This window comes from Asparagus officinalis, chromosome 5, assembly GCF_001876935.1.
Source record: "Asparagus officinalis chromosome 5, Aspof.V1, whole genome shotgun sequence".
Classification (NCBI taxonomy): domain Eukaryota; kingdom Viridiplantae; phylum Streptophyta; class Magnoliopsida; order Asparagales; family Asparagaceae; genus Asparagus; species Asparagus officinalis.
The window spans coordinates 42,543,866-42,612,266 of NC_033798.1; the positions used below are offsets into that span (position 1 = coordinate 42,543,866).

At 37.6% G+C, this 68,401-nt stretch overlaps 1 protein-coding gene and 3 long non-coding RNA genes across 4 annotated transcripts; 1 reads left to right on the top strand and 3 right to left on the bottom strand.

Moving 5' to 3' along the window:
- Nucleotides 2,695-3,462, bottom strand: LOC109843990. The gene is made up of 3 exons (XR_002247851.1): nt 3,373-3,462; nt 3,156-3,216; nt 2,695-2,715 (listed from the first exon to the last, which is right to left on the bottom strand). It is a non-coding gene; the product is annotated as an uncharacterized LOC109843990 (long non-coding RNA).
- LOC109842959 lies at nt 8,991-10,608 on the bottom strand. Its single transcript, XR_002247461.1, has 3 exons — nt 10,523-10,608; nt 9,981-10,041; nt 8,991-9,278 (listed from the first exon to the last, which is right to left on the bottom strand). It is a non-coding gene; the product is annotated as an uncharacterized LOC109842959 (long non-coding RNA).
- On the bottom strand, nt 12,805-14,996 carry LOC109843234. The gene is made up of 2 exons (XR_002247587.1): nt 14,908-14,996; nt 12,805-13,289 (listed from the first exon to the last, which is right to left on the bottom strand). It is a non-coding gene; the product is annotated as an uncharacterized LOC109843234 (long non-coding RNA).
- On the top strand, nt 19,577-49,167 carry LOC109842889. Its single transcript, XM_020411798.1, is given in 15 exon segments — nt 19,577-19,812; nt 21,222-21,366; nt 24,248-24,315; nt 24,425-24,478; nt 24,593-24,676; nt 29,127-29,212; nt 32,032-32,112; nt 35,443-35,573; nt 39,732-39,773; nt 41,794-41,870; nt 41,946-41,951; nt 41,953-42,007; nt 42,088-42,169; nt 47,685-47,757; nt 48,609-49,167. Coding segments are annotated over 15 exon segments (1,254 nt in total). The 5' UTR covers nt 19,577-19,711; the 3' UTR covers nt 48,778-49,167.

Below are 68,401 nucleotides of genomic sequence, written 5' to 3' on the forward strand. Positions count from 1 at the left end.
TTGGAGGGGGTATCTGTAGGCGTATAAAACTGCCTATAGGTCCCTTAACACAGCTCAACAACGCCGATTTGACGAACCGACCATCGGGCGACGTATGCAGACACGATTGTTAGCCCACAACGCCGAAGCCAAGCGATACGGGACAAAGCGGATTAACGAGGCTACGAAGCTAAATGAACCACACACAAACAACGGAATAAATCCACTCGCGTGCGGAATCAAGCTAACGGGTTGAAGAGTCAACGAGTCATCCAACCAAGGGCGGACTCGGATGAATCACGACCGAATCAAGATCGGTTTCGGACTCGAACTCAGAAGTGGATTTCCTGCCAAATCAGGAATCTCGGCCAAAACCGAGCCACCTATGGGTGGCTCGGCCAAATCCGAGCCACCCATAGGTGCGGGGGGGGCGGCCCCACCTATAGGTGGCCGGCCCAGAGCCGAGCCACCTATAGGTGGCCGGCCAGATCTGTGCCCGGGCATAGTTCAGAGTGCCTATAAATAGGGGGCTTGGTTCATTTGTTCAAGGGTTGGATTTTTTGGAGGCGAAGCCCTACCGGATTCGAAGCTCAGATCTAAAAAAGATTCAAGAAAGGTTGGAAAATTTGGAGAGGCGAAGCCCTGTTGGATTGAAGACTCAGATCTAAAAAAGATCCAAGCTTTGGGATTTCGAGGACTTGCTCATCCAGATTTGGTGCTCGGCGATCGTCAACGCCAAATAAGGCAAGAGTTCGAGAGGACCGGATCTCAGATCTACGCAGGCGTACTCCGGATCAAAGCTTGGTCTTTGATCCCGAGAATTAAAGGCTACTATTTCCTTGGCGAAATAGTACCCTCGGCTATTATTTCCTTGGCAAAATAATACCTGTCGTACTGCGTAGATCCGATCGGATCTAGATCTCGCGGTGGTCCACGGATAAACCCCGGCGCAGGCAAAGAACCCACAAAGCGAGCGACCGCAAAACAGGAGCTCGCGATTTGTTCGACAAACAAGGATAAAAAGTTATAATCTTTCTTTTCTTTTATTTGATTTTCATTGTAACCGGATCTTATAAAAAGACCGAATCTTTGTAACTTAAAAAGCTGTTATTTAAGATGACAATGGAATCAATTACAAAGAAAGACACGATTTTTCCCCGCGAACAATCTGGCGACCACAGTGGGAGTCGCCGATCTCGCTGCCGAGATCGGAGCGTCGCAGCCGCGGATCTCAATCCCGGTCGTGGAGGAGGTCGAATACGAGTTCGACCAACAGAAGTTCGAGGAATACTTCACCACACACTTCTCTCGGTGTACAAGTGTATTACAAGTGAATCCTCACAATTAGGCACAATATGATAAATGATTGTTCTCTCTAACAAGGTGAGAACTCAATTAAGCACAACTCTTAGTCACAAACCCACAATCCCAAATTATACTATGAATGTAAATACAATAAGCTCAATAGGTTGTGTGTGAACAAAGAGATAAAACAATATAAACTCAATATGAAATCTAGCTTATGAAATTAAGAACAAACTTATAAAATGCTAGAATTGAGTTTAAGGAAACTTCTCTATAGATGACAAGTTAAGAACAAACTTATAAAATACTAGAATTGAGTTTAAGAAAACTTCTCTATAGATGACAAGAGAGAGGGAGAAGAATGAATGCTCAAACACCAAGGATGATCTCCACTTGCTCTTGTGAAATTTGCTCCACAAATCAAACTCTTGTAAATGCTTAAAAGCTTTTTAAACAAACACTAAACCCTTAAACAAAACTTGTAAACCTCTTAAAAACTTTTCTCTTATCAGTTATAGAATTGAATGCAATGGGGGTATATATAGCCTCCCAAGAATTCAGCCAAAAACCTGAGCAAAAGACAAAAACAGCCCCAAGGCAACGGTCAACGGCCGGTCGACCTGAAATTTTCATCGGTCGACCGGACCGGTCGACCGACAGACTCTCTGTCGCCCAGAGAACATATGCACTCAGGTTCGGTCGACCGGTGCGGTCGACCGAAAACGGATATGACAGAAAACTGAAAACTGTTTCTCTGATTTTAAAACGCTGTTTAAAAATATCAAATAAATTCCAAAAATATAAAATATAATCATTTTGCAAGGAGGTCCAAAACACGAAAATATAAACACATGAGTTTTGTCATTTTAGCTAAACCATGTTTTGAAACAATACAAAATGATTTTATAGACTTAATAGAAGATGTAAACTATTGTTATGAAGTCTATAAATAATGAATATAGTATTTTATCAAAATACACATATAATACACTAAAACATGATTTCATGGAACTAAATAAAATTGATATTGATGAAATCATATAAATGCATATAAGTATGAAACAAAAATATGTTTCTAATTATATTAAATTGTTTCATATTAAAACTTGAAAACTATCAAACCAAAACATATATGTATATATATATAACTATATATATACATGAAAACCAATAAATGTGTGTGTGTGTGTATGATATTGAGCTTAAAGTACCAACACACATAATATAAACTCCTAAACTAAATTACCCAAACTTGATGAAGGTCTTCAATGAGCTCAACTTGGTACACTTGCGGATGAAGCTTGAACTTGTTGAATTGTATAGGCTTCAACCCGACATTCCTCCAACCTCCTTTGGATATCATCGTTGAAGCGCTATTCTATCCATCCTCGAACAACGTTGTTTGTCTACAATGAATAGATAATACAAGCACTAGACAAACAACATTAGTTATAAATTGTTTGTTAAACATCATCAAAACAAGAAGGCCAACAAGAGGCACATTGAGTCCTGTTTTAATAGCTTGCTTATATCCGACATATACCGCTATATTGACTTGAGATGCATATGCTGTAACAATAAACAAATTTTGTAAAGCTAATCACATTATACAAAAATGCCAAAGGCCAACCAATAGTGAAATAAATCAAACACATATGCATCTCAACCTACCACTATATGAAAATCATAAAAAATTGATAAAGAAAATAAGCATAGGCTTATACTAATTAATCACATGTATTTATCCAATCAACAAGTAGTATGCGAGCAACCATATAGAAGGGTACAATCCATCAGAACAAACTTACATATAGTTAATATAATTTTATATGAAAAATACGCAGTGAATAATGTACAAATTCACCACTTACCTCAAGTCCGAAAATAATCCAACTACCCCTCACAACACCTCCTCGGAGTCACTTGGAACCCCTATAGAATACATATAATTGTCTGCCATGGCCAGAATTAAAAAACAATGTCAACATCACCTAGAATAGGATCTAAATAACCTAAAATAAGATTGGTGCATAGCCTTCATCTACAACAAATAATATTTTATAACAATATTAGATATAGAAGCAATACCTATGTAGAGTTGATCAATCACCACGTCCTTCCTCTCAACTCTAAACTTTTTTTTTTGTTGTTGAGCGGCGGGACAAGGACCAGAGCGGATAAAAAGGGACGACGGGATACAATGAAGGAATTAGGGTAGGGTTTCTAGGTATTTATAAAGGTTCTTTTTGCTAATAAAACCCTCTAATAAAAATTTACATTAAAACCCCTACACTTTTTCTTATATATCTATCTAAGGAAAACTTAGAATTATTACATACTACCCCTCTTAACAGAAGTTTTGTCCTCAAAACTTGGACATACCTGAGTCTTCAAATAAATTAGGATATTTTTCCTTCATCTCATCTTCATGCTCCCAGGTAGCTTCCTCAGCTGAATGATTTTTCCATAACACCTTCACTAGCTTAACAATTCTTGATCTCAAAGCTTGCTCCTTGCGGTCCAAAACTCTAACTGGATACTCTGAATATGTCAAATCTTCCTTGATCCCAAGGGGCTCATAATTCAATACATGACTCGGATCAAGTACACACTTCCTCAACATTGATACATGGAAAACATTATGAATTTTAGCTAACTCTGGAGGCAATGCAATTTTGTATGCTACAGCTTCAACCCTCTCCAAAATCTCAAAAGGTCCAATATATCTTGGACTCAACTTGCCCTTTCTTCCAAATCTCATCACTCCCTTAGTGGGTGATACTTTAAGGAAAATATGATCGCCGACTTCAAACTCCAACTTTCTTCTTCTATTATCGGCATAACTCTTCTGCCTGCTTTGAGCTATACGAAGCCTCTCACGTATCTGTTGAATCTTCTCAGTGGTAATCTGTACTATCTCAGGACCGAGCAGCCTTCTTTCTCCTACCTGATCCCAACAAATATGTGATCTACATCTCCTACCATACAGTGCTTCATAAGGGGACATATCAATACTGGAGTGATAGCTATTGTTATATGCAAACTCCACCAAAGGCAAATGTTTTTCCCAGCTACCCTTCAAATCCAAAACACAAGCACGAAGCATATCCTCCAATGTCTGTATAGTCCTCTCCGATTGCCCGTCCGTCTGCGGATGATAAGATGTGCTAAAACTCAATTGTGTTCCCAGAGCATTATTCAGACCTTGCCAAAATCTAGAACGAAATCTCGAATCTCTATCTGATATAATAGTCACTGGTATCCCATGCAATCTCACAATCTCCTTAACATATAATTCAGCAAGCTTCTCAAGAGAATGAGTAGTTTTACAAGGCAAGAAATGAGCCGATTTAGTAAGTCGATCAACAATCACCCATATAGTGTCATTACCACTCTGACTCCTAGGAAAACCAGTCACAAAATCCATTGTTACCTCCTCCCACTTCCACACAGGAATTGGGAGAGGCTGAAGTAGTTTGCCAGGCTTCTGATGTTCAATCTTGACTTGTTGGCACACCAAGCACCTAGACACAAATTCTGCAATATCTCGCTTCATGTCATTCCACCAAAATGTTTCTCGCAAATCTCTATACATCTTCGTTGATCTAGGATGAATTGTATATGCCGAACAGTGCGCCTCTTCTAGAACTTCTTTCTTCAACTCCGAATTATTAGGTACACATAAACGGTTTTTAAATCTCAAAGATCCATCATGAACTACAAAATCATGTTGAAGTCCATGTTCCACATCTGCTTTAATTTTTACAAGAACTGGATCATCATTTTGTGCAGCCACAAGCCTGTCAATCAAAGCAGGCTGAATTTTAAGATGAGCAAACATCACTCCAGATCCTCGAAGTCGAATATCAATATCCAGTCTCCTCAAGTCCTCCAGCATATGCTTCTGACTTGTGACCAAAGTGGCAACACTAGCATTGGACTTCCTACTCAAAGCATCAGCTACCACATTTGTCTTGCCGGGATGATAATGAATATTAAGATCATAATCCTTCATTAACTCCAACCACCGCCTTTGTCTCATATTTAACTCCTTAAGTGTGAAAATGTATTTAAGGCTCTTATGATCTGTGTAGATGTCACAAGTCTCCCCGTACAAATAGTGCCGCCAAATCTTCAATGTAAAGATAACAGCAGCTAACTCCAAATCATGAGTTGGGTAGTTCTTTTCATAAGGTTTAAGTTGTCTGGAGGCATATGCTACTACTTTCCCATTCTGCATAAGAACACAACCGAGGCCAATATGAGAAGCATCACTGTATATCACAAATCCACCTGATCCAGAAGGAATCGTGAGTATAGGTGCGGACACTAATCGATCCTTCAACTCCTGGTAGCTTTGCTCACACTTCTCTGTCCACTGAAACTTAACCCCTTTCTGAGTCAATCAAGTCAAAGGTGCTGCAATACGAGAAAATCCTTCGATAAACCTTCTATAATAACCAGCCAATCCCAGAAAGCTTCGTATCTCGGTCATGGTGCTAGGTCTCTTCCAATCGACAATTGCTTCTATCTTTGAAGGATCCACTGACACCCCTTCTTTAGAAATAACATGCCCCAAGAATGAGACACTCTCCAACCAGAATTCACACTTTTTCAACCTTGCATACAATTTATGCTCCAAAAGTAATTGCAAAATAGTTCTTAAGTGTTCTTCGCGTTCCTCCCGGCTTCTTGAGTAGATCAAAATATCATCAATAAAAACAACTACAAACTGGTCGAGATAAGACCTAAATACACCCTATTCATCAAGTCCATAAAAGCAGCTGGGGCATTTGTCAATCCAAATGGCATCACCAAGAATTCATAGTGTCCATATCTTGTTCTAAATGCAGTCTTCGAAACATCTTCAGGCTTAATCTTGAGCTGATGATAACCAGACCGAAGGTCAATCTTTGAGAACACCTGGGCTCCCTTCAACTGATCAAATAAATCATCAATCCGAGGCAAAGGATATTTATTCTTCACAGTCACCCTGTTCAATTCTCGATAATCTATACAAAGTCTCATGCTCCCATCTTTCTTCTTCACAAAAAGTACTGTCTCATGCTCCCATCTTTCTTCTTCACAAAAAGTACTGGAGCACCCCAAGGAGATACACTCGGCCTGATAAAGCCCTTATCTAACAACTCCTGCAATTGAGTCTTCAACTCCCTCATCTCTACCGGTGCCATGCGATAAGGTGCTTTTGAGATCGGCCCTGTTCCTGGAATTAATTCAATAGCGAACTCAATCTCCCTGTCAGGTGGTAGCCCTGGCAAGTCTTCAGGAAAAACATCAGGGTATTCTCGAACAATTGGAATTTCATCCAAAATGACTTCATTCTTCTCGGTACAAACCACACTAGCAAGATAACCACGACAACCTTTTCTTAGAAGTCTACAGGCTCGCATAGCTGAAATAACACATGGAGGTACACTAACACTCGATCCCTCGAAACAAAACTCGGACTCCCCAGGAATTCTGAATGAAACTCGCTTCTAAAAATAATCTAGAGATGCATGATAAGTAGAAAGCCAATCCATGCCAAGAATAACATCAAAGTCATGAATATCAAGTAGCACAAGACTCGCAAGCAAGGTTCGATCTCCCACTATGACCTCACATCCATTAAAGATGTGATTAGTGATCATACAATCACCGGATGGGGTAAAAACTGATAGCTCAGATTCTAAGAATTCTGGAGTTCTATCCAACTTACTAGCAAAGCTATGAGATATAAATGAATGAGAAGAACCAGAATCAAACAACACATGTGCTAGCTGAGAGGAAATAACAAGTGCACCTGCAACAACAGAGTTAGATGCGAGAGCATCCTGCTTCGTCAAGGCAAATACTCTCCCTTGTGTCTTAGATTTCTGACCATCACCAGGTGTAGGCTTCGCTTTCTGATCATCAGTCTTGGGTCCCTTCTTTGCTGGACAATCTCTCATAATATGGCCCTGTTGGCCACACTCAAAACAACCTCGGAATAAAGAACAAACACGGCCTTTGTGATTTTTGCCGCATTTATAACACTGTCCATCATGCCTCTGAATAGGATAAAGAACAAACACGGCCTTTGTGATTTTTGCCGCATTTATAACACTGTCCATCATGCCTCTGAATAGGAGGACCTGATCTCTGCACAAACTGGCCCGATCTCTGTACTGGAGCTCCTGACCCTCGAAATGCTGGCTTCTTAAAAGGCTTAAAAGCTAACTTATCTTTCTGATTATTCTCATCCCTGTTCCGCTTTTTCTGGTCCCAGCTTTTGTTTGGTTCATCTGCAATCTTTTCTCCCTTACTTGCTTTTTTGGCCCTTTTTGCTCGCTCCACTGCCTCCTCAAAAGTCTTTGACATGATCACTGTAACCTTCTGATGAATTTCTGGCCTCAGTCCATTCTCAAACATCTCTATCTTATCAAATTCTTCTGTAACTAGCTCAGGTGCATATCGGGATAACTCATTAAACTTAGCTTCATATTCTTCCACTGTCATGCCATCCTGCTGCAATTCCATAAGCTCCCTCTTCTTGCGAGATCGAACATACAAGGGAAAATATTTCTCCCTAAATAATTTAACAAATGTGCTCCAAGGAACATCCTCCCCCTCAAGTGATAAACTAGCCTCCTTAGTTTCCCACCAGATCTCTGCCTCTCCTTCTAGCATAAATGTGGCATAAATAACTTTTTGTTCCTCTGAACATCCTAAGGCTCTGAAGTACTTCTCTATTTTTTTTAGCCATTCTTGTGCCACCGTTGGATCAGAACCTCCCTGAAAAGATGGTGGAGACATCTTCTTAAATTTTTCAAAGTCACTGCCAATAGGTTTAGTCTTCTTCTGTGTATTTAATGCTTCGCTCAGCTTCTCAATTGCCTCTGACTGCTTTTCAAGGATCTCCATTTGCCTCTCCATGAAACCACTCTGCATCTCAATAAAACTGGTGAGTCCTTCAACACCCCACTGAGCTCCAGCAATCCCTCTCGTGGTCCTAGCAGTACGGGTAGACATACCCCCACGAGTTCTGGGTCCTGATCTTCCCCTGACATTCTCATCAGGAGCCTCATTTGTAACATTAGGGGTCTCGATGTTTTGTCGACCTGCATCATCATTTCCACCAACCCTAGTCCGGGGACGCCTACTCGATTGGGGTATATTCGAAGGTAGCGCAACCCCCGCATTAGCATCAAGTCTAGGAGAAGAGCGCCTCGCTGCAACACTAGAACCTCTCTTACCACGAGCCATCTCAATCTAACAATATCAGAAACAAATATATTTAGTACAAAATATTCATCATATTAATTATTATTAAATCAATTCATAACATATTCGTCACAAGCATAAGTAATCAAATAATATTTTTTCATGAAATGCATACACTAGTCATACCTTAAACTACCCAGACTAAAGTCTTTTACCTTTAAGAAAACAAAACTAAATAGATTATGTGATCCATGGTTCTAATCTTATATATTCCTATACATGAAATTTGATCTAATAGTGTTCATGTCGTCCTCGATCACACTTCAAAAATAAATTATCATATTCCATCATTATATTCCATCTTCATTATTATTTCCACTAACTCTAACTAGGACCTACAGCCTAGGCTCTGATACCATTCTGTCACGACCCCAATTTCCGAACCTCAAAGGAATATTAGAGCCGGACTAAACCTGTGAAAAGTCCTCCAAAATATACATTCATTAAAAGAACACTAAAACAAATCTCTTCATTGAACTAAAACCAACAACAAATATTCTCTATAATCCCAAAAGTCAACTAAGCCAATTAACTTGATAAAAATAAATATTCCTCAACTCCAAATAAATCTCAACCTAAAGAAAGAATCTCATTATTACAAACTCTCAATTCATCATCTAAACATTAAAGACTTTATTTAACCTTCGCCTAGAAGACAATAACAATCTCGAATTATTCTTTGCTTCGTTCTAAGAATTTGACAATCCTCAATTCCACCTAATCCCGAGTCTCTGAAAAGAATAGAAATAATACAATGAGTTCACAACTCAATAAGTGGATAAATTCATACATTAAACACTGGTTTTGCAAAACTAAAATATTACAACGAGAAATAAACAAAATATAAGAATGATATAGAATCATTAATGAACTCTAGTATTTGATACAAATATTTAAGAAAATTAGAAATCATGGAATAGAAATAAGCATGCTACGTCTCAATGCGGTCAACACTTCATACTCCGGTTGACTCGGTAAACCCCACAATTATTAAGCCCATGGTTCCGGGACGGTGAGACCCAATTTGGGCTCTTAGCGCTAAAATAAAACCTCATAGAGGCACACTGAGTCCTGTTTTAATAGCTTGCTTATATCCGACATATACCGGTATATTGACTTGAGATGCATATCCTTTAACAATAAACAAATTTCGTAAAGCTAATCACATTATACAAAAATGCCAAAGGCCAACCAATAGTGAAATAAATCAAACACATATGCATCTCAACCTACCACTATATGAAAATCATAAAAAATTGATAAAGAAAATAAGCATAGGCTTATACTAATTAATCACATGCATTTATCCAATCAACAAGTAGTATGCGAGCAACCATATAGAAGGGTATAATCCATCAGAACAAACTTACATATAGTCAATATAATTTTATACGAAAAATACGCAGCGAATAATGTACAAATTCACCACTTACTCAAATCCGAAAGACTATCAGAATACCAATCACGACACCTCCTCGAAGTCACTTGGGATTCCTATATAATATATACAAATAACCATCAATATAGACATCCTACCAAATACTAATGACATATAATAATCTCTGTACATCTATGACATATAATAATCTCTGTACATTAATAGTTTACTTAACTCTACTAGCTTTTCTTTTAAAGACCATATCTTGCAACTTTGCTGCAGTAAAAGACGTGGTAGTTCATGGCAAAGAAGATCAACAAGAAGAGTCTGTAGGTATTTTCCTTTTTTTTATAAATTTATTTTCATAATCATGGTTTAAAATCATTATAACTATTTTTTTGCTCACAGGCTAATACAAAAGCTGAAAACTATTGCTCATGCTTTCTCCTACCGCCTGACATTATTGTTGATATACTATCAAGATTACCAGCAAAGTCTATAACCACTTGACCCAAATAAATTAATATAATGAATGGTTAGATCAATGTGCAAACTTCTGCATAAACATATTCCTAAAGATAGTATAACAAGATATACCTTGCTTGATGATCAAACACCTGTCGCCTTCCCCCTTAAGATGATTCTTTTCTCTTATAGAAAGACGAGACCTTAGGGTTTTTTTTTTTTTTTTGTGCGGCTAAACAGATGACGGAAAACAAGTAGGGTTTTTTGATTTCGCCTGTGATTTCTTTTAATTTTTTTTATGCAACGGCTTCGATAACACCAGCTATAGATGTGGCATCAGCCATTAAACCTTCTTTCTGTTGCATAAGACAGAAAAGCCTCAGCGGTGCTGTAGGAAATCCAAATTGAACACAGCCGTGTATCATTGTGCTCCATGTCACTAGATTCCTGAGTGTCATCTTCGAAAATATGCAGCAGGCAACATTCATTAGCCCACATTTGATGAATAATTCTAACAATGACGAGATAACAAAAACATCAGAATTGAATTTGCTCCTGATTACATGAGTCTGTGACTTTACTTTAGCACTCTATTTCACAGAATTGTTACTTTAACTTTGTTCACTTTTGCTAAAATTGAAATTATACACATTGTTCATGAAGGGAAATTTTTGAATACTTGTTTTAAGTTCTGATGCTTCTTTTAATTCTATGATTAATTACTTATTTGACGCCTCATGCTACTCTTTTTTAAGTTGTAGTAAGTATGTATTTTTCTATGACTACCTTGAAATGACCAAACTGAACCAAACTTCCTTATATGATGAATTAACAGAACGCAAATGAACATGTAAATAATATATTTAGTATCATAGTGTTTGAATAGTACATGTTAAAGACTATTACACAATATTATATAAGAGTATTGTGGTGTCAACTAAATGTTGTCACAGACATCATCAAGGTAACAAATTCTACATATAGAGTGGTTTATCATCGTACAGTCAATATAAAACACATAAAAGTTGTATGTTGAAAAATATAAACAGATCAACTCATTTACCAATAGAATTGTTAAAATTAGTATCATCGACACAGTGTTCTACATTTGTAAAGACAAACAATTAACATATAGAGTACATATATATATATATAGTCAGTAAATCATCATGTCACAGTTAGTCATAAATATGTTTTAATATACAAAACACACACAAACATAAGTGTATATATGTATCATCATACATGATATAAATGTAATATGTATTGCATGTATCTTATGTTCCAGCGTACATACTATACGTCCAAATAGTATAGTACACTGTATGTGATATTTGAATCATGTATCTAATTGATTTTAATTGAGTTCTTTTATTTTTCAGTTTTTGATTTCGCCTGTGAATTCTAAAATTGAAATTATGCACATTATGCATGAAGGGGAATTTTTGAATACTTGTTTTAAGTTCTGATGCTTCTTTTAATTCTATGATTAATTACTTATTTGACACCTCATGCTACTCTTTTTTAATTTGCAATATGTATTTTTCTGTGACTACCTTGAAATTACAAAACTAAACCAAACTTCCTTATATGATGAATTAACAGAAACAGGTAAAGTTTCTTTCTTTGAAATTGTTGGATTGTGGATGGGCCTATCTCTATTTTGTTGTTTTTATTTTTGAATAATCATTATTCTTCAACCTGAGGCAGTATAAGATGACAGTATGCGGTTTCTTATTAAGGGTCGTAATTACCTTACAGTGGATCATCATTCATGGTAAAAATGGAATGTGACCCTTGTTAGGAGAAATAGGATTAGTTCCGTGCATAATTGGTTTTCACATCAAAGGTGTTGTTGCTTGATAATATAGACACTTTTAGGTCTGATCGTATTCATTATTTTATAATTTTCTGCATTTGTCTCCTTGTGAAGCCTGGAGTTTTTGCCATGATCGATGCAAATATTCATTTTTGTTTTGTTCTGTTGTGCACTGCACTGCATATATTTTCTTTTTGATGCGGCTAACTTCTATTACTACCTTGGCTATCATATTGTGAAGCAGATCAGTGGTATGAAATAATTAATAGCGGGGGTGAGTCTAAAAAATCTGCGATAGGAAGAGAAATGAAAAGAGATGGAAGATTGTAGGTGTTGAAACAAGGTAATATGTGAATAACCCTTTACTTTTTAACCCTTCACTTTTCACACGCACTGCCAAATCACTGAAGGCCATGTCTTCGCTATCCTTTTTATTTCTTAATGTTCTAACTTCACATAATTTAAAAAGTCAAGGTATGATGAAGGTGAAAGTTCCACCAAGTACAAATGAAGGTATAGACCTGGAAAAAGTGAAGTATGAGCTTTGAACATTGCGATGGGAAGATAAATGAGAAAGAGATAGAAGATGACAAAGTAATAACATGAGTTGTAATTTTCATTGCATTCATGTTTTTTAAGCAGTGTAGGTAGCTCCAATTGTGAGTTTCAGACAATGGCAATGGAGGCTTTGGTGACATTCAACAAAGAATGCTATGCCTTGGATTCGTATGGAGGCTTTAGTGACATTCAACAAAGTCTGCCGCAGGTATAGTCCAGCATCCCTTTTACATGCTCTAACCGCATAACAATCGAAGAGGAAAATTATACAGAAACGAGGATATGTTTTTTCCGCAGTCTACTTATTGAAGTACTGATGCTTATTGATGCAGGATTCTTCAAGCACCATTTTCTGTATTATCTATATCTCAAAACAATGTGGATGTTTCCTTTGAAAAGGACCCGAACATCCAGTCTTTAGAACTACATTATAATGCCTGTAATACGTCCTTATTGCCATGTTATTCTGATGGAGTTGATGACACACATCAGAGCACTTCTACCTTAGTGCCAAAAAAATACCTGCAGGATGGAAGCCATCATCAGATAACAAAAAAACATGGAAAGTTAAAGGCTTTACTAGGTAGAAAATTGGGATAAAATATCTTTAAACAAGATTTTATTGACTGATTGTTAAAGTGTTGCATTTTTTTTCCTTTTAATCTTGCAGCTTGATAGTTGCTGCACCAGAAATGGATGTGGAGAGTATAATTAAAGATTTACTACCAATTTTATCATATTATGCACCTTTGGCAATTTATCATAAATACCTTCAGGTGTGTTATGTCAACCTCAAGTTGGGAACTACAATCTCCTTTTGCTATAGGTTCAGAATATTGCACGATCTGAATAAAATGAATGTCTGCGGTGACAATACACCATTGTTTTTCAAATGTGAATACTCATAACAAATTGCATTTTAACATTTTGATGGGTTCAAGTACCACTCAAATAGTATTGCCTTCTTCACCCTTTCTACAATTAGCAATTACTTTTTAGTTTTTCCACTTAACTTCAAAGAGCCATGATGTAGAAGACTCACATTTACTACCAAATAAACTAAAAAAGGCAAACAATTAGTAATCATTTTTTGAGCTTCCGCCCTTAACTTCGAAGAACCTTAATGTAGAATTCTCTCATTTACAACTAATAATGGGTGATAGAGTATGATTCTGGACATTTTAGCCAATTATGGACACATGATTAAGCAAATTATGGGGTTTATAAAATACATTCTACTACTATAGAAACAATGAAACTAAGGCAGTAAACTATTCAATGATTTAATTCTTCATCATTAAATGCATGTATTTTTGATGCTTTTTTATTTATGACCTAATAACATTTATATATAAATCTAATCGGTATTGTTTAAATTATAATGATGAAGGTGCAGCAAGGGCTCAATTGGCTTGGCCACATGCTTGGACTTTTGGACAATCTTCTGGAAAGCAGACTTTCGAAATACTATTGAATAAAGCCCATTCTTAAAGAAAGCGACGGCTAACCTCTAACGTTGTATTACTCGTCTCAAATGTAACATTAATCATTCAGTTTAGTAGCTTTAGTGAGTCATCGAGTGAAACATTTGTACTGAGAGCATGACTGATAATGCATGTATAATGTTTGGACGCTTACATCACAGTGAAAGGAACTGCATAAATACAGAGGAAAACAGTGCATTGTTGGTAGATGATGGCTGTTTGCCTTCTTAACTTGTAATTCTTTTACATTCTTATAAGTTTCTCTCGAACGGTCAAATGTGTTCAATTTAATTTAAATCTAATCGGTATTGTTTTCTGCAACGAGAATTCACTTATGATAAATTAATGTGAGCCCTTAACCAGCTTACAAATTTGCATTGGCCCCCCAATCAATCAATAAATGTAATTTAATTGTTAAAATGTTGAATGTTTAGATTATGTCTATATGTTTTATCCATTACTTACATTCCATAATTTTATAACAAAACATTATAAATAAAAGTATAAATTTAAAACAAAAAATGAAAACTTTACCACGAAACAACAATGTCAACATCACCTAGAATAGGATCTAAATAACCTAAAATAAGATTGGTGCATAGCCTTCATCTACAACAAATAATATTTTATAACAATATTAGATATAGAAGCAATACCTATGTAGAGTTGATCAATCACCACTTCCTTCCTCTCAACTCTAAACTTTTTTTTTTTGTTGAGCGGCGGGACAAGGACCAGAGCAGATAAAAAGGGACGACGGGATACAATGAAGGGATTAGGGTAGGGTTTCTAGGTATTTATAAAGGTTCTTTTTGCTAATAAAACCCTCTAATAAAAATTTACATTAAAACCCCTACACTTTTTCTTATATATATCTATCTAAGGAAAACTTAGAATTATTACACTCCTCGAACTTTTGTTGGTCGAATTCATATTCGACCTCCTCCTCGACCGGGATTGAGATTCGCGGCTGCGACGCAACGATCTCGGCAGCGAGATCGGTGGCTCCCACTGTGGTCGCCAGATTGTTCGCGAGAAAAATTACACTCATTGATTCCATTGATTCCTTTGTTAACAGTTTATCAGTTACAAAGATCCGGTCTTTTTATAAGATCCGGTTACAACGAGATCAAAGAAAAAATAAAAATTATAACTTTCCTTGAACAAATCACAAGATCCTGTTTTGCGGTCTCTTGCTTGTGTGGGTTCTTCGCCTGCGCCGGAGTTAATCCGTGGACCACCACGCGATCTTGATCCGGTCGGATCTACACGTTATGACGGGTGCTATTTCACGAAGGAAATAACAACCGGGGATACTATTTCGCCAAGGAAATAATAGCCTTTAGTAATCGAAATCGACCAAGCGAAATCGAGACTCTTCTCGGAATCAAAGGCCAAGCTTTGATCCGGAGGAAAACTGTGTAGATCTTAGATCTGATCTCTCTCGAACTCCTGCCTTATTTGGCGTGGATGATCGCCAAGAACCAGATCTGAGACTCCGAGTCTTCTAAGTTGAAAATCCGAGGGTGAGTTCTCAATCCAGCAGAGTTTCGGCTCCAAAATTCCAACCCTTGAAAAATGAACCATCCCACTCTAAAATTTATAGCCTTCTGAAAGCGGGATCTAGGCTCCAATCTGGGCGCCAGATCCCAGCTGGCTCGGGAGGTGGCTTCGGGCCACCGAGCCGACCGCCCTGGTGGCTCGGCCGCCGCGGCCCCCGCCACCGCCGCCGCGCGGCCGCCGCGCCCGCCGGCCCCCGGCGGCCCGGCCGGGGCGCCCCCCCGCGCGCGCCGCGCCCGGTGCGCGCGGTCCCCCGGCCCGGCCGCCCGGCGCGCCGGGCCCATGGCGCCGAGGGCACCACTAAGGGTGGCTTGCGAGGTGGCCGCGCCGAGCCAGCCTCAAGGTGCTCGGTGCCACCGAGGGTGGCTCGGCCGACCGAGCCACCCGAGAGGTGGCTCGGCCCACTGGCCGAGCCACCTGGGTGGTTCGGCTTTGGCCTGAGTCGCCCGGGTGTTTCGCCGTGTCTGTCCGTTGTCCGTTTCGCGGTTTCGCGGTTATATTTCGGTTTATCGAGCTTGCGTCGTTGATCTGAACTCTGATTTAGCAGTCCGGATCCCGATTGTTGGCAGTAAAATGGCCGACCTCGGTGTTTAAAACATCGTCGCCTCGTTAATCTGCTTCGTCGCATCTCACTTAGCTTCGATGTTGCGGTCTAACGATTACGCTTGGATACATCGCCCGATGGTTCGTTGGTTTGTTGAATCACCGTGCCGAGCTGTGTTAAGGGACCTATAAGCAGTTTTATACGCCTACAGTGAAATTATTAGTGTATAATTAATGAAGGGAATTTGATTAGTCAGTAAGAGAATATACATAAATCCTTTAATTATAGGTTCATTTTCTCATTAAAAATTCATATTAAATGCATTATTTGTGAGTTTAGAAGGGGTGAGTCATAAATTAGTTTATTAGCTAGGATTCATTTATTGTATTGCAATAGTTTTTTCATGAAAGAAAATATTAAGATACATCAAAACTAAACTGAAAACCCAGAAGCACAGCAAAAAAATGAGCATTTATGCTGCTCAATATCAGTCTGTAAAACATTATGTAAAAATGATGGTGAATCTTCAAGCAATACCACAACTCATTAATTTGCTTAGCTCTTCAGACCAACACATGAGCCGTTATATTCTTCATTTGATGAACTATCTAAAAATCTCATTCCTCAAGTCATGTGCAACATCGCTGAATATCATTCACAAAGTGTTTGAAAATCGAGTGTTGCTCCACCCTATTATGGATATCTCTAACCATCGCATCCGCATCTTCTTCAAAAATTATCTTTCCACATCCAATGTCAAGAGCAAATGTAATAGCTTTCCACACCGCCTGGAATTCCGCATGCTTAGAATTACCTCGTATCCAAATACTATGATAAGTATATTATAATAGTTAGTACCATATATTATGATAATTTATATGCTATTTCTAGATTATAGTAAGAGGTTAACATTTATATTAGTATTCCTCTCCAAGGATTTTTTTACAAATCAGATGCACATATCAATATATTATAGTATTGGATTAGATGTTAGATGTTTAATTAAATATATAATTATCGTAAATTATGATACAATTTATAAATATAAGTTATGATATTATTATCTTATATATTAAAATTATATTTTTTGTGTAATCTAATATCTAAAGTGAAATATTTATCTTATTTAACACAACACTAATATATGTAAAATTTATAATATATCGGTTCTTATGTTTAGTGCAAGAATAATTATAGTGTAATAAATTGAATAAATTGAATAAAATTTATGATTAAAATTTATAATATATATTTAGTTCTTAGTATTAGTTCTCATGTTTATTTTAAGAATAATTATAGTGTAATAAATATAATTGATTCAATAAATTTCAAGGCATTATTGTGAATTATCAAATTTTGAAAGGGTAAAAGAGGCAATCAAAAGTTTTAATACCTGAATCCTCTTTTATATGTAGTATAGATATAGATAGATGACTTATTTACATTTGTCTATTATTATTTTCTTCTAGTTTCTCATATACTTTCTACGTATCTCACAAATTAGTTCTATTAATATTTCCTCTTGGTTGTGGGAATTTGATTGTAGGAAACTTTCTTTGCTTCCCTCTATTCTTTTTCTTGGTCAATTTAGAAAAAAAAAATCATTGTTTTTACTTCTATGGCGTGAGAATTTGTTGAAGAAATTAAGCTTCTACTGTGAAGATTTAACATTGCATGATTATTTTATTGACTATTAAGGATGATAATGAAGAACGGGGATAAGAATTATTGTGTGAATTCTACAATTCATGTCAAAGAGGGTTATGACGATGTTGATTAGCATATTAGTATTGAGATTGACATTTTTTTACGGAAAGACACACAACTTGTTTAAAGTTAGATAAATGCCATAATTGCATAATTGTCACTAAACAATTTGATAACTATATCTATTAGATCAGAGGGTGCATTTCTAAATGTTGATGAATAAAGAAATAGTTTTTCTAATATTTAGATTTTTGGAGTAATTTTGCACACTCATGATTTACGGGTTATACATCTATATGTTATTTGAAATTATTTGAATAGGGGTGGAAATCACTCAAATGAATTCGACACACAATCATAAGAAATCATTTCTCACTTTGGTTTTTAGATGGGTTGAAAATGTAGAAAATGGTTTTCTTAAAGCTATGAAAAATTGGCTCAAATGGGAAATCCATTTTGTCATTTTTGGGACATCAAAGCACATAAAGCAAAAAAACTGACAACCAAATAATTTTTTTTAACCTCATGTGGGTTGGTGTTGTATCAAATATCAATTATAATTTAAGTTTTTCACGTGGATAAATTCTTATTTTATGTGATTGAATCCAACTAATGAAAATCAATGAGGATTAGTTTCCTACTCCATCTTGTCGAAGGAAATCCTAAAAAACACTTTCCAAGAAAAGTTTGGAGTTATTTAGAAATGATTTTCATTTCCTAAGATTGTTTTGTTTTATAAAGAAAAAGGGTTTTTTTTCCAATATCAGTCCATCAAATCTTTCGTATTTTGATATTTGTCCTCTACATTTTCATATTTTGAAATTAGCACCCCAAAATTTTAAGTATTTTCAACATAGTCTGCCAAATCTTCATAGTTTTTAATTAGCCCCTTAAATCCTATATATATTTTAATATTAGTCCTTCTCATTATCACCAGAGTGAAAGATTAGGGGACTAAATTTCAAAATGCTTCAAGGATTAGGGTACTAATTACAAATATGCAAATTTGAGGTACTAATTTCAAATAAAATTTGAATATCCGATGGGCTATAAATAATAGGACAAAATTTCAAACCTGTTTGCCAAAAAATTCCCCAAAAAAGATCCGTTTCAAACTTAATTTCAAAAACCGACCTAGTTGGACACAAACTGGGTCGGTTTTTGAAAAAAAAAATCCCCAAACTTCACGGGAGTTGAAGTCCCGTGAAGTTTCTTCACGGGACTCGTGAAGTCCCGTGAAGTTTCTTCACGGGACTTCAACTCCCGTGAAGTTTGAGAACTTTTTTTTAAACAGACCCAGTTTCAACCAACTGGATCTGTTTTTGAAATTAAGTTTGAAATGAGTCTGTTTTTAGGAATAAAATTCGAAATAGGTTGGTTATGAAAATTTGTCCATAAATAATATCAAAATAATCAAGATGCGGTGGACTAATACCAAAATACCCCTAGAAAACAAACAACCCGGTTCGTCTATATAGGGACGCGTGTCATTAAATTCCACAGGGGCACCAGAACTGGTCATTCTCGTCAAGAGAAAGAAGCCGGATCCCGCTCGAGAGCGAGAACAAAGAGAACGGAAGTGCGAAAAGAATAAAATTAAAGCAGAGAGAGAGGAGAGAGAAAGTGCAAGAATCAAGAGAGAGGGACAGATGGGGAACGTGATCGGAGATTTGATGAACAAGGAACCTCCATCGCCGATGGTTCTGGTTCCGCCCATCTTCGATTTCCCTCCTCTCGCTGCTCGAACCAGGTCACTCAACCCCCACCCCCACCCACCTTCCCCCCTCGATTTTTCTGTGATTTTAGTCCTTTTTTTTTGCAAAGAGAGAATTTCAACCCTAATCTTGTGATGAAAGAAAACCGCACCAAAATCTAACCTAATAAGAAATGTAACTCTCAAACAACAATTTATATCTGGGATTTGGTCTTTTTTGTATTTACATTTTCTGTATTTTTGTGCAATTTTCAACCCTTAAATGATGTTTTTAGTTAATTTTGTATGAATGTGCTTGTCATTTTATGTTAGAAGAAAGGACAAATTTTTATTTTCGACCATTGTTAAAATTTGTTTAGCATTTTTGACCTACTTGAATAATTGAAATTTATCTTTCTTGGGGTTAACCACTTGACCAACTATTGTAATTATGCTAGATTTGAACTTGAAATTATATATCGATTCCCTACTTGCCCTTTCAACAGCATATAACTTATATTGCAATGGGCTAACCATGTAGCCAACTACATGGGATTGTCAATCCCATGTAGTTTTTTCATTATAAACTTCATGGTCCTGTGAAATTTAGCCTAGTTCTAAACTACATGGGATTGAGAATCCCGTGTAGTTTAATTTTCTACTAAACTACATGGGATTCTCAATCCCGTGTAGTTTTTTACACTTATTTATCAATTTCGACCCAGTTTCTGCCAAGTTGCTGAAACTAGGTCGAAAATGATAAATAAGTGCAAAGTAGGTCGAATTTGATAATTAGGTTTTAAAAATGATTGAAAATGAAAATTTTCCCTAGAAGAAAAGTATAGCGAAATCTAACCTAGTGAAAATTGGCCCTTTTATTAAATCAGGAGGTTTTGTTAACTTACCAAAATCTAACCTAACAAATTCAACCTCTTACGAACTTGCCTCTATGATTTCCTTTTGCATTAACCCATTTCAGGATTTTTACCCTTTTGATAAAATTTAAACTTTCTTGTGTTTTAGTTAATTAGCTTTGCATATAAACGATCTTGCGTATTTATGTTTGAAGAAACAAATACAAATATCTGACCCAGTGATATTTGAGGTAGTCTGAACTTTCAACTTTCTTTTCTGTCAACTTTCCTGTTGCCCCCACTTTGGATTTCACCCTTTTTGATAAATTTCAATTTTCCTGTGGTGTTTTATTAAATTTTTCTTAAATGTACTTGTAACCTTAACCTTGAAATAAGACACACGGTAAGAATTTAACCTAATAAAATGTCACCCATTTCAGGATTTTATCTGCTTGTTTTCAAGCTTCAATTCTATTTTGGTGTTTCAGTTAATTATTATGTGACCTAACAATATTGGAGAAAAATTTCAATCATTGAAGGAAGTCTCCTTCCAATTAATATAATCTGTTGTAATGTCGAGCTTATATGAAAATGTTGCTCTTTGTCATGCAGGATGCTGATTCCAGCATATGACTTGCTTTTCGGAAAGCTTGCTCTACGATGCCTTTTCGAGGATTACTTCGAGGAAGTGAGGAATTTCAGCACAAGGATTATGCTAAAGCCCTTGGAAGATCCTCACGTGGACATGATTGCAACAGTATCCTAAGAAATGTTAGTTGCATTTTTCAGGATTTATTAACTATCCTAATTCCATTAATTGTGTATGTTGCTTTTGTGTAAGGGTGGTGATCGGTCTTTCCTGCTATGACCCATGTTTTGTCATGGACATGCTCAACACGTGCATGGCCATGGAGCCGAGCTCAAAGCAAGGCTTGAATCTGATCCATTAGACTTCTCGACTCAAAGGTTTGGCCGAGCTGAAGCAGGTTTGGCTCTTGGTAGGCCCTGTCCAGCATGTGTGACATGCACAAGTAACTCTAGATGTTTAGTGTAATAAGAACTCCAGATACTTAGTGTATTATAACTCTAGAATTTAGTTACGGAATTCTACAATGGCATATGGATAAAATGAGAAAATTTGAAGTAAAAATTTTGTAGAATATTTTTGAGATAAAAGAAAAAAGTTGAAAAAGTTAATTCAGTCTTCTAAGCTTCTGACTATTAAATAAGAAAATCTTCAAATCTTTTGGAGAGTCATTCACTCTTCGGATCCTATTGGTCTTTTGGAGAGTCTCATTTCTTCTAATTCTCATCAAAACTATATATGATATAAGATAAAAACGTTCATTTGAGTTCCTCTAATAATTCAGACTTTATTTAAGCTTATATCATATATTCTTCCTTTGTCAAGTTTTTAGCTTAGAATCTTGAAGCAGAAACAAAAGAGAACTATTTAGAAATATAAACTTTTTTATAAAATGCAGAAGAAACAATCTATTTGTAGCTAGTTTGTAATTTAAGTTGCTACCTTATGGACAGGCTGATAAAGAAAAAGGAATAAAGAAGCAGCACCTAGAGTTTGTTAAATTTAATTCTAAGTTCTTTACATCTGAACATTACGGAAACAGTTTGTACATCTCCTTCCAATTAATCTAAAGCTGGAATTAACTTCTCTGCACTAGGTAGTCCATGTGGCTCTGTTAATTTCTTAAGTAGGCCAGAGCAGATAATTTCATAAAACATAGGCAAGCTACAGTTTCTATTGAGGTTGATACCACATTAGTTATAATTCGAAATCAGGAGAAGATTGACGCAACACTGAGCTGAGACTTTCTACCATGGAGGAAGGTATGGTTGCTTTGGCTAAGCGTTACTCAGATAGCATGTGACCTGCTCCAGCAGTGCCGTCTCGAAAGACAATGTCTTAAAAACCGCCTAGGTGGTGGGAGCGTCTAGGAGAGCGTGGGTCGTTTACGTGGACTGCACCGTAGCACCGCTTAAGTATTAGTCGTGATTTCCTCCGCTAAAGTCTCTGGGTACTCCAACCACTTTGAACTCCTCTTCCTCCGCTAACTATAAACACATCCTCCTACTTTCAGAAAATCTTCTCCACCACCAATTAAACAAAGAAAGAAATTCACCTAGGCACTAGACGCCAATCTGGAGCCTTGCAGTGCCTAGATCTTTCTATAACATTAATATTTATTATCAATTACTATAACTAAAAATTAAAAAAGTGAAAAAGTCCGCCTAGAGCTTTCTGTAGCCTTGTCCAAAGAGTTGAAGGTATGTGTGTTTTTTTTTTATCAAGGAATCATTATATGATAAAGTGATGAATATTTTGCTAATTTCAAACTGATCACAATTGACTTATTGCTAATACATACCCACTGCTAACTGAATATTGGTAGTGTTATCAATGCGCGAGGCGCAATGCAGGGCGCAAAGTCCCTTTAAGCGCACATGCGCAAGGCACAATGTGATGTGTGTCCCTGAGTGAAGCGAGACGCACAGTGCACACATAATTTTTCAAGATGGATAATCAAGCGAGAAAGAACATTTTTTAATGAATTTTCACATATAATATGTCAATATCAATTATAGGTCTACTACCAAATTACAAAATAAAGTTTTAATTCATACTGCTAAAAAGGCCTAATGGGATTATTTTTCTTTTTTGATATAGCTGATCGGTAAAGGTCCAATTGAAATACTAAAGAACAAAAATATACGAGGCTACACATAGGACGTTTGCAAGGCTCAAAAAGGCACTGCCACATCATATGTGAAGCGCTATGCTGCCTCGCGTCGTAGGGCACATGAGGCGCATTGAGACGCGCGCCTTTCAAAACACTAAATACTAGTGTTTTTTGGTCATTGTATTTTCCATTTCCTCATCTTCTACTAACAAATCGATACTCTCTTTTAAGGTTTTTAAAAGGCCTCATATGTACTGTAACTTGTTATTAAAAATTCTTTATGTATTCTTCAATTTTTCCACGTTCTATCCCTTTTTTCCGCCACAATATTAACCTAATAGGATACTTATATTGCAGTTATTGTACGTTAAAGTGTAAAAGTCCAAGCTACGGTTAATGGAAATTGCACGTAGTTGTTGCTTACCAATCAAAGATTCTCGAAGATAAATCTCTCCTATCTGTTCTCTCAATTCTCTGGTTTTTATGGACCTACCCAAGTTCTCCGATATGTATGTCTCCGCCCTTCTTTGTTATGCAAATAGAGAAAGCTTATTCCTTTCATGCTAATCGAAAATTTCCTGTTGGTTCCATATGATCAGCATTTATGATGCTCCTTCTTCCTCTGGACTTCAACTTGAACAATTCTACAGTACATTATACCCCCTGCCATCTTTCAATCCTATCCAAGCTGAAGATAGTTTAAAGTATCTGAAAGTATTACGTGATGCATATAGCTTTTCTAGTTGTCTATTTTCTAGACTACTGCCTATTTATAGAGCTCCTTTTGTTATGGGTTAATAAGTTTTACATCTAAATGCGTATTGTTATTGAATAAATAACTCCAGAGATATCAGATTCTTGTGTGTTCCAGTTACTGTATGTAGAAAATATCTTTTTTCTTTGTAGGAAGTGCAAAATTGTGTTCCTTAACCTATCCAGGTATCTGGACCCCTTGAGCAGAAATCTGACAAACATGTGGAAGGAAATGCATTATTTCGCTGGCAGAGGTTTTACTTTATCCTTTTCATTTTCTAGATACTTCCTTCTAGTTAATAGACTTTTTCTGTAGTAAATAAAAATTTGTGTAGTTCTCATTATTGCTTTAATTTATGACAGGGACCTGGATGATCCACATACATTTTTGGACTTCTTTGTATCTACTTCTAAACCGTAAGAATCATGTTCTTGGGACTCATTTGCTTCACATTTTATTTGACTAAAGATTTTTTTGCCCTTTCACTTGATGCGTGCTAATTCTTTACTATCATCGTGTTTTGTTCTTAGCAATCTACGTTTAAGATCATGTGCATACTATCCTGAATATGGGTTTGGAGCTTTTGGTATATTTCCACTGCTGGTTCCTAATAGGTATGTTCTTTTCCCATTGCAGTTAAATCTTACAGAGACATTACCTTCTAAAAAAAATCAGTTCTATCAAGAACAAATCAACATACTTGATAAGTTTTATTCAATTTTATTCTAGATGAAAATATTACCAAAATGGGAAATAAGTATCTGCAGTAACATATTAATTCTGTCTGCATGTTAAAGAGAATCAGTTGTAGTTTTTGGTGTGGTTGTGAAGCAAAATGCAAATGTTGCTTGTTTATTGTTTTGTTTCACGTGTGTTTAGGGTATGAATATAATAGACAGATACTTCCGTGATCCTTTCGTGCAGATTATTAGACTGGCTGATATCAGTTATTTTTCCTTTGACCATAATGAATTATATCCTGTTTGGAATTATCATAAAGGAATCCATTTTATTCTACAGTTATATAGACCCATGGAGCAGTACATTTAAGTTAACATATGGCTCATATTTGTTTATCTGCTTTTCTGGTCACTTGAGGTAATACTGCACCTTTTTATATTGACCTATGAGCTTTTGTGTCCAGGAGACGAGAAAAAGTAATCCTCCTTTCTATTGTAGAGAACTCCATGGTCTTGAATATTGTTGTTGCTTTCAATATGTGAGAGCAAATGACTTGAAATCTCATCTACCCTGGCTTTTTAGTTGGATGGTAAAATCTTTTTGCATTACTAAGTGCAAAATTGTTTAAATTAGGAGCAACAATATTTGATGCGGAAAAATAGTGTTCACTTTTAAGATGATAGTATGAAGTTATGCAAATGCGAAGCATAGATTTGAGTTGCTGATAGGAAATAGCACTGCCCTTGGTCTTTTTAGTAAGTTTGAAAATAGAACTCAAAGCCATTCCTGGTATTGGCTTGTAAGATTGGTTTTTCCAATTTCCATACAAATGCTGATTATAGAGCTTTTTTCTGCCTAAAAAAGGTATGCTGTCCATGGTAAGATTTCTATACGCATTTAAAAAATTAAATAATTATTTCAAATAAATGAAGAAAGTAAAGGTTCAAGGTTCTGACTTGATTTGAAAGAATTCTTCTTCATGTCCAAACTGTTACTGCTAAGTTTAAGGGCTATATTCATTTATTAAACCTCATTTCGCATGTAGAAGCAAAGATTTGTCTGATTTAAATTCCTGTTACAATTTATGGCTTTATGCTTTCAGCATGCAAAGTTTAATCAGTCCATCCTAAAGGCAATCTATTTTTACTCTGCAATTTTCTACATCCTATTGTTAATTGCTAAGCTTGGGTAAGTTGCTTGGGGCCAAGATTGTAAATAAAGCTGAGAGATATTGAAAGAATTTCACATTTTAATTTAATTGGAAATCTCTCTCAAAGTTCATAAATATCAATATAAGCACCTCCTCAGTTAATATTTGATCTTTAAGTTCCTTGAACTGTCACAATAATCATGTTTCAGGTAATCCAGTCTTCCTCATGTACCACATAACCATAAGAGTAGTTCTTTTAAAGAATGGATATAAAAGCAGCAGCAAGTTTACTCATTTTCTTCCAAACATAGTAACATTTTGCGGGTCCTGTGTATCATTGAACGAGATTCTTTGTTACTGGCCAATTATGCCCTTAGAGGTTTAGAGCTGCCCTCTTATTCTTGTCTACTACGTTACAATGTTACTGTTCCCTTATTCACAACCTGCAGCCCTCTTTTAGATAAAGTGATTGGACCCTCCGGGCTCTAGTTCAATTATTTTATCTCAAGGCAGAAGATTCTGTGTACGTGGTCTCCTGATGTGGCTGCAGGATGCGAGATAGACCGAGGCAAAAATTCTGAGCAAAGGATATTTTTCCTCATGTATTCTGATATATTACACAGATCGTGATAGTTGATGGAGCCTTTTGGATTTTCTTGTGTAGATTACAGGCTACAGTAACACAAACTGAGGGAACAGTACCATCGACATTCAGGAATGCAGATTTTTTTATTTTTTATTTTTTATTTTTTTGCATCAGGAGAGTGGCATGAGTTCTCTACTAGTACAACAGTATTTCCAATTTGTGACTATAATAGATTTGGCATTAGAATTTCTCATGTTTAGGTGTTCGGTGCATGAGGCTAGCTTTGTAACTTGTCACAGTGCAACATGTACTTTTACATGCTAATACCTAAGAAAGGTGCGTAGTTTTAGTTAAGATGCTTGCCAACCAGTAAAGGAGATTATTTCATTCGAGGAATACTCATCCTGTTTTGGAAGGATTTTACGACTATATACATGCACTGGATGTTCCTTCTGTTGTCTGCTTTCGATTGTATCATGGAATTTTCTGATGTAGATTTCACTATCATCAATTTATGAGGGTGATAATACCCACGGTTTGAGTCTACTATTTATCATCTAAGTCAAAGGATAGAGCGAGATGGCAGGAATTAGTTGTGTGTTAACATATCTCTTGGCTGAGAGGTTGAAGTACTTTTTCATCCTGTCGTATTGGATTTATTCATATCCTGTTTGGCGTGCATCAGGATGATGAATCAATATATTGTCTCATTTTTCATATTTACGAAGCCAAGCTTTTCAGTCTTAAAGTTAAATTGTTTCTTGCTTCCTTATTAGTTGTTATTTGCTTCTCCTGTTAACAAGCGAACGAGGATATCATTTTCATGGTCCCCACTCCCCAGTGATTGGTTGTTTTATTTAAACAGTACATTTGCACCTCTTCTTCTATTATTTTTTCTTTTCATATACAAGGGCTGAGGGGCTCAGTTTATTGCTAGGTTTTAATCTTTATTTGTCAGTTTGGTTCACTATTTAGATCATATCTCTTGGTGCATCGATTATCGAATAAAGTCAATCTGATTTCAGAGTTTCCATTATTTGTTTTCCAATGTAATAGTGCCAAATCAACTTTTGGTACTTTAGACCTAATATCTCCTCCTTTGCTAAATATTATTAGCGAATATCGATATGCATGGTCATTATTAGCCGATGTGATGGTATTGGTCAGTTACAACTGGATCAAAACTAGCATGTTAAGCATTCTATACAACATGGTTGATATATATGGGTATTATTGACTGATACTTCATTTTCACATTTAATGCACTCCAAAGGTGCCTTGATTTCTTTAGATTTATATTCCACTGTTTACCTTAGTTCTATGTTACCCCGACACGGGATTTTTGGTCCCGTACCCGTGTCGGGTACGTTTTGGGTACGGATCCGCACCCAAACGGCAGGGACACGGCATCGGGTCAATTGCAACTTTAAAGGAATTCGACGAATCAAATTCACGAACCTTGGGAGCCCAAAGGCGATCGGAGGAGGCGATCTCATGCCACCCGCGAGAAATAACCAGCAATCGTGCCACGTTGCGTGCGTCCAAAAACTCAACTATCCTCGTCACAAGATCCGATCCAAGAACCTCCAGGGGATCCTGATTGGATTCGATCATCATCGGCTCTTCCCCGCTCTCCCTCCCCTCTTCCGCTTCTTCTTCCTCGGCTCCGACTCGTCTCCTACTTCTCCTCTCTCTCTCTCTCTCTCTCTCTCTTCTGGTTCTTCTGCTCGCTATTTTCGCCATTGGAGGGGAGCTCGAAGAGAGAGGAGGCGTAAATGAAGGGGGGTTGGGAATTAAAAGTGATAGAGTTGGGTTTGGAAAATGGGACTCGGGAAGGAACTAATTACCGGGCTGCCATCAAAAATATCTAGTTGGCGTGTCCTGCTTCATGGGCCTGCGATAAAAAATGGGCCTGTATCTATCTATTAGGCTTGATGTGTCAGGTATCTCTATATAAAAGTGAAGAGCTTTTTACATATGCATCCCTAAAACCTGTATATTTACATCGACCCTTGAATATTTGCATAAACTTAATATGAACTTTTAAGAACTCGATGAAACTTTTCTCCCTTAGCAAATTCCACTAATAGAGTTTACTGGGGAAAGGGTTTGTATTTTTACAAATTTGCCGTGTCCCCGTACCCTACTTTTTACAAATTTGCCGTGTCCCGTACCGGTACCCGTACCCGTACCGGTACCCGTACCCGTACCTAGGCAACATAGCCTTAGTTTCTTGCTAGTTATGTATCATGTTTCCCGGGGAAAAATATTGATTAGGATGTTCTGTGGCATGAAAGTTATATGAGGGAAAAAGGAAGACGGGGGAATAAAGGGAATATATACCAAACTTTTCTTTCATTTCCTTATGTTCAAGCATAAATAATGAAAATACTTCAGTAACTTGTATTGTTTCTCTATGTTTATTCTCTTTGGCATCATCTGCAGGAAACAAACGTAGTAGACAATTCTTAATTTCCTTTTACCTCACTGGCATTTGGACCAAACAAGTTGTAGTTCCTTTTCAAGTGAATGTTCTTCCGAGTTCCAACTATGCTTTGTAGAAAAATATCTTGGTCTCGACCTCTATTGTTCAATTAAAATGTTGGATATGATTTATGTCTTATGATGAGCCTGATTATGGCTGCAGGGTACGTCCTGAAGATTATGGTTCTGTGGGATTAAGATATGGATCAGAAAATCTATCCATTGGGACTACATTTATGCCATTTCCTTGTGAGTAACGGTTATATGCTTACCTATTTTCCTCTGTGCACAACCAAAATCAAGTCATTTTCCAGTTCTATTTATAATGAAAATTTTATAAATGGTTCATCTAAGATATAAATTTCAAACCCGACCACCATGTGTAATTCTTGAGTTTATTTCTTTTTGAAAATAAATCGACTTTTAATATATTTCCTTTAGAACTTGCATCAGGTTTGAATTCTACAGTGGGTAAAGTTGATGATTTTTTTACTTCTCTTTTGTATTATCTCTAGAACTTGCAAGATCTAATTTATACGCCAAAGATTATTTTACTTTTCTTTTATATTTTGTCTGGTATCCCTTTCTTACTGAAACAGATCAGGACTCATCATTTGGAATGAAAATAGCAATGCAACTAAGTTTTGGATTAGCATGTCTTAACTTATAATAGAACTGTCAAAAGTCTATTTAGTTTTGGCTGGCACCTCAGACGTTCATTTGTTCAATAAGTCAATAAGTTTCATGATATGGGCACGAATTTGAAATTCTAGCTATGGAAGTAGACATAATTAGAGAAGGGTGCATTGGGTGATGGGAGTTAAGAATATTTTCATGAAGTTACATAAGAGCACAGATAAGGAAAAAGAAAAGGATCTAATCTATGATATTGGCAAACAGAGCATGACATATGTTATAAGTTTCACAAAACTGCTGTGAGCTTCTTTTTTTTTTTTTGGGGGGGGGGGGGGGGGGGCCTCAAAACCAAAATAAAATTTCTTATAAAAGAAAACTACCATGAACTTATTCGAATCTGCAGAAAAATATCATGAGCTATTGGAAATTGTTGCTAAAGGTGTTAACTGCTTGGATAAAAGGTGTTTACTACCCTTGAAAATAGGACAGGAGAAAGAGGTTAATAACTTAAAGTAGATATATATATAAAGTACATAATTGAAAAATTGTCGGAACACATGTGACAACTTATCCTAACTTGGTATTTTGGTAATAACAAAAAGGTTCATGGTACTTTTCTCTAATGGGGAAAAAACAAATCTGTGATAATTTTGTGCAAAACCCCTAAGGTTCATGGTAGTTTTGTGAAATTTAGCGTCGTTAAATTTTCTTGGACGCAACACTTCTCTCCTTTTGCTATATCAACATATCATAACACATTGGATTAAGTGCTGAGTGAGACAAAACATGGACTAGCAGGGTAGTGATAAAATCATTCAGATAGGGAAGAATATCATTTTAAGGTGTATACTCTAAAAAAAAATTACTAGAGGCAATTTCAGGTTCAACATAGTCATCGCCATATATGTGGATAAAATTTCTTACGAGCTTAAGATACAACCCATATTACAGATTGTCTGTGTGATATTTTTCTTTCTATATTTGAAATTGAAGATTCTTCTGGTGTGCTCAAAAACTTTTATTGTTGAATGTTAACAGTGAGCTAAAGCGCTTTTTTATTTACTGACATATACATATATATATATATATATATATTATATATATAATATAATATATATATTATATATATAATATATATATATATATAATATATATATATATATATATATATATGAACTATGAAGTTGTATCATTTGTAACTGTTAATCGTCTTGAGTCAACCTATGTTACCCCGGACACTTCAATCTAGTCCCTACCCGTGTGCGGTACGTGTTGCGGTGCGGATCCGCACCCAAACGGCGGTGTTGGTACAGCAAATTTCACTCGCGAGCCGAAGAAAAAAAAGCCGCACCTGAAAATTTGAAAGAAAGGCCGAATCGGGCGCTATTTGAGCCCAATAAACTCAAGCCCACTTGAAATCAAAGCCGAACGAAGCGATTTCAGCGCCCGATTCAGCGATTCTGAAGCGATTCTGCCCGACGACGAAATCAAAGCGAACGAAGCAATTTCAGCGCCCGATTTCAAGCGCCTCGACGAAAGCCAACGACGAAATCAAAGCCTTGACGAAGCAATTTCAGCCGCCTCGACACGAATCCTCTCCTCGACGACGAGCTTTGAGCGAGGAGTGAACGACCAGCTTCGATTTGAACAGTGAAAACCCTAGCCCGAAACAAATTCTTCGACAGCGACGAGCTTCGACGGAGGACTGAAGCTTGGACGAGCTCCGACAGAGGATTGAGGCTTGGACGAGCTTCGAGGGTCTTGTGAGGGGCCATCGATGGAGGACTGGCTTTGGGTTCGCGAGGAGAAATGGGAAGAGGCGACGAAGATGAAAACCCTAGGGGGAAGTTACGGTTTTATATGGGGGAGGGGTTTGGGTTTGGATTCGGGTTTGGGTTTTTTTCTTCACCTGTTTTTTATATGGAGTGGGGTTTGGGTTTGGGTTTTATATAGGGGGAGGGGTTTGGGTTTGGGTTTTATGTGGGGAGGGGTTTGGGTTTGGGTTTATATAAGTAATAATATTAGTTCTAAATTTTTAAATAAAATAAAAATAGCTTTCTATTTCTTAGAATTGTTAAATAAAATAAAAATAGATTGTCATATTTTAGGGTATATTTGCAAATGTAATAGGTATTTAATTCAACACTGATCTAAAGTGAATTATTTTATATATATATACAGCCGTGTCCCCGTACCCTATTTTTTACAAATTTGTCGTGTCCCGTACCGGTACCCGTACCGGTACCCGTACCCGTACCTAGGTAACATAGAGTCACACACTGTTGAAAGTTATAACCTAATTATAGCATGCCTCTCTTGCATATTTGCATGTTTTTTTTGGCTGTTAGTTTGACTAACCTTTTTATCCCACTTCAGCTTATTATTTTTCACATTGAGTTACTTTTTAGTTAATTAATTATGTTGTTTTGCAGTGTCTAGCCAGACCCCAGTTTCTGCATGGCTAGTAGGAAGGCTTGGAAGACTAAGTGCAGGAGTACAATACACACCACCTAGTGAGTTGAACTAGATTATTTATTTAAAGCGCTTTATACATTAGAAAGTTTTCGTCGTATGCATGACAGAACATATTTTTAAGTTGTCTGGTTTGTAATGGTTGTGGTAAACTTACTTTTTGCAGTGCAAAACTTCAGCAAAAATATGAGGTATCAGGTGTGTTAAATAACTAGTAGCATATAATTATAGAGTAAGATCTTAGAAAACCATAAATTGAGGGGAAAATTTTACAAGAGTGCTGCATCATGGTGGCAACAATTAAGGTACAACATGTCTAGCAAACATGTTGATAAAATGTGAATGTTGATATAGACTAGAGGCAGTGTGCTAAAACATTGAAAAAGAAATGCATCTACATGAAGTTAAAAGGTAGCTCATCCGATAAAAATGAGGAACTCGGCATGGGAAACATATACGAATAAGTGGTCCTACCCTAGGTTATTAGGAGGGAGGATTGTATCATATTTATGGGAGCATCTCGGATTAGGGGTAGCATATGAACACCTACTGAGGCAGTTGAAAAAAAGATATGATTGTTGATACTGAAATTCCAGATAAAGGCTTGTTGCCAAGGGGGTGGGCTGACCCCTGATGGTTTAAGGATCACTTTAGTTTCAAATATGGAGTTAGGGGTATATTAGAACATTCTTCAATTCTATTTAACATTTGTGTATAATTCAGGTGCTATTTAACATTGATGAGCTCATTAGATAACCACTGATGGATATTCTTAGCCTTCTAGAACTTCCTACTTATGTCAACGTGCCTTTCCAGTTATTGGTATTGCTTTGCTACAGGTGTTAAATAATGCAGTTAGGTTATCTTGTTTTCTTTTATTTAGTCCCACATCGCTTAGGATTCTAGAACTTCTCTCCTTGCTATTGTATATAAACACTTTAATGCAATGAATAATATTGTCTCTTTCCTTCCCAATAGCTCTATTCTTATGATAGTATCAGAGCATTGATATTAGCTCTAGAGAGACATCTTTTTTCTTCCTTAATCTCGAGCCGCCAAGTGGGTTTCGCTACAAACTTCATGCTAACCCTTAACGGACTCGACACTAGTTTCGACCTCAATGCACTGCCACCAATGCTCACAACCTCTACTCATGGCACCCCCAACATCCACTGCTAACATCACTAGAAGATTACCCACCATCCACCACTGCCAGCACCACGAGATCCAAACAAGATTCTGCTATCGACGCCATTGTCATTCGAAGCACTACAACTTGCTATCATGGCAGAACCCTAACGCTGCTTACTCTTGCAAGCACACTGCTGCTATCGCGTTGTTCTTGATATACTACCACCTCGCACCCTAAGTCGCTTCCAAACGCATGCTCGCCCACCCAACATTGCCAAACCAATCTACACCTAACGACCGCTTCCAAACCAATCTACACCTAACGACCGCTTGTGTCATGGCACAGCCTTAACTCTGCTGCTAATCATCACTATCACAACCTTCCCTGTCGGACCTTGACCTCGATTGCTGACCCTCATCGTGATCGAGAAACCCTAAACACCGCTCAACCTCATCACTATCTTAATCTGCTCCGCTCGCACCTCTTGGCGACAACGGCAACTGATCGCCAAGCCTCATTGGTGCTTCGATCTGCTTCGCTTGAAACCCACTTGGATATCCTTTTCATTTACCAATAACAATGCCCTTCAAGTGTTCGGACTGAATGGCTCAAAGTCGCCCCCAACCACTGCATCACCTGTCTCTGGTAACCACCACAACTATGATCTTGCTTCTGCTTGATGCTTCATCGCTGCTCACGATAACCTCGCCTCTTGAAACCCTAGCTAGCAGCTCGCACATACTCTAAATGAGGTCGTATTTACATCGCCCTACCAGGCGTTCGATGATATATCGCATAGCAGCCCTCGCTATTCTGTTCCACAACTACTCTCGCTAGGCAGATCATTACACACCAACCCCTGTCCCTCGCGCTGCAACATCCTGCCCTTGCGCAGCCACCAACATCCATCTCACCACTACCACAAGCAGCCCTCACTGCTGGTAGCGCTCACCCTTGCCACAAACTCTAAGCATTCAATCCCCTACATAACTAGTCCACCCACCTCAGCCTTCCTGTTATGCGCACCACCCAGAACTTCACATGCACACTAACTGTTTGACTTAATGTCTCAACTGCAGCGACCATGACAGTGACACCGTTAGACCCTCTCCAGCTGTAGCGCCCACAACAGTGACATCCCCGGAACCTATCCATCTGTAGCGCATCCAATAGCAACACCGCCAGACCATCTCCATGACCAATGCACATGGTAGCGACACCACCATATCCTCTCCATCTGTAGCCCCCATAGTAGCGATACCGCCAGATAAGACTACAGAACTTTATCACCTCAGTCCAAGATCTCATCGGACAGTACCACGATCTTATCGCCTACAATTCTAACAATTGATGTGCTTCAATCTAACCACCTCTCGTTGAAACCATCACAAAATTTGCTCATCTTATCCCACCTCTCAATTCTCTACCCACCGCGAGTTTGACGGGGGTGTTAAATAATATAGTTAGGCTCTCTTATTTCCTTTATTTTGGTCCTACATTACTTGGGATTCTAGAACTTTTCTCCTTACTATTGTGTATAGACATCTTATTGCAATAAATAATAGTCTCTTTTCTTCTATTCTTATCAGCCGAAACCTATCACAGTTTTTTTGCAGTTTCATGTTGGAATTATGTATTTGGATTTTCCTTCTTAGTGATCATTTTCTTTTCCTAATTCCTATATCATATATCAAAAGAAAAGTAAGACTATATTCAAGACCATAAGCTAGAGCCCTTGGCATGCAATAAATGTCAATGGTCATATGCCATATATTCAGAATCATGGTAATGAGCATAGAACAACCACCACCACCACCACCATTGAAGCACACATGTTTTAAGATGTCTTCAGTTATTCAAAATTTAATTATTTGAGAACATTAGGTGACTATTAGTAAAACTATCAATCCTTTTCTAGAAGGATAAGGTCCTTATGAAATTAAGAGGAAAAAACACTTTTAGTTTCTTCACATGCATGCTAGCACTGAATCTGGCAATCCTCACAAAGCTGGGTGCAATTTTTAGTACGTGACATCTGCTTTGTTTCTGTAAACACTAAATCTCAGGCGATGTTACTTCAACCATAATTTGATGCTTTTTTATTGATATTCTTATTCTATCATAATTTAGTTATTTGTATCAAAAACACATCTTATACTTCAGTGGACTAAAGCACTGGGCATGAAAACTGGTCATCAACTTGTAGCATCAACTCTACCTTTTTTTCTGAATTTATCAGATGATATCAAATATCCAGTGAGCTTGAAGGACTTAAAAAACTGGAGCTGTGCAATTGGATATGGGTTAGGTTCAAGCAGCCCCTTGAGCCCATCTTTCAATTTTGCCATTGAGCTTGTTAGAAGTTCACAGGTTTGTTTAATATCCTATGCATCATATAGTTATTTTGGTCCAAAATAAATACTTAGCGTTTTGCTTCAAGACAATATGGACGCAATCGTATTACTCATTCTTATAATTCAAAAATAATTACTGATTTCTTATTATGTAAATATGCATGAAAATGACTAATAAGAAATGTGTATATCATGTGCGGGCGCTTGTCCACTTAACCTATATGCATGGCAATGACTAATTAAAATTTTGGAGAAAGTTTGTGATACTTATTTGTGCTTTAGAAACTTCATTGTAGTTAAGAAAAAACCGAGGAAAGTTCATGGCAGTTTTACGTTGCTTAACCAAATAGAAATTACCAAACTTTATGTGGAAGTATATTCATCTTATTCGTAAAATTTTAGAAATCTATAGGCTGTTGAATGAATAAAAATCATAAAATCCCTGTAACATTTATGTTTCTTTTATTAAGTTGAAAAACTGCTCGTTTTTTTGAACTAGATACCCACACTACCCCTTAAAATCATACTTATAAATGAGGTATGAGCTAAAACAAACCCAATTAGAGTCGAAGGATGGTATCATGTGTGTTTTAAAGTAAATCATGTAATAGATAGTTAAGTACACTTCCAAGAAAATGTATGTATATATTCAAGAGGTGTCTAATGAGTGTCGGACATGGACACGGATATGAAAAGTGTTAGACAAGGATACAGGAGCCCATATGAAGTGTTAGGGTAGCCTAGAAAAGAACTAATTGAGGGTGGAATTGTTGTAGTTTGCAACTCAAGAAAAACATACATCTAAGGTTATTTCTCTAGGTTAAATCTATTTACAAACCAACCTGCTAATAAAGAATAGATGATGCTTCTGATAAAAAAGGGAAAAAACAGTAGTACAACAATAGGAAGAATAAGACGAAGATTAAGTTTATTTTCATGTCTAGATCAGGCACTACATATCAAAATTATCACATAATTCTAACCTCCATCCAAAAAGTAATATTTTTAAATAATGTATATTTATATATGCCCAAAGTACCTACATTGAAATATAAGTAAGATTCTTAATCCATACTAAACTGGAATTTTAAAATAAAGTATCTATAGGCAAATACTAGTCCTAAATAAACAAGATTTTTAAAATTAATCTAAGATCTCCGAACATATCCTAATCCTTACTAAACAAGAATTTGAAAACATACTAAAATTCTCTATGTTCCAATCTATAATTAAAGTAAGATTTTAAAAGTAACTAAGTTTTTTTTACGAATTCTTCAAATCCAAATTAGTCTTGGATTTTTCTCGATTACACTTTGATAGTTTATTTTTTTTTATTTCAAACTTTCTCACTTGCATGATGAACTCAAAAAAGTCATTCTACATTCATTTTTTTAGGGAAAAACTTGACAAAGTTTTAAAATGGAAAAGAATGTGTCTTGGAGACTGACAATGATGAATTAAGATTGCAAAAATAGTGTGAATGATGTTGCGATGTAACATGGAACTTGATTTGTTATTGGCGGCAGTTCTAGAGTAATAGCAAAGTTCATATGAACAATTTTGGAACGTTCAGAAGATTTTCTTCAATCATCGGTATGGATCTGGCTGGAATCATAGAAGTTGTCACCCACTTGCACAAGCTCGTTATGAAAATTGGTTGCTATGAGATTATCAAATTATTCTAGTTTTGCAGACAATAGTTACTTTTATAAATAACCTTTTTTGTATTATATACCTCTCGCTGTCAATATATCATAGGAAGTGTCATACTCATTCTGATCTAAGGTTCCTGAGATTGGTTTATTTTGCTAATTATTCTATCAATAATAACAAATTTCTTCTTCAGTAGTTTGTGTGCAGTAAGAAGAAAATCATGACTATGCTCTTGCTTTTTCTTAAAGAGGAGAACAATATCTTGTAGAAATTCTTCACTCTTCATGATCACAAATATGATAATAGTTTCATCAATGAGAGATGACCACTATAATGATTTCATATATTTTTCAGAAAATGATGAAACATGTCCATAGTCGATTCGTTATAATCAAGATCGATCATAAAAACATGAAATTGTATTCTTGGAATGGTTTCAAGTATTGAAACCGATTTATTTGACATGTTATCCATTTTTTTTGAAGGTTCTAATGATGGCCTCAAAAAGTCTTCTTTGGTATATCATTATCATCAATCCAAAGAACTGTGTTGTCATGCTTATGATTTCACTAAGACAAGACTATAGCATTTACACATTTATATTTACACATTTATATCATGAGGCATCAGAGGATTGTCTTCAATCAAAAAATAAAGTGGAAATTAATTGGAAAGTATATATTATTGACTTAGATCATCATTGTTCAGTTTGCAATTAGAGGCTACAAGTATAATCAAGAAGGCATTAAAACTCAAATAAATAAGAGGTGGCAGTTTCTCAATGCCTGTGAAGGTTGGAAATTATTTCATCATTTGCAAGTCTGTTAGAAATGACGTGTAATGTAAAACTTGCTTATATATGAACTATGATAGTGATGTAGATGTCATAATGTTGGTTATTTCTGGCATTAAGACCAATTAATGAAGAAGTAATAATGGTGCAACAACAGGGAAGAAAACTAAGGTTTAGTTTGTTTGGATCAAGTACTTCACACAAAATATTCACTGAATTATCAAATCCAATAATTAATTAAAATGTTAGTCATGATGTACCATTACAGGCATAAAGGATCAAAGTTGAATTAAAAGTAAGATCCTAATCCTAACTAAAACTACTAATTTAACTGAAAATTTTCTAACTAAACTAAAATTCTAAAACAAACTAACATGCTCTAAACAAATCTAATTCCGACTAAAGTCTGATGTTAACTAAAATCTCTAAAAAAGAAAATCTGTCCTAATAAAACTAGGACTTTTTTACCCTAATCATACTGGGGATTTCTTCCATTCTATCTAGAGTAGGCTTTCTTCCATTTAGATGATAATTTGACTAGCTTGTTTCATCTCCAACTCTCCTACTGGCATCGACGAATATAAGGAGAGCTTTATTTATATCTATGCTGTAACAGTAACACACGTGTGTGTGCGCGCACACAGACACACACACATACATCTCTATGCCTGTGTGTACAAACATATCAATATTCAATATTCAAAATAATGATAATGCATAATGTAACACTCTACCTCCTATTAAGGGTTAACCGAAAAATGCAAATAACATGATGCTTAACTTAGGTTATTTTGTTTATTAATTATTTATATAATTTATAAATACAAACTATTCATAATAACTTTAATAATTAGAATCATCAAAATTTTCAAACATGTCACACTTAGGAACAAAACATTTTGTTACTGTTCAATATAAACAAATATAAAAGATGTTCATAATAGTTTTAAGAACTAGGAGCAAAATATCATAACACAAAAATACTTTGATCAAAATACTTTAATTTAATATAAGCTATATAGATTTACTAGGAAGTGTCACAATTGAATACACAAATCTACAATCATAAATTTATAGCTCGTTCATAATTATATTTTTTTATTAGTTATATTCATAATTTCACAATCACATAACGATGTCACCAAAAAGAGACATGAATGCTTAACAAACAATTCAAAAGTAATTACTTAACTACTTCAAGTCTTGAGAAAGATCTATTCCCAAGTCTTTAGAACTTATATTGAAATAACGTAAGTTAAATTGAAATAACGCATGTTTTATTGAAGTAACAAAAGTTAAAATAAAGCATATTTGATTGTAACCACGTAGAGTTAGGATGTGGTTGAGTTATTTTATAAGATTGTGTAACATTTAAGGCCTGTTTGGTTACATAATGCAAAATTTCTCAATTATGATACTACACACATCCTCTCTCTCTCTCTCTCTCTCTCTCTCTCTCTCTCTCTCTCTCCTTACACACCCTCTCTCTCTCTCTCTCTCTCTCTCTCTCTCTCTCTCTCTCTCTCCTGTTTGGTTACATAATGCAACATAACGAGTTACTCAACGGATTTCTCAATTATGATACTACACACATCCTCTGTCTCTCTCTCTCTCTCTCTCTCTCTCTCTCTCTGATACTTTTGGAATTAGAGTTATTCCATGTTATATATCCTTTGTACTGATATATTTATCAATTGTTATTGTATTTATGATCATATTTGTTTGCAGCTCATTGCATCATTCTACCAACATGTTGTGGTTCAAAGAAGGGTAAGCCATTTATGCTCTGTTAAATTACAGATTAGGTTTTTTTTCCTTTCGGTTTGAACATTGATATAGATTCCAAATTTGTCTAATATGTTTTAAAATTGTAAGTAATTCATCCAAACAAGCTATGCCTTGTATTTGCTAAATAATGAGTTAACACTCTAGCTCCACTTTATTGCTTATATATAGTCAGTATATTCATCGGTAAATATATATCAGCCGAGTATACATTGTTTCTAGGTGAGTACTGGGTGTCTACTTCCCAAAGAAGACTACATACCAATTTTCCTGGATACTGTGGACTATGGAGTATTATTCCACTTTGCTGTATTAAAAAGAATTGATTACTGTGGACTATGGGTTATTATCCCACTTTGCTATATTAAAAGAATTGATTTATAAGACTTTGTTTCTAATTTCTTTCATTATATGAATGCTAAATGACGATTACTGGAGAAAACTATCCCATCTAAGGGTTGCCCACAGAATATAATTAGATTTTGGATTTTTTTCCATCATTGTTTTGTTTTATTTTTTTTTTCTGAACAAAGGACGTGTCCAATCAATCATTATGTCAAACTAATTCATAAGCTCATGCCTATTCTATTAGTGATGTCATCTGCCTTCATCGTCTTCCTTTTTCAAATGAAATTCAGTGAGAGAGATAAATTACCTTTTACCTCTGATTTCATTCTTTGGCAAGTAAAGAATTTCTTTATTTGTAGAACTCTTAGAAGAAATTCCTTTTCGGTTGCTTGACCACCCCTAATGAGTAAACTTTAAACTCAAGAGTCAAAACTCATCCTCTTCCTTCTCATTTTGTCCTTCCTTTCACTTATTCAAGTGATGACAGGAAAACCAGAATGTATATAATCTGTGCTAGGTATGAAAGATCAGCAGCCAGATGGTGATTGGTATGGAAAGGAAGCTGCAGTGCCTGGCCCTTTATATACATATCCCAATGATGCTGTTGAGTAGACCATCTACTTCAAACTACTATCCAAACCACTAGCATCATGCTTGGATTTAGATTTCTGTATTAGCATCATGTGATGGTAGAAGAGGTAAAGAATTTTTTTCTAGTCAGAAAGAATTGATGGGCATTGTTGTTGCATTTTCGTAATTTTCCTGACGGTTTATTTTATCATCTCCCTTTACTGTTTCAAAGAATTGAGCCTGTTCCTTGGATATAGTAAAGCTTCCATCACATGAGGACTCCATTTTAGAGCTTTCTGAGCCTGCTCCTGAAGGCTTGCATCTTAGTACTGCGTTTTTGTACTCATTAGGACTCTCTCAATACTACACTATCAACATATTCATTTATTTCCTTACTGGTTTTTGTTAGATATCCTGTCCAGTTCAACTTTCTTATTGTCTAGTTCTATTTATGTTCCTGTCACATAATCAGAGAATAAGAAAATCAAGCCAATATGCGGTTATTATTTCTGAAGGAGATCTGAAACTGCCTCCATATTGGCAACCATTTTATACTTACCAATAACAGTTCAAGCAATCATTTATTCAATCACTTTTAGGAACTATTCTTGAAGTTGTATATGAGTAAAGCATTGCTGCATTGATGGTTGATTACCGGTCATATTGCTTCTTAATCAATAACCTCTTCCCCATTTGCACCATGATGTCATGAAACTTTTATATAAACACAGTTACAGAATTTTTATATATTATTAACTACCATAATATGCCAACGAGTCTATAAATATTTTGGTCATGTATGCAAGTTATGACTTATTATACACATGCTGAACTTAATTAAAGAAAGTAATTATCCTATGTTGGATTATACTTTTGCCAACCATATGTGCGTTGACAATAATGTTAATTGTGGATAGTTCACTATATTGACTGCATTTTTTTCACTTTTTTTCTCTTCACTTTAACCTCCCACATAGAAGATATTCTTCATGAAATTTTATTCATTTTCAACTATTTTTAGCTTAGTATCCATGAAATATAAGATATTGTGAACGAATGGATAACGTCGCCTCATTGTATTGTACAGGTGAATAATCCATTTGAAGAAAATCAAGTGGTTGGGATTAACAACTACATTGACTTTGGTTTTGAGTTGGCAACAAGGTATAATGCATGAACGCAAATTCTCATATTAATCCATTAAATTTTGTAACCTGGTTTTTCTTTTTTTATTATAAGGATTGATATCTTCATTTCAGATAGCTGCATCTTGGCAAGCGAACAAGAACTTCTTGGTGAAGGTGAGAATATCATTGTTGATTTTAAGGCTTGAGTGATTGATTATATTTTGGTTAGACCATTCATTTCTTCATGGCTGCAGGGGAAGGTAGGACCAGTTAGTTCCTCCATAGTTTTGGCTTTTAAATCTTGGTGGAAGCCTGCTTTTACATTTAGCCTTACAGGTATGCCACATTGGAGGATTTTTTTTCAATATGCGTATTCTTATTATAGCATTCCACAGACTACAATATCATCTAATCATACCAAGAAAACAGATGAACTATTTCAATAATGGCACTGATGTTCTAATAAGCTGTAAATACTGTTGTTTTTTTACACATGACTGTAGTTTTTTATTTTTATTTTTTATTTTTTACTTTTTTTTGACATGATATGGGTCTATTTTAAACAATTTATAGAAGCGAAGTAAAAAAATGCACCTCCGAGTTTAAAGCTCCATCCCGTCTAAGTGGGAGGGATAAAAAATGCGAAAGCTCTGCAGAAAACATGTCAAACCAGACCTCCAAGTTTGTTTGCAAAATCTACACTTTCATTTATGTAGTTAATAAAAGTATGCTCATGTAACACATAAAAATTCAGTGCATTGAGAAATATTCTGGAGCGTAAAAGATGATAATATTTTCCTTTTATATGGAAGTTGTGTTTGTCTTGGGGCTTGATATTAGCAAAAGCAAATGAGAATGCATATCCAAATGCACAATACTTGCTCTAATCGAAATACAGGTCCTCCCACTGCAATTAATTTTTACATGTACATTTTATATTTGATCAATGCCTTAGACTTCTGGGACATCATTGACCAAGAGTTTGCTTTATTGTGTCAGGCTTTCGCTACACTAAATGCAGGGGCTGAATTTGTAGTAGTGTGTTTAAGTAATTGCAGTTCTTTATTTTATGGTAATAAATTATTGCATTCTCACAAAAGAAGGGTACAGGTCTGGGTACTAGTTTAGATATATGTTTCTAGGAAAGTTTATTATCTGAATTAGAATCGCCCAATGAACAATGGTAGATAACATGACATCTTGTGAGCTTTATTTTATTTTATTTTATTTTATTTTATTTCCATATAGTTATAAAAGTTGCAAGGGTTCATATTTCATAATGAAAATATTCATTTATTTGCTTCGTTGCATGACAAGATTAAGTAGTTTGAATGTTTCACTGCCTGACTCTCTAGTGATGAGTGCTTTATTTCTAGTTTATGTTGTCCTTTGCTTAGCCATCACAGGTGCAAGTCATACTCGATTTCAAATCCTAACCAAAATGTAGGTCCAGGTTTATATAGGGTTAAGTTGGGCAAGCTCAAGGTTTGTCCAGTCACAAGTGGACTAGAGTTCTGTTCTTAATGAGGTGCATGTTGATATTCCACACAGGCAGACCCAAATAAGACCTAAAATGATAAATTATTAAACTCAATTTGGTTATACTGGATACTAGAACGTAACATTGATATCCATCTTATGTAATTTTTTTCTGCAGAGTGCTACTGGTTGAAGTTTTGCAATGAGATCTCTTATATGTACTTGACTGGAAGAGTTTAACAAATCTTCTAGAAAATCAAATGTGATCCCAGATCCACAATATTTGAAAAACTGGGGCCTATGATTATGGGAAGTTTAACAACCCATATATCCACATTAAATGTATTATCAGGTGCACAGACTGTTGTTTCTTAAAAAAATTCATGCCTGAAACTGAATGTCCAGCCAGAATCAAAATTTATAGAACTCTGCTATTAATCAAAAACATTTCCCCCCAATAGTTAATATTTGATTAGAGTGACATGTTATGGGAATCATCCAATGATCCAAATCAGGAGGGCTAAATGAACGCGAAGTTTAGACAATGAGCTAGATAACTAAGAAACAGTGGTTGCATACATCACTTGAAAATAGCAAAGCTCCTGACAAAGCAAATTTGATAACACGGTTGCATGTTAGTGATGCTTCTAGGAATAAGTGTCGACCTTAGTTTTTTTTAATTCTTTTTCTCTCAATAGTTTCATATTTCAATTATATTTCTTAATGATGTATATGTGAGAGGCATTGAAGTTCAAACAAACTTCGAATATATTTGTCAGCAAACCAAACCTACCGACACAATCTATCACATAAAGGAATAACTAATGATAAGCTGAGAAGATAATCAGTTCATGAGTAACATATATTTGTTCTTACAAGCAGTGTTTTCAATGCGCGAGGCGCAATACGGCGCGCAAAACATCTTTACACGCACATGCGCAAGGCGTAACGCTATGCGCGCGCCTGAGTGATGCGAGGCGCACACCACACACATAATATTTCAATATATGTAATCAAGACGCTATGCGCGCGCCTGAGTGATGCGAGGCGCACACCACACACATAATATTTCAATATATGTAATCAAGAGCGAAAGAACATGTTTTTAGAATTTACATGAAAAATATCATGATAAATAATATCTTGCTACATAATCACAATATATTGCCTTAATTTCTAATACTAACACCCAACATAGTAGCAAATTTCATAAATTTTCAAATCAAATGTTAAATCAAGACATATCCAAACTAAGGATTAGTAATGGTCCTCAATTGAAGATTATTAAAAAAAATTATTGGATTTATTTTTCTTTTTGGGATATGGAATATCAAGTATAAAGACTCGATTGAAATGTTAACAAACAAAACTATATGAAGAAATGTACTACATGCATCCTACACAAAGTACGGATGTACGCGAGGTGCAAAAGGCGCTGCTGCATCAGATGTGGGGCGCTTCGCCACCGTCCCGCATCGTAAGGCGCAATGAGGCGCGCGCCTTTGAAAACACTGCTTACAAGTACTCTTGATTATGGCCAACAAGGGTACAAGGAGTGCGATCGTCGCTTTCACTCACTGTGGTAGAGGGACATGTGTCCCTAAACACAAATTAATCCTAAAACTAACCTTAAACCCAACTCTAAACTTAACAATTCCCTATTCTAATTGAGTGACCGTCTAAGGCCAGTCGCGTTCGGCGACTGTCCTTAGATTTTTTCGCATAAGTATTGGTGTCTCTATGCAGTTAGGGGTGTTATCGGAGCGGATACGGTTCGGATATGACATTTACCATATCCATATCCGCTTTATATAAACGGATACGGATACAGATCATATTCGGTAAGAAAAAACATTAACCATATCCGCACTTATCGGAAACGGATACGGTTCGGATATTTGAGAATCGGATCGGATATGATCACGGATATAAACGGATATTTGACAAATGGATATGAATCAAATATGAATTAGTACACCTATGCATAAATTACAACCAAATAGGTAAATGTATGTGGTTGTATGCTTCTCCTTAATTCACATATAATTAGAATTACTCTATATAGTAATAGATAATTTCTAAAGATAGTTACAGAAATGTAATATAAAACTCTGAGAATAGTTTCTGAGAATAGATTGCAAACAGAAGACTCCTCTAAGAACATGCAGCAGACACACTACAACTAGCCCTATATCAATTGAAAATATAATGTAATTATGATTAAGCATCGCATAGACACATAACTATGAAATTTAAAACCATATAATTCAGCTGAAGAAAATTAAGAAATACAATAGGTGCTCTATACATGGTAGCGTGGAGACCGTCATAAGAATTGACCAACAGAGGCAATTTTAAACATTTACCATGATCGTTGAGAAATCTCAATGAACTTGTATAGAACCTATAGAAACAAAAGCAGAAACATTTACCATTGATTCCACCAAACAACTGCCAGAAATGGAAAATTTAAATGAAATGATATGAAGTAAGAAATTAGCAGTTAACCGTCTGTTTGAACCAAAATTATGTGGAAACGTAAACAAACATCTAGGAACAACACATGGATGTGGCGACCTCTTGTTATGAGCTCAGTTTCATGATAGTCCATCGTCATCCCATCTTGCTTTTTCTAAAAATAGGAGTTTTCATTAGCAATCAAATGCAAATGGAGTTCTCAGATGAAATAGACGTTTAAAATTTAGTTGAAACGCAGATAACTCTATTTGATAGCAAAGGTGCTTGACTCATCAGGTTTTTAATATCCAAACGTTCAACGTCACAAACTGCGTTTAATTTCAACAAAATTACCCTAAAATTTTAGATGTTCACCCTAAAAATTGAGAATGGCGAAGACGAGGCTCTGACGAGGCGACGACGGCGGCTGGACGCGGCTCTGACGGACGAACCAGACGGAACTGGCAAATGGGCGAACGGCAGGACCGCGGGCGGCGGGACAAGCGGTCGGCCGGCGAATGGCGAAGACAAGCCTCTGACGGAGGCGAAGATGACGGCTGGATCGCGGCTCTGAACGGGCGAACATCGGGCGCAGGACGCGGGCGCGGCGATCAGAAGGATTTTTTGTGGAGGCTGGAATATTGAGCGAAGGCGGAATGGGCTAGGGTTTTTAGATGTAGTTGGGTTTTGGGTTAGTGGTTACGGGTTTGTAATTGTAACTTTGAATAGGACCCGAATTATTATTACATTGCGGATATCCGTATCCGCAATTCTTATATCCGTATCCGAATCCGTATCTGAAAAAATCCGAAACCGGATCCGTATCCGAAACCGTATCCGCCCGGTTTTAAAATTTGCTTACCATATCCACATCCGTTCGGATACGGATGCGGATCGGTTCGGATATATCCGAACCGTTTGGCACCCTTATTCATGCATGCTGCAAGAACTCTTGATTATGGCCTCATTCTGGATCTTGCTTTCTTTCTCCATTTTGTATTTAACTTTATACCAATGTGTCCCAATGTTTAATGGCAGATTAAGTCTTATTTGCAAAATCTGAGTTAATATTTATGGTGAAAAACAGAAAGGGTCTTGTCTATCTTAAATAAATATAGAGTTTCTACTTTGGTTATTTTGGATTGGCGAGTCATTTCGTCTGCATTCACATTTGTTTGCAATTAGCTACTTGGTTTCCAGGAACTTCATCAATCCTCCAGCAGCCAAGTTGATTCTTAGAATAGCAGTTGTTCTTTTAAGTGTTTCAAACAAACAAATCAATTCCTTTTCTTTTCTGTTGTTCTTTTCTGGCTACTCAAAGGAACTCAACAAGTTGAGGGACCCAAAGATGATATCATTCTACTTGTATCTGCACGTGATAAAATATGTTGCACGTGATATAATATGTATGAGACCTGCAATCATGCATAAAGAATTTTTTTATTTTTTCCTTCTATCAAATAGAAAGATTATAGATGAGCTATTGTGTAAATATCTAATTGCACATTTAGAACAACACTGTATAGAAAAGTGCATTGGTAAGTGGAAATTGTCATCATCAAGACTAAAATGTGACAAAATTGTAATATTAACAAACTTTTAATCATGTTATTGTGAGTGGCAACATTGTTAGGCTATCCCAGAAACCAATGAACCCCAGAGTACTGCATTATACTTAGAGATGATTAACATTTCTACTTTTGGAGATGATTAACATTTCTACTTCTGAAGCCTACAACTTTAAGACTACTTGTTCAATGCTCATTTGGCCTTTGCATATGAAATGTAGCATCTCCCTTTGTGTTTTGTTTTAACTTTTTAATTCCAGCTGATGATTTGATTCATTTGTTCATTTTGGCAATTTGCAACAAATATTTGTTAATACTGGTTTTTGCTTGTTTATTTCTTTTTCTAGCTAGCAATGACCGCCTGCATGGGACGACAGCATATGGATTCGGACTTCGCGCTGAGAATCTCAGGGATGCGAGGTTTTTCTTTGACCATTTAGTTGCCACGTTCACACATCTTTAATCAAATTCTATCAATAAATGAAAATAGATGTTTATTGGATATGAAAAGCACTTTTAGTTTGTAATTATGTTCCATGCACAACTTGAAAGTGTAGGTAAAACCGAACATGATAATAATAATAGGCCAGCAATATTGTATGATTCAGAAGATTGGACAAGAGAGATGGTTCAATCAAATATGATGACTTCAACGTAGGTGAGTTCGTCTAGCAAGTAGCGCCTCAATATGTAAAGGTAGACATATACTAAGGACAAGTATCTGCGGGACTAGTTGTGTAATTGAAGATGTTAAGCATAATGTTACCTTGGTAAACATTAACACACAACAACTTAAAAGTATTTGGATAATGGTCCTTCATATGGGTTCATTGATCAAGTTTTCCCCCCTTTCCTTTTCTTCTTTGTTTTTTCTGTTTCTTTTTAACTCTTAGCCGGATCCTGTGCATTGTTTACCACTGAGCCTGGCCTGAATGGTTCTAGAAAGAAGTTTATAAAGCTTTCCCGTAGTTAGCCATAATTGAAGTAATTTACGAAGAATAGTTCACTTAGCCAACCTCAGATAGCTGCAGTAAGGTTATTGTTTGATGCAGGGTGAAGTTTAAAAATTCATAAATCAGACTCTTGTGTTTTATTCTGACAAGATCCAGATGCGTTCATATGACAAAAGGTTTATTCTGACACGCAAAAGTGATTTAATTACTGAACTTTTTTTATTCAAAGTGTATTATTATATTGATACAACTTCTGCTTGCTTCTTTTTTTTTCTCTTTGTTTAGAATTAATTTCTTTATTGCTTACCAAATATGCAGTTACGAAAGAGCAGATCCCAACTATGTGATGTTGACTCCAAATAGAGAGCATTTGGCTGAAGGTGTTCTTCGCAATTTTGGGAAGCGACCTGTGTTCCAATCCGAGATAAACTCTGGAAATTATGATCGCTTGCCGAGAGAATTGAAACCTATTGGAAAGATCTTTTAAATGTATGGTTTGCAGATCTTTTTGGGAATGCAGAGGGAATTAGCATGTGGGTTTAAGCTCCAAAGCATCCAAATCAAGGACGCTAGCAGATCAACGTCTGTCGTTAATCTGAAATTCTGAGGTAAAGTGGGCTATTTATTAGTAATGTCACACCATCTGCGTCAATGAGCAGAGCAATTTTGGTCTTGTTAACATTCAATGTAATTAATCATCTTCTAGGATAACTTTCAGTTCTCTTCATGATGATATGATAGCTATGTAATTGAACAATTTGAGAATTTATGTTTCATTAATATCTTGGTCGTTAGTTCACAATGAGAGTTAAGTTTCACTCTCATAAACCTGTGTGTTTCTCGGGGATTTATGAGGAATCAATGAAAGTCATCTGCTCCGATCTCCAGTACTTTGTGTTATTTGCGTTTTGTCACGTCCCGGGCCCACTGGTCTATTGGTGTGGTGCAAGCCGTGACTCAATCCACTATCAAAATCAACTAGCTGATGTTATGCTTGAGTTTTGGGCTTACCTCTTTATGCCGCACAATTTTATTGTAAATTCTCGATATTGGACTATAGTTGGGGTCTCACACGTTTAGTATGTAATATATTCAATCACTGGTTTTGTATTCAGATTGAGGTGTTGATAAAAGTGCTCTTTTGTGAGGCAGAAGGTCTCTCATCCTATATTGTTGTTGTTTCATCATTATGATCAAATTAACTTGTTATTTTCACAGAAATTGATGTAACATATGTAACTGTTTTTTTCTTTCTTTTTTTTCTTTTTTTAATGGTGTATACAAATATGAATCATGAACTCTTGATCAAGAACCATACCTGTTTTATGATCTTTTATAAGATACAGAGAGCAACCACACTGTTAGACGAGAAGCTCTCACATATTTTTTTTTTCAATGAAAATTTCCATAAATAAAATGTCCTAATTTCATTCTGGTAGCAAATATCATCATCAAGAAGTTGGATCTAATCTACATCAAAAACTAGACGCAATAAAAATTTGTTTTAATCATATAATTACCGAAGCATGGCTCTGATACCAAATATTCTTTTCATTGAGAGAGAAGGATAAGTTGAAATCCTAATCTACATTTGTTATCATGTCTTATCTTTGAGGTAAGACATATGATTTAATTAGCCCACAAATTTGTTATCTTAAGACAAGATTTAATAATCATAACTAGAAAGGGGCTTTTCAGATTAAAGACATTGCAGAAGAAAAGGGGATTTTAATCATCATCCATGGTGAAGAAGCAGCAATCATAGGGGACAACTTCTAAATCTCCCTATGCTATCTTTTCTTGTGTTGCTATTGCTATGACCTTTTATCTTGTTGATGTTTTGTTTTCTGGTGAAATTGAACTGGATTATAAGCATTAAAACACTATCTGTGTGGTTGTACTTCTATCTTAGCCATGAGCAATAAGGAATAGCTATATGTGACTGCCAAATTACACTTAGATAATGTGATGAAAGGCCTCTCCTCATCCATTTCTTTATGTTAGATTGGAAGGCACATATAAACTATTTTATTATATCTTAAAGCTAAGTTTTGATTATATTTTTATATATTTTTGAAGAGGGCTCCTCACCCTTATTTTCTGCACCAAAAAATAAAAAAACAAATAAAAAACACTATTACCTGTCGATTCTTAATCATGAAATTAGATAGTCATCTTAAAACAGTATGTTCGGGATATGGCAATAGAATGCTACATTGAAAGAGAAACAAAATAGAAGTCTTTCATTTTAAATCCTTTCACTCATGTACAGTCCTGATTGTCTAAATGTCTACACCATTTTTGGTCTTGAGTGCATGAATAAAGTTGTCATATCGAGGGTCTGAAGCTTTCCAAGAAGAGAGATGGATTCATAGAGAATCTGATGGACAGATTGGACACCGAATCTTGTCACAAATTTGGTTCAAGAAATATTCAATGTGTCTCGACTTGAAAAGTACATTACAAACATCTCTTAGCGAGGGGGGTAGAAGTCAATGTTTAGAAGGCAATGATCATGAAATTGGAACTTTTGCATTGTGATGGAAGAAAGTATGGGAACTTTTCAATGAGATTGTTGATACGACAATTCAGTATTCAGTAATCAAATTTCTTCCCATAGGAATCTTGTTATCGGCAATAACTACTCTCGTCCATTTCCATCATCGGTTGTACCACTTTGATGGCATACTTCTTGTTACATCTCCCTACTTTTTTTTCTTTTTTGAAAAAAAAAGGATGACATCTTTAGAGATCTCACCTATTGTAATACCTCAAAAATGGTTAGTTACATATAATAGAGTACATCCCTAACTATGTAGTGTATTCTGAAACTGTTAAAGTATCTTTTTACACATACAGACCATGAGAACCACCTCAGCTACAATTTCAAAAAAAAAAAAAATTTACAATCCACAACAAAAAGGTCAATAGGGCATCAAGCCCTGCTTCCAGCAACATCAACAACATGAACTAACACAAAACTTGGTTCTTCCTTATTGCTTACCGCATTGTCTAGCATCTGTATATGGCCTTCACCCTTCAGCATCAACTCTCCCTTGATTATAGCACCCTGACGAAAAAGAAGCAAAATAAGAAATAGCTTGTCGTATCTCGAGAGAATGCTTGTGTTTATGCTCAAAAAAATTTCTGTTTGTTCAATCCATATACACCAGATTGTAGCACACAAGAAATATTTAAAAGTTTTTTTAACATCTTTCCTTAGAGCTAGCTTCCTCCAATGCCAAAGCTCAATCATGAGGGTAAGTAGAGAAACAGAATTTATATCCCAATGATAACCACATTGCTTGAGCCATCCTACATTCAAGGAATAGATGCTTATGCGACTCATCAACCTGACCACACATCACACACAGAGAATCTACCTCCACTCCTTTACAAATGATTCTATCTTTAGTGTTTAATTTTTCTAGTAAAGCCAACCAGAGCAGCATCTAAACTTTCAGAGGTGTAGTTATTTTTTAAATATCAGAATATGAAGCTCTCAAAGCCTCTATTAACAAGGAAAAGATAGTATGATTTGGTAGAGAAAATTCCAAAAGCAAACCATCTCCAAATTGTTCTATCTTTATCATTTTGAAAAAAAAAATCTCTACAGCAATTGCGTCAATTTCAAATACTTGAACACCAAATCCCTTGGAAGTTGCCTCTTAAATTTTGGTTTCCATCTCCAATTCTGACCAACATACTCTCTCTAGGAATGAACAGTAGCAAAAGAATCTTGAGGTAGACGGAATAATTTAGGGAAATCAGAAGCCAAAGCACAACCTCAATTCCAGTTATCTAACCAAAAATATGTTTTTTACATTTTCTAACTTGACCTTCAGTATTAATCAAGAAACTGTCAACAAATTCAAGAATCTCTTTCCAGAAATATGACACAGACAAATGATTCTAAATAGTTAAAAATTCAGAGATGTAATATTTCCTCTCAATGATATTTTTTCACAAAATATAATCATTATTTAGCCAAAGCTATTTTCCTAAGAGAGCTTTATTTCATCACTTTCAAATTTAGAACACCCAGGCCTCCATTACTTCTTGGTTGGCACACAGACTCCCAATTGATAAGATTAGATACTCCTTTGCTCTTCAAAGAACCAGATCATAACTCTATCCATTCTTTCACAAATCCACACATGGAATTAGAAGAAGGCCATCCAAAACATGGGCATAGATAAGAGAACAGGATTTAATAGAACCAGTACCTACCCCCTCTTGACAAAGTTTTTCATTTCCACAAAAATTATTTTTTTCGATTTTATTAAATAAGGGAGTGCAATCCTCTTTATGTAATTTAGTAAGTCTTAAAGGAACTCCTAAGTAATTGAAAATTCTTCACTTATAATTCATCATATTTGCGAATTGTTGTTGAAGACTTGAATTGTTTTCTAGAGCAAGCAGGACACTCTTTGAAAAAATTATCTACAACCTTGAGATCATCCCATAAACATACAAAAGCAATTTTTATAGGGGGTAAATAAAATCTAAGTTGCAAGTGCACAACTATCAAGTTATAGTATAAAAGATGTCGAATCCTCGGGGAAAGTGTTGTAGGAGATAATCAAAATCGGTTTCTAACCCACACAATTAAGAGTGATAAATGTGGTTGTGAAGAGCTACAAGGAAAGTGTGATTATTCACAAATAAAACAAAATTAGAATAAGAGGGTAGAAGAAATTAGAGAAAAATAAGGAACAAATAAAAAAAAAATAAGAATAAAGAGGAAAATCACAAGTAAAAGATGGAGGAAAATAATTAGTGAAACGAGAAATCTAGATTTGAATCCACTAGTCAATTTCACTTAGGATTTATGTACTATTCTCTTTTTACCATATTTTACTTTAGACTTATTAAGCATAGACTATCAAACCACTTTTAAAGAAAGCATAACCTATCAAATTATCATCTAAGTAAAAGTAATATTCATAAAAAAACAATAACTAGATATTAATTTCTAGAATTCATAAGCATAACATATCAAACAACTTAAGATATGCATAGATTATTAAATTCTTCTTCTACCAATTAGTTTTCTAGTTGATTATCCTAAATATGACCATTTTAAGCATAAAGGAGCAATTCACAATTCATAAAAGAAATCAAACTAGTTTCATACAACTCTAGAATTCCTACAAAATTTTAGTTACACATTTTGGGAAATGAAGAGATAAAATCTAAACTAGAGAGTATGAAAGAAAGAGAATAAAATACAAATAAAAAAACCTAACTACAAAACTAAGAATAAGAACATACAAATAAAGATCTAAACTATGAACATAAAATAAATCTAACTACAAAAAGAAAATACAAGAAAATAAATCTATATTACCAAATAAAAATACAAGGAAATAATACAAAAATAAAAATATGAAAGAAAATCTATTCTACAATGCATCAAAATAAATCTAATCTACCAAAAGAAATAAAATCCTAAACCATGAATATCTAAGCAGAAAAAAAAATTACATTACAAAAGGGTTCTAGCCCATTGAAGGCAAATCTCCTATCTTCATCTTCATCTTCAATCAACAAATAAAGAGAAGAAAAGAAAATATGTAGAGGCAAAAAATTCTTTTATTAATTGTAACAAAGTTACAATTTTAGAAGGTCTTCTCAATTAAAAGTAACTTTTCTCTCCAAATGGAGTTTTTACAAAAAATTTTACACTCAAATCCTCACCATTTACCCCTATTTATAGCATATAGTAAACAACTAGAGTCATTAGATTTTACTTAGGGTCCAAGGATTAAATCTTTTTTATAAAACAAATTAGTTATAGATGAATCGGTTGACCAATCCCTTGGCCAATCGGTTGACCAACCGATTAAAATTATAATTTAAAAAATTCAGATAGCTCTGCCTCATCGAGATAGGCAATTTTCATATATTATATGTTAAATTTCGCCTTTCGGATTGGGAGATATTGTCATTTCTTTGTGGCTAATCATTCTAAATATGATTTTTGACTAGATTTCTTTTCATATTGGATCCTTATTTCTTTGGCTTCTATAGGCTGCTTGGCTTGACCCCGGACTTCAATAAAAGTTAAAAAATAAGGAAATTTGAGTTCTTTTTGAGTTTTTATTTATTAATTATTTATTACGCTACAGATTAAGATAAAGCATGTTATTAGTAAAATTTTTATTTAAATAAAATAGATAATATGTACAAACATATAATAAAAATGTGATTATCAAATTTCCACACAAATTATTTGTTGTCTAAATGCCTGGCAAAAAATAATAATGTCTTCTGCATATTAAAGGAATAGAACTTTAGGTCTCGTATTATCAGTGCTAATACCTTGAACTAATTCGGCTTGTTCTACCAATTACAACATCTTAGTAAATGCATTGACTGCTAAAACAAACAACAAAGGAGATAGCAAATCTCCTTGTCTTACCCTCTCTTGGAAACTATCCACTTTTTAGGTTTTCCATCAAGTACAATTGCATAAACATCTCCAATTAAACATGATGCAAATCATTGAAGCCATCTAGCCCCAAAATCTTTGGCTTTTAACACTTCTAAATTGGAATCCCAATCAAGCTCGTCATAGGTTTTTGGAAAATCTTATTTGAGGAGGACAGCACTTGTTTTCTTGTTTTGAAAAGCATCAGAAATGATTTCCTGTGCCACTGCCACTCCACTAAAGAGATATCTTCCTTTAGATTGCACAAGGTCAACAAGCATGACCAATTTAGTATTTTGAGCCTATTAGTAAGCAGTTTCATAGTTATTTTGTAAATCACACTTAAAAAGGACTAATAGGTCTATAGTCATTTGTTGACTGGCTAGTGTCTTATTTAGGAATCAAAAAAATATAAGCATATTCAATCTGTTAATATCCAACTTTCCATCATAAAACTCTTCAAATCATCTAAAACTATCATGATAGATGATATTCCAAAAGGTTTGGGAAAAAACGGGTGAAAAACCATCAGGTCCTAGTGACTTCTCACCATCCATCTCAAAGACAACAGTCTTAATCTCTCTACAGAATCAATGAGATTGTAATGTCCTTGTATGTAGTGCCTACATTTGAAATGAGTAAAACGCTTGTGTTTCAGAATATTCAGAGATGGAAATCTGGCATGACAACATGAGCTTACATGTACTAGAGGATCGCTCAGAGGATTCATAAATCAATATTAGTCTTTCCATGTTCTAATATTTTATCTTATATCCTCCTATAATACTTCTCCTCTTTCTTTTCCTTCTTTTTCACATATATTCCTTATCTATCTTTCTAATTAATAAATTTATTGAACATGTTGGTCTTGAGAGTGGAGACCCAAATCTAGAATCAAAATCAACAATTGCATAAAAATTCAAGACAGATCATGGGTGTGGTCTGCGCCACACCAGGGTGTGGTAGAATCTGCCCTGTCTGCCATGGGTGTGGTCTACGCCACACGAGGGTGTGGCAGAGTCTGACCTGTCTGTCATGGGTGTGGTCTGTGCCATACCAGGGTGTGGCAGACTCGTTTTAGAATTCTAAACTGTTTGGGATTGTGTTTTATTATAAATAGAAACACGTCCCTTTAGGGTTTAAGAGAAAAAAAGAGCACGAAAAAAAAGGGTTTTGAGGGCTCTTTGAGGTTAGAAATCTTAGAGAGAGAGGCCAATTGCAAGCATTATAATCTTCTTCAAGTAATCAAAGAATTGTGTGGTGTGGCTCCCGAGGACGTAGGCACGTTGCCGAACCTCATTAAATCTGGTGTGTTCTTTCTTGTTTACTTTCCTATAAGTTTTTATCTTTGATTTGTGGTGAATTTCTTTCTTGCTCAACTCTCAAACACAAGATCCGGAAGGGTACGGATTTGATTTGATTATTTCGAATCCCCAACAACTCGTATCAAAGCTTCGTTCAGCAATTTATGTGAAAGTCATGGTAGAGGAAAACAAATCAAAGATTGAGAAGTTTGACGGTTCAGATTTTGCCTACTGAAAGTCGCAGATGGAGGACTATCTGTACCAGAAGGACTTGTATCGCCCGTTGATGGGCAAGGAAAAGGGACAGAAGAAAGAGGAGTCAGATGGTGATTGAGAGATACTGGATAGGAAGGCTCTAGGGCAAATCCGGTTGTCTCTCGTCAAATCAGTAGCGCATAATATTTTGAAGGAGAAGACGATGGTGGGGCTTATGGAAGCGCTCGCAAAGATGTACGAGCAACCGTCGGCAGCAAACAAGGTGCATCTTGTTAAAACTCTTTTTAACCTCAAGATGGCAGAAGGACGGTCCTTCACGATACACCTCAGCGAGTTCAACACGATTGTTGATCAGCTTATCTCCGTGGACATCACATTTGATGACGAAGTGCAAGCCCTATTGATTCTATCGTAGTTGCCGGATAGTTAGGCAGGTTATGTGATGTAATCAGTAATTCGGTGGCGAAGGAAAAGTTGAAGCTGAGTGAGGTTGTTAGCATGATTCTATCCGAGGAGGTTAGAAGAAAATCGTCCGAATCAGAAGGTTCAGGTTCAGCTCTAAACTTCGAGCAGAGAGGCAGAAACCAAAAGAAAGGAAACCAGAACAGGAATCGGTCGAAATCAGTGAAGAAGAGGCCAAACTCGAAGGTTAGGCATATCAAAGGAAAATGTTAGAGCTGCGGCCAGGAGGGTCATATGTCTTCAGTCTGCAAAAGTCCAAAGAAGGATGCGGGTGAGCAGGAGGCTCATATCGTGCATGATGCCTTGATCCTTGCTATAAACAGTGATTCGGATTCTTGGGTCATCGATTCAGAAGCCTCTTTCCACGCCACTGCTAATAGGAAGCTGCTTTAGAATTATGTAGCAGGGGACTTTGGAAAAGTGTATTTAGGGAATAACGAGCCTTGTAATATTGTTAAAAAGGGTGAAGTGCAGATTCAGATGAAGGGCTCTAAATGGACCTTGAAGAACGTGAGACACGTACCGAAGTTAAAGAGGAATCTTGTTTCGGTGGGACAGCTTGGAGCAGAAGGCTATATTTCGATATTCACAGGGGATTCGTGTAAAATCTCCAACGGTACGATGATAGTTGCTCGAGGCAACAAGTTAGGAACTCTCTACCTCACTTTACATGCGAGTGACACCCTCGCAATTGCAGCTGGCAAAGAGAGTACATATCTGTGGCACAACAGGCTAGGGCACATGAGCGAGAAGGGGATGAAGATCTTACATTCACAGGGAAAGCTAACCGGGATCGACTCCGTGGAAGTCGGGGTTTGTGAAGACTGCATCTTTGGGAAGCAGAAGAGGGTTAGTTTTCAGAAGGGTGGAAGGCCACCTAAGGCTCTGAAGCTAGAGTTGATTCATACAGATGTATGGGATCCAGCCAATGTGTCTTCTTTTGGCGGTTCGAGATATTATGTCACATTCATCGACGATCACTCGAGGAAGGTGTGGATCTACTTCATGAAGCACAAGTCAGAGGTGTTTGGAATCTTCAAGAAGTGGAAGGCCATGGTGGAAAACGAGACAGATCTAAAGGTAAAATGTCTGAGATCAGACAATGGTGGAGAATACGAGCTGGAGGAGTTCAAGAGGTTCTGTGCTACGAATGGTATTCGCTTAGAGAGGACTACTGCAGGGACATCGTAGCAGAACGGCATTACAGAGAGGATGAACAGGACCTTAACAGAGCGTGCCAGGAGCATGCGATTACATGCAGGTCTGCCTAAGACATTTTGGGCGGATGCGGTGCATACGGCAGCCTACCTTATTAATCATGGGCCATTAGTTCCATTGAATTTTAGGATTCCAAAGGAGGTTTGGAGTGGAAAGAAGATAAATCTCTCACACTTGCGGATATTTGGTTGCGTAGCTTATGTTCATATCAGTGACCACGTCAGGGACAAGCTAGAAGCTAAGTCACAGAAGTGCACATTCATTGGATACGGCATTAATGAGTTCGGGTATCGTCTTTGGGATGAGAAGAACGGGAAGATCATCAGAAGCAGGGACGTGATATTCAATGAGGAGGTGATGTACAAGAACAGGGAAAATGCTAAGGATAGACAAAGCAGTTGGAGCAGCACTATTGATACAGATGGATCCGAGTACATGGATTTAGAGGAACTTTCAGATAGGGGTGATGATGTTTGTTCTGATCAAAGAATGGAGAAGGCTCCAGGTGCAGAAGAAACTACCCAGAGCGTGGAGCTTAGGAGGTCATCCAGGGTATCCAAACCAAATCCCAGACATCTTTCATCTCTTGACTACCTATTGTTGACTGATAGCGGTGAGCCGGAGTGCTATGAAGAGGCAATGAAAGTGAGTGAATCTCAGTAGTGGGAGCATGCTATGCAGGAGGAGATGGATTCTCTACTCACTAATGAGACATGGGAGTTAGCCCAGCTACCTACACAGAAGAAAGCCTTACATAACAAATAGGTCTATCGGGTCAAGCAGGAGAGTGATGGAAGCAAGAGATTCAAGGCCAGATTAGTAGTGAAGAGGTTTCAACAGTGGGAAGGAGTGGACTACACGGAGATATTTTTCCTTGTTGTGAAACTCACAACCATCAGAGTGGTATTGAGTTTGGTAGCTGCAGAAGACCTCTTTCTTGAGCAGTTAGATGCGAAGACTGCCTTTCTTCATGGTGACTTGGATGAAGAAATCTACATGAAGCAGCCTGTTGGCTTCATTGAATCATGGTGACTTGGATGAAGAAATCTACATGAAGCAGCCTGTTGGCTTCATTGAAGAAGGAAAGGAAGATATGGTGTGCAAGCTCAAGAAGAGCTTATATGGTTTGAAACAGGCTCCGAGACAGTGGTATAAGAAGTTTGATAACTTCATGCAGAACAATAGCTACAGAAGATGCAATTCGGATCATTGCTGTTATTTCAAAAGGTTCGAGTCCAGCTTTATTATTTTGTTATTATATGTTGATGACATGTTTGTAGTAGGACCATGTTTAGAGGAGATAAACAGTTTGAAGAAACGGCTAGCAAAGGAGTTTGCAATGAAGGATCTGGGTGCAGCGAAGCAGATTCTAGGGAATCGAATCAATAGGAATGAAGCTGAAGGGACATTGAGATTGAGCCAAGCTGAATACATTGATAAGGTACTTCAGAGGTTCAACATGCATAATGCTAAAATTGTTAGCACACCATTTGGAAGTCAGTTCAAGCTATCTGGGGAGCAATCGCCTAAGACAAATGCAGATAGAGAGCATATGAACAGGGTGCCATATTCTTCGGTCATTGGGAGTCTCATGTACGCGATGGTTTGCACGAGGCCGGACATCGCCCATGCAGTGAGAGTTATGAGCAGATTTGCAAACAATCCAGGGAAGCAACAATGGGAGGCCGTAAAGTAGATAATACGGTACTTGAAAGGGATAACGAACAAGCCATTATGTTTTAGGAGGAAGGAGTTGGTGCTGTAGGGATACGTGGATGCTGACTTTTCGGTGATCATGATACTAGGCGAAGCACCACGGGGTATGTTTATACCTTAGCGTCGACAGCAGTGAGCTGGGTCTCATGTCTGCAGAAGATTGTGACTTTGTTTACAACCGAGGCTGAGTATGTCGCGATGACTGAAGCAAGCAAGGAGATGATCTGGTTGAATGGGTGAAGAGTTAGATCTGAAGCAAGGGAGAGGAGTTCTTTATTGTGATAGCCAAAGCGCTATACATCTTGCCAAGAATCCAATATATCATGCCAGAACGAAGCACATCGACGTTAAATTTTTATACGCTCGCTAGTTGAAGACGGAAAGTTACATTTAATAAAGATTTTGGGGAGTCAAAATCTGGCGGACATGTTGACGAAGACAGTCACCATTGAGAAACTGGAGTTGTACGCAACTTCAGTTGGCCTTCACGAGTAGAAGACGAAGGCAGAGCCACACTACGAGGATCGGCGAGATCGCCGAGATATTGATAATTGAAGAATGGATTTTTCAAGTAGGAGAAGATGCTTGCGAAGAAGGCGGAGTTCGGGAGAGCTCATTGATGGTGGTTTGATCTCCAAGTGGGAGATTGTTGGTCTTGAGAGTGGAGACCCTAACCTAGAATCAAAATCAACAATTGCATGAAAATTTAAGACAGGCCATGGGTGTGCTCTGCGCCACACCAGGGTGTGGCAGAATCTGCTCTGTCTGGCATGGGTGTGATCTGCGCCACACCAGGGTATGGCAGAGTCTGCCCTGTTTGTCATGGGTGTGGTCTGCGTCACACCAGGGTGTGACAGACTCGTTTTAGAATTCTAAACTGTTTGGGATTATGTTTTGTTATAAATAAAAACACATCCCTTTAGGGTTTAAGAGAAAAAAAGAGCACGAAAAGAGGGTTTTGAGGGCTCTTTGAGGTTAGAAATCTTAGAGAGAGAGAGGCCAATTGCAAGCATTGTAATCTTCTTCAAGTAATCAAAGAATTGTGTGGTGTGGCTCCCGAGGACGTAGGCACGTTGCCGAACCTCGTTAAATCTGATGTGTTCTTTCTTGTTTACTTTTCTACAAGTTTTTATCTTTGATTTATGGTGAATTTCTTTCTTGCTCAACTCTCAAACACAAGATCCGGAAGGGTACGGATTTGATTTGATTATTTCGAATCCCCAACAGAACATAGCTCCAATTACGAACATAAGATGAGATAAGTGGATGTTTTGATTGCTTGAGTGTGTAGCATTTCGCTTAAGGACCAGTAATGTATTTGCTTGAGTACTGACAATTTCAAGAGGCAAAGGCTGTTTCAGCAAGCAGGATAGTTTAAGGGGAGTTTGATAATTTGGGTATCTATCGTTCGGTGTTTCTAGAGTTCATAATATACTAAAATTTAGAGGAATAGTAGTAAGGTAACATCTGAATCTGATAAGATGCTGAGAGCAAGATGATATATTGTAGACACACAAAATATAGATTTGAATCTGATAAAATGCTGACAGCAAGGGGATACATTTTAGACACACAAAAGGGATTTTGTGGTGGAAGTCTGTGAGTCGTCAAACACCAATGGGAGTTTTGTGAGGGAAGATTGATCCAACAAAGTGATCGAATCTCATCTCAGCAAAAGAGTGTTCGAAAATCACAGTGGGGTTTTAGTATTTATCACTTTATTTGTAATGATCGGGTTATCCCTAAGAATATTATATTTAACATTCTTCCGGGAACTTCCTATTACATGAATTATCCACCCCTAGCTTTCTTTGCAAAACTGGGCTTACAATTGTACTCAGTTGGATGATCGGGTTATCCTTAAGAATTCCGACCATGGTACTCTCTAGGAACTTCCCGTGAAAGAAAAGAAACGGTTTAAACTCATATACCTGTTGGAGTATTGAAAATCAGTTTATACTCGTATACTCTTTGGAGTGTAGGAATGAGCAGTTTATACTCTTATACTTATCGGAGTCTTCATTCGACTTAATTGAGCGTTATGACGCCGGCTTCAACCAAGGTTTGGATGTTATTCTTAAGAGCGAAGAAAGCCTTGGTAGGATGAAGGATCCTCCTGTGGTACGCACAGTACATTAGATCCGAAGTGTTATCAGCTTCCTCCTGATCTGCGATAGGTGGTTGCTTGATCTTGTTATTTTCAAGGAGGGACTCGAAAATAGCTGGAACATCTTTGTCCTTGAAGGAGTACTCTTTTTGGAGTCTTGGGTCCGAAGTCTTTTGCTGTCTTCGGGGTTGTTGTTGCGACGTCTGATTAACGTCAATAAATGCTGCAGGTGCATTGCCTTTACCACGGGAGGCGAAGTTCGAGTTCGGAGGATTAGTCGTCGGTTGGCTCCTCTCGACCTTCTTCCTTCGGAGGAAGCGTTAGGCCCGTTCTCCGCGCATCTTCAACTCTTTCCAGGTATTGGAGGGTGCTACTCCCATAACTTCCAACACGTCCAAAGAGAGGTTGTTGTGATAGGTTTGGAGGATGAAATCCTCTGTGATCGGATCTCGGCAGTTCATCGCCTTATTCCGTAAGCGCTTGACAAAGTCGTCGACCGTCTCTCCGTCTTCCTGTTTCTCCTCGAAGAGCGTTCTGATTGATATCTCAACATCATCATCAAAGTAGTGGGTGAGGAACAGGTTCTCCAAATCGTCCCAGCTGTCGATGCTTCCAGGCTTGAGACGGCGGTACCAATCGAAGGCGGACCCGCGAATGGTGCTAACGAATGACCGAACCATCAAGGATTCATTCTCAGAAATCACGCCCAAGTGAGACTTGAAGTAAATCAGGTACTGAGTGGGCGAGCCCTTCCTATCAAACGGCGTGAAGTTGATCAGGTTGAACTTCGCCGGGTACGGGATCGAATCCCACTGTCTTGGGTAAGGACACAGAATACCGGTCCTTTTCACCTCTCGAGCAAACATTAGAGCATTGATTTTGCTCTCGAGTTCTATTATTTTCTCATCCTCGCTCGTATCAGGCCTTGGACGATTCTTAAGAGGAACAACGAGGCTACCCCCAGTGTTGTCATCTTCAGTAGGACCACCCCCAGTGTCGTTATTTTTAGTAGGGCCACCCACAGCGTTTTGGTCAACGGGAGAGTCATCTGCATTGATGTGTTCAACCACGTCTGAATCTCTACCTGCTTGGTTAGCAGTGTTGCGACGGCTGGATTCACCAAATTGATTGGACAGAGCTTGAATCTGTTGGTCATGCTCTTCCTTCATCCACTACATAGTCATTTCTATTTCAATTTTGAATGCCTCTTTCTGTTAGACCCTAGAGGGGGGGGGTGATTAGGGTCTTATGCTAATCTAATCCGATTTTATGTCAATTAAAATAATTAATAAGTTATCCTAGCAAGTATGAAATACAACAATGTATATGAGCTAGGATAAGCAATATGAACAACAAGATATATCCTAACAAAGAGATATAGGCAATGTATGTGCAAGGATATATAAACTCAAGGGTAAACAATCTAAACTAGATAGTGGGCAATATAATCAACAAACAATATACAAAGGCGATATAAGATATGAACATAAAAGGAAGTGCGCCAATGCAATCACAAACAAACAATATGATTACGGAGTTCGGTCCCCACGACCTACGTCTCCGCTCCTCACCTCGAGGAGATCTCCACTATCACAACCGGGTTTTCTACGTTCACCCGAACAACGTTTACACCTCACAATACAATCACTATGCAATCACACCTCACACACTAAGTGTTGGTCCTAGCCCGTGTCCTCCTCCTCAAGTGCTCGGTTACAACCTCTCCCTAGGCACGTCAACCGACGCCACTCCTCTTGGATTCGACCCCGTCTCTCACCACACACTTCTCTCGGTGTACAAGTGTATTACAAGTGAATCCTCACAATTAGGCTCAATACAAAGTATTTGTTCTCTACAATGAATGAGAACAAATTATAAGCTCACTCTCTAAGTTACACAATCCCACAACCCAATTATACTATGAATGTAAATACAATAAGCTCAATAGGTTGTGTGTGAACAAAGAGATAAAACAATATAAACTCAATATGAAATCTAGCTTATGACTTAAACTTGTTTAAACAATTCTCTTGGTAAGGTTGAAAGAAAACAGCAATAGGGTATTTATACCCACTAAAAAACTTAGCCAAAACCCCTAACAAAAGACAAAAACAGCCCCAGCAAACTGTAGGCATCGAAAATTGCCTATAGTTCTCCACAACCGGTTCAGTGTTAACGAGCGACAATGAACATCACCATCCGAGCAGGGCTTCGCCGCTCTCTTAGAAAACCCCGACTCCTTCCTCCGGCAGGGCTTCGCCGCTCCTCTCTGGAATTTCAGATCTCAAAGGCTAAAGCTCTAGATCTGAAATTTCTCTCCCAAAACCAAGGCCAAGAGAATGGAGGCCCTAGGGGCCTATTTATAGGAAAAGGAGAGGGGTAGGGGGCTGGTTGAGGACACCCCTAGGGGGGTGTCTCGGCTCCAAAACCGAGACACCCCTTGGGGGTGTCTCGGCCATGGCCGAGACACCCCAAGGGGTGTCTCGGTTTTGGAGCCGAGACACCCCCCTAGGGGTGTCCTCAACCAGCCCCCTACCCCTTGCTTTTCCTATAAATAGGCCCCTAGGGCCTCCATTCTCTTGGCCTTGGTTTTGGGAGAGGAATTTCAGATCTAGAGCTCTAGCCTTTGAGATCTGAAATTCCAGAGAGGAGCGGCGAAGCCCTGCCGGAGGAAGGAGTCGGGGTTTTCTAAGAGAGCGGCGAAGCCCTGCCGGATCGAGGAGTGAGCGAGCCTTCTGCAGCAAAGGAGTCTTCTTCTTCATTCCCCACCTTCTTTTCCCTTAGTGTTGCCCTTAGCGGTGATACAAAGGAGAGCTAGTGCCTCGTTTTAGCCGAGACATAAGCTTTACACCTCTGAGATCCCACGCGGATCGACGGGGTTCAGAGTTTCTAAAATCCCCCCGCGGATAGACGAAACTCTGCCCGATTTTCTCGGACCAGATCTGAGTGCCCCGGTGGTCCACGGATATCAACATCCCCGTCACAGGCAAAAGACCCACGCAAGCAAGAGATGACAAACAGATCTTGCGTTTGTTTGAAAAGAGTTGTATCTATTTTGTTTTCATTGTGTACCGGTCTTATAAAAAGGCTATCTTTTTATTTCATTGTAACGATTGAAGTTGTAATGAATGCAGCAATGAATACAGCAACTTTTTCCGCAAACAAGCTGGCGACCACAGTGGGAGCCAACGGCATCGCAACCGACGCCGTCGTGACGCAACCAGCACTCAAGATCGGGGCGAATGAAGAACACGAGCTCGATCAACAACGGTTCAAAGAAGGCCTCTCTTCCTCCTCCTCCAGATCCGCCTCTCCAAACGGGTACAGAAAGGTAACCTCTTTCATAAATGATTGCAGGTCCTTCGGTTCAAAAATCCAAGACCCCGTTGCCGCCTCTGCACTTGCACCACGCGACGTCCCCACGTCGTCCAACCTGGTCGAGATCGCAGATCCGGATTCCTCTTCCGCCGAGGAGATGACTTCTGAAGACGCTCCGGCATTATCAAAGAGAGCACGACAAAGACAGCGTCAACGTCTTGCTCGACAGCTGGCCGAGGCTTTGGAGCCGATGGATGGGATCCGCTATAACGTAGATCTAAAATCCAGGCAACGCCAGGAGCAACCACGGCAAACAACCAGCCCCTCCTCCGAAGCAGAAACAAACAAATGGGTTCATGTCAAAAGAACCCGTTCTACTCTCGAGGAGCGAATCCAGAAGCGCCGCGCCTTGCGTGCGCATGCCCGAGCCCTGGTCCAAAAAGCACGAGAAATGCTAAAGGGAGAGGCCGTTAAGAGATCGCCGAGGTCCGAACGAGTTTGGATGCCAAAGGCCGAATCAACGCCTAAGGTAAAAGCAGGTAATATTGCTCTCCAACCTTCGTCCATTTCAGGTCCCGAACCTTCGGTGAAGCCCCACCACAGCATGGAATTCCCCGAGTCTAGGAATCCTCTGAACAACCGTATCGATGCTCTACCCGAGAATCGAGGAAAAGCGCTTGTCAAGGAAAGCTGGGGATCGTTGAAGGAGCTTCGAGCCAACATCCAGACTGGGGGTCGTACACGATCTCCTAACAAATTGATCTTTGCAACAACCAGCTCGGCGGTGCGTGCAAAGGACCAAGAGCCCGTTAAGGTTTCACCCTCACAAAGGAGTGATTCCAAACGTGCGACTCTTACAGAGGCCAACAAGGCAATGTTTACTCAGAAGAAGACGCGTCGGACAGACGAACGCGTTATACCTGAGAACCCATGTGAGCAGCCGATAGGTTACTCCGACCGCAACGTCGATGAGTTGTACTATCGGGCTGGGGGTGCGGATGAATCTCGAAAGAGAAACACCCGGGAAGCGGATTCTCACTGTCCGTGTACCAAACTTATCAGGGCAGTATTATCAGCCTGTAGCTGCCCCAAGACCGCTCCACAGAGGGTCTCGATATTCGAGGGAATCTCCGATGGAACGACAAAGCCCAAATCAAGGCGTTCCCACCAAAGAGGATCGATTGCTCGAGATGATGAACCCCTAGAAGTGACTATCAACATGGTCAACAAGGGAAAATCCCCAATCATTTCAGGTGATTCCGACCCTAATTTCTCTTTGGGAAGCAGGGTCGATTCGGGAATAGCTCAGCTTCAGCTAGAAGCCGTCGGATATAACAATGACCCTGGGGTCCATGAAGGAGTCCATTCCGATGATGAGTTCTCGGATTCTCATTCTGCGCTCGCCTCTGACGACACAACGTCTAGCATAGGGCAAGCTCGAGAGGTGTGCATGGCCAACACCGAACAGATAGCCAAAATCATTGAAGAGGCCCTGGCTAAGCAGAAGGAAATCTTCAAGTTTAAAATGGAAATGGCTATGCAGGAGATGAGACAAATGCACGATCAACGAATCTGAGCTTTGTCGAACCAGCTAGTTGAGTCCGACCATCGCACCCAGAACGCCGTAGTCGACAGCGATCCGGAGGTGGTCGAAATCATCATGGCCAACACACCGCCTAAGAATACTGGGGGTGGCCCCACTAAAAATAACAACACTGGGGGTGGCCGTATTATTCCTCTCGACAATTGTCCAAAACAGGATAGAGATCAGGCCGAAAAGATGAAGGAGCTCGAAAGAAAAATCGACGCCCTGATGACTGCTCGAGAGGTGAAGAAGACCGGCATTCCGTGTTCTTACCCGAAAGAGTGGGATTCGATCCCGTATCCGGCGAAGTTCAACCTGATCAACTTCACGCCGTTCAACGGAAAGGGCTCGCCCACTCAACATCTGATCTACTTCAAGTCCCACTTGGGAGTGATCTCTGGCAACGAACCCTTGATGGTTCGGTCATTCGTTGGCACCCTTCGCGGGCCCGCCTTCGATTGGTACCGCCGTCTCAAGCCCGGAAGCATCAACAGCTGGGAGGACTTGGAAGGCATGTTTCTCGCCCATTTCTTCGATGATGACACCGAGGTGTCGATCAGGACACTCTTCGACGAGAAACAAAAAGGCGGAGAGTCGGTGGATACCTTCATCAAACGCTTCCGCAATCAGGCAATGAACTGCAGGGATCCCGTCACGGATGAATTCCTCTTGCAGACTTGTCAGAACAACTTGTCCATTAACATATTGAACGTAATGGGAATAGAGCCGCTCAATACCTGGAAAGAGTTGAAGGCTCGAGGAGAACAGGCTGAACGCTTCATCAGAAGGCGGAAGGTCGAGAGGAGCCAACTGATGGTCAACCCTCTGGATTCGGATCTCGTACCTCATGATGAAGGGGACGCACCTGCAGCTGTTATTGACGATAATCAAACGTCGCAACAGCAGTCCTGGGAACAGCAAGAGAATTCGGACGAGACGCTCCAAAACGAGTACTCGTTCAAAGACGAAGACGTTCCAGCTATCTTCGAGACCCTTCTCGAAAACAACAAAATCATGCTCCCGCACATCACGAATCAGGAGGAAGATGACGATTCTGCGGACCCAACGTACTGCGAGTACCACAGAAGGATCCTCCACCCCACCAAGGAATGCTTTGCTCTCAAGAATAGCATCCAGACCTTGGTTGAAGCCGGCGTTATAACGCTAGGGTAAGCCGATTGAGAACGGCCATACTCCAAAGAGTACAAGAGTATAAACTGTTTCTCAAAACTCCGACAAGTATACGAGTATAAACTGCTTCTTACACTCCGAAGAGTATACGAGTATAAACTGCTTCTCAATCCTCCGACCGGTATAAGAGGTTAAACTGCTCCCTGATACTCCAATAGGTATATGAGTCTAAACTATTTCCTACCGTTTGACGGGAAGTTCCTGGAGGATATCACACAAATATTCTTAAGGATAACCCGATCAGACAACAAAGTCAAGCCCCATTCCAAGAAAGAAGCTGGGGGTGGATAATCCAATGCATCGGGAAGTTCCCGGAAGAATACCACATGGGTATTCTTAGGGATAACCCAATCATTGTGGAATTGGTGAATAAGAAATTCACGTTCGAACCCTGAAGGTCAGAATGTCTCTTCTTATTCTCTAACTCTTAGGAGTTATTTTAGTGAGATGAGACCCAATCATCTGATAGGTTAATCTTTCCTCACCAAACCATCCGCTGATCAAATTAAGCGACAGGGGACCCACCAACATTCCCATTTGCCCGTCGTTGGCATTTTACAA